This window comes from Prunus avium, chromosome 7, assembly GCF_965620075.1.
Source record: "Prunus avium chromosome 7, drPruAviu1.hap1.1, whole genome shotgun sequence".
In the NCBI taxonomy this organism is placed as follows: Eukaryota; Viridiplantae; Streptophyta; class Magnoliopsida; order Rosales; family Rosaceae; genus Prunus; species Prunus avium.
In genome coordinates this window covers 8,436,785-8,508,873 of record NC_142290.1, presented here as the reverse complement: position 1 = coordinate 8,508,873, position 72,089 = coordinate 8,436,785, and the positions used below count along the sequence as shown (strand labels likewise).

Sequence of the window (72,089 nt, the reverse complement as noted above, 5' to 3'; positions counted from 1 at the left end):
GGTTTTATTAAAACCGTCGTGGATTGTAGGTTAAGATGATGGTCTTTTTTGAAAACCGTCGTGGATTGTAGGTTAAGATGATGGTTTTTTATGAAAACCGTCATGGATTGTAGGTTAAGACGACGGTTTTTAATAAAAACCGTCGTTAATGATCTATAAAGCCAACGGTTGGTTTATAAAAACCGTCGTTAATTATCAGTAAAGACCATGATTTATTATGAAAACAGTCGTCTAATAAGTTCCAAAACTGCTACATTTTAGTTCTTTTTGATTTCATATGATGCTATACAACGATTTTAACTGGAAAACCAACCATAATGCTTTATTAATGAATATATACACTCAAAAATAGTTTCTTTCATAAAACTTGAAGATTCAATAGTTATTACATAGTTAACCAATCTTTATTCTACAACAAACATAATTCCTACCAATTAAGTAGTACAATCTTTCCCTAACAAGACCTACGTACTCCTAATCCAAGCCTTCCTCATCCAAACATACAAATGATGCACAACTGAAGTCTCCTCCATCATCCCTGTAAAAAAATGAAAATGATAGAGAGAAAAAAAGCTAAGATTATAAACAACTGAAGTCTCCTCCATCATCCCTTTTTTAAAACAAACCGTCATCTTTAGATATAATAGACGACCCTTTTTTTAAAACAACCGCCATCTTTACTTCATAATAGACGACCTTGTTTTAAAACAAATCGTCATCTTTAGATATCATAGATGACCCTTTTTTAAAAACAACTGTCGTCTTTACATATAATAGAGGATAGTTCTTTAAAAAAAAGGGTAATCTTTACATATAATAGACGACAGTTCTTTCAAAAAAACCGCGTCTTTACCAAAAACAAGCCACTTGATTTTTAAAAGACGACGGTTGTCACTAACAAGTGTCGTCTTTTAAAAATCAAGTGGCCTATTTTTTGTTCAGCGTGTTTTAAAAGACGACGCTTGTTAGTGACAACTGTTGTCTTTTAAAAATCAATCTAACGCTAGTAGTGTTTAAGATAATATATCATGACGGTTTTAAAAATACCGTCGTCTTTTAAAACATAACGACGATTTGAAGATGCACCGTCATCTATTTTGTGCAATGGTTTAACTATTTTGTAGTAGTGGTGAAATAAAATTAGTAAAACTATGCAGTACACCAACCACACCATTTACAGAATGAATTGCGTATGAACTTGAAGTCTCCATTTTCTTTGACCAATCGATATTGGAATGAGGCCCAAACTTGGGCACCATCCTAATATGGTTGGAGGAGTCATTTGGTGAGTTTTGAGTGAAACCCAATCGATAAAACTATGCAATACACGAACCACTCCATTTAAGGCACAAACTTCGTACGAACTTGAATTGTCCAATTTCTATGGCCTGTGGATTTCGGATCGAGGCCAAAACTTGGGCAACATCATAATATGGTAGGAGCCCAAAACTTGAAGTGTCCAATTTCTTTGACGAATTGATACGGGATTGAGCCCAAAACTTGGGCCACAACCTAATATGGTAGGAGTCATTTTGTGAGTTCTTAGTGAAATCCAATCTGTAAAACAACGCAATACACCAACCACACCATTTACAGAACGACTTGCATACGAACTTGAAGTGTCCAATTTCTTTGACCAATCGATATCGGATTTAGCCCAAAACTTGGGGAACATAATGATATGGTGGAAGGAGTCATTTGGTGAGTTTTGAGTGAAATCCAATCGGTAAAACTATGCAGTACACCAACCATTCCTCTTAAAGAACGAACTGCGTACGAAGTTGAAGTGTCCAATTTCTTTGACCAATCGATATCGGATTGAGGCCCGAACTTGGGCACCATTGTAATATAGTTGGAGGCTTCATTTGGTGAGTTTTGAGTGAAATCCAATTGGGAAAACTATGCAATATACCAACCACTCCATTTACAGAACGAACTGTGTACGAACTTGAAGTGTCCAATTTCTTTGACCAAACGATATCAAAGTGAGCCCAAAACATGGGGAACGGAATGATATGGTGGGAGGAGTCATTTTTTGAGTTTTGAGTGAAATCCTACGGTAAAACTGTGCAATAGACCAACCACACCATTTACAGAACGAACTGCGTACGAACATGAAGTATATAATTTCTTTGACCAATCGACATCAGATTTAGCCCAAAACTTGGGGAACATAATGAGATGATGGAAGGAGTCATTTGGAGAGTTTTGATTTAAATCCAATTGGTAAAACTATAAAATTCACCACTCACACCATTTACAGAACGAACAGCGTTCGAACTTGAAGTGTCCAGTTTCTTTGACCAATCGATATTTGATTGAGCCCGAAACATGGGCAACAACCAAATACGGTGGGAGGAGTCATTTGGTGAGTTTTGAGTGAAATCCAATCGGTAAACTATGTAATACACCAACCACACCATTTACAGAACAAACTGCGTACAAACTTGAAGTGTCCAGTTTCTATGACCAATCGGTATCGGATTGAGCCCAAAACTTGGGCAACAACCTAATATGGTGAGAGTCATTTGGTGAGTTCTGAGAGAAATCCAATCGGTAAAACAACGAAATACACCAACCACACCATTTACAGAACGATATGGTGGAATTTGGTACATTTTGATTGAAATCCAATTGCTAAAACTATGCAATACACCAACCAATCCATTTACAGAACGAATTGCGTATGAACTTGAAGTGTCCAATTTCTTTGACACATCGATATCGGATTGATTGAAAAACATGGGGAACAAAATGATATGGGAGTTTTGAGTGCAATCCAACTGGAAAAGCAATGCAATACACCAAGCACTCCATTTACAAAACGAACTTCGTGCAAACTTGAAGTGTTCAATTTCTTTTACCAATCGATTTCGGATTGAGCCTAAAACTTGTGGAACATAATGATATGGTGGAATAAGTCATTTGGTCAGTTTTGAGTGAAATCCTATCGGTAAAACTATGCAATTCTCCAACCACTCCATTCATAGAACGAACTGCGCATGAACTTGCAGTGTCCAATTTCTTTGACCCATCGATATTGGATTTTGCGCAAAACTTGGGGAATAGAACGACATGGTCGGAGGAGTCATTTGGAGTGTTTTGAGTGAAATCCTATCGGTAAAACAATGCAGTACAACAACCACTACATTTACAGAATGAACTGCGTACGAAGTTCAGGTGTCCAATTTCATTGACCAATCGTAGTCAGATTGAGCCCAAAACTTGGGCCACATCCTAATAAGGTGGGAGGAGACATTAGGTGTGTTTTGACTGAAATCCAGTTGGTAAAACTATGCAATACATCAACCACACCATTTACAGAACAAACTGCGTACGAACTTGAAGTGTCCAATTTATTTGACCAATCGACATCGGATTTATCCCAAAACTTGGGCAACAACCTAATATGGAAGGAGTCATTTGGTGAGTTCTGAGTGAAATCCAATCGGTAAAACAACGCAATACACCAACTCCACCATTTACAGAACGAACTGCGTCATAAACTTGAAGTGTCCAATTTTTTTGCCCAATCGATATCGGATTGAGCCCAAAACTTGGGGAACATAAGTATGTGAGGGAATGAGTCATTTGGTCAGTTTTGAGTGCAATCCAATCGTTAAAACTATGCAATTCACCAACCACTCCATTTGCCGAACGAACTGCGTACGAACTTGAAGTGTCCAATTTCTTTGACCAATTGACAACGGATTGAGGCCAAAAGTTGGGGAACATAATGATATTTTGGAAGGAGTCATTTGGTGAATTTTGAGTGAAATTCAATTGGTAAAACTATGCAACACACAAACCACACCACTTACAGAACGAATTGTGTATGAACTTGAAGTGTCCAATTTCTTTGACGAATCGATATCGGATTAGGGCCCAAACTTGGGCCCCATCCTAATATGGTTCGAGGAGTCATTTGGTGAGTTTTGAGTGAAATCCATTTGGTAAAACTATGCAATACACCAACCACACCACTTACAAAACGAATTGCATACAAACTTCAAGTGTCCAATTTCTTTAACCAATCGATATAGGATTGAGCCCAAAACATGGGGAACACAATGATATGGTTGTAGGAGTCCTTTGGTGAGTTTTAAGTGAAATTCAATTGGAAAAACAATGCAATACACCAACCACTCCATTTACAAAACGAACTTCGTACTAACTTGAAGTGTTCAATTTCTTTGACCAATCGACATCGGATTGAGCCCAAAACTTGGGGAACAGAATGATATGGAGGGACGAGTAATTTGGTGAGTTTTGAGTGAAATCCAATAGGTAAAACTATGCAATTCAACAGCCACACCAGTTACCGAACGAACAACATTCGAACTTGAAGTGTCCAATTTCTTTAACCAATAGATATCTGAATGAGCCCAAAACTTGGGCAACAACCTAATATGGTGGGAGGAGTCATGTGGTGAGTTTTGAGTGAAATCCGTTCGGTAAAATTATGCAATTTCCCAACCACTCCATTTACAGAACGAACTGCGTACGAACTTGAAGTGTCCAATTTCTTTGACCAATAGATATCGGATTGAGCCCAACACTTGGGGAACATAATGATATGGGGAAATGAGTCATTTGGTCAGTTTTAGGTGAAATCCAATCGGTAAAAATATGCAATACACCAACCACTCCATTTACAAAACGAACTGCGTACGAACTTGAAGTGTCCAATTTCTTTGACCAATCGATATCGGATTGAGGCCAAAACTTGGGGAATGGAATGATATGGTGGGTGGAGTCATTTGGAGAGTTTTGAGTGAAATCCTATCCGCAAAACAATGCAGTACACCAACCACACCATTTACAGAACGAACTGTGTTCGAACTTGAAGTGTCCAATTTCATTCACCAATCGAAATTGGATTGAGCCCAAAACTTGGGCCACAACCTAATATGGTGGGTGGAGTCATTTGGTGAGTTTTCAGTGAAATAAAATTGGTAAAACTATGCAATACACCAACCACACCGCTTCCAGAACGAACTGCATAAGAACTTGAACTGTCCAATTTCTTTGACCAATTGATATCGGATTGAGGCCCAAACTTGGGCACCATCCTAATATGGTAAGAGGAGTCGTTTGGTGAGTTTTGAGTCTAATCCAATACTGTGCAAAACACCAACCTCTCCATTTACAGAACGAACTACGTACAAACTTGATGTGTCCAATTTCTTTGACCAATCGACATCGGATTGATCCCAAAACTTGGGCAAAAACCTAATATGGTAGGAGTCATTTGGTGAGTTCTGAGTGAATCGAATCAGTAAAACAATGCAATACACCAACCACACCATTTACAGAACGAACTGTGTACGAACTTGAAGTGTCCAATTTTTTTGCCCAATCGATATCGGATTGAGCCCAAAACTTGGGAAACATAATGATGTGAGGGAATGAGTCATTTTGAGTGAAATCCAATCGGTAAAACTATGCAATACACCAACCACACCACTCATAGATCGAACTGCGTATGAACTTGAAGTGTCCAATTTCTTTGACCAATCGATATCGGATTGGGGCCCAAACTTGGGCACCACCCTAATATGGTTGGAGGAGTCATTTGGTGAATTTTGAGTGAAATCCAATTGGTAAAACTATGCAATATACCAACCACAGCACTTACGGAGCAAACTGCGTACGAACTTGAAGTATTCAATTTCTTTGACCAATCGATATCGGATTGAGCCCAAAACTTGGGGGGTGGAATGATATGGTGGGAGGAGTCATTTGGTGAGTTTTGAGTGAAATCCAATCAGTAAAACTATGCAATTTCCCAACCACTCCATTTACAGAACGACCTGCCTACGAACTTGAAGTGTCCAATTTCTTTGACTAATCGATATCGAATTGAGGCCCAGACATGGGCAACATCCTAATCTCATGGGAGGAGTCATTTGCTGAGTTTTGAGTGAAATCCCATTGGTAAAACTATGCAATTCACCAACGACACCATTGATAGAACGAACAGCGTTCGAACTTGAAGTGTCCAATTTCTTTGACCAATCAATATCGGATTGAGCCCAAAACATGGGGAACACAATGATATGGTTGGAGGAGTCTTTGGAGAGTTTTGAGTGAAATCCAATTGGAAAAAGAATTCAATACAAAAACCACCCTATTTACAAAACCTACTATGTACGAACCTGAAGTGTCCAATTTGTTTGACCAATCAATATCGGATTTAGCCCACAACATGGGGAACATAATGATATGGTGGAATGAGTCATTTGGTCAGTTTTGAGTGAAATCCTATTGGTAAAACTATGCAATTCACCAACAACTCCATTTACAGAACCAACTGCGTACGAACTTGAAGTGACCAATTTCTTTAACGAATCGATATCGGATTGAGCCCAAAATTTGGGGAACGGAATGATATTGTGGGAGGAGTCATTTTGATAGTTTTGAGTGAAATCCGATCAGCAAAACAATGCAGTACACCAACCACTCCATTTATAGAACGAACTGCATTCGAACTTGAAGTGTCCCGTTTCATTAACCAATCGAAATCGGATTGAGCCCAAAACTTGGGCCACATCCTAATATGGTGGGAAGAGTCATTTGGTGAGTTTTGAGTGAAATCTGATCAGCAAAACAATGCAGTACACCAACCACTCCATTTACAGAACGAACTGCGTTCAAACTTGAAGTGTCCCGTTTCATTGACCAATCGAAATCGGATTGAGCCCAAAACTTGGGCCACATCCTAATATGGTGGGAAGAGTCATTTGGTGAGTTTCCAGTGAAATAAAATCGGTAAAACTACACAATACACCAACCACTCCATTTATAGATTGACCTGTGTACGAACTTCAAATGTCCAATTTCTTTGACCAATCGATATCGGATTGAGCCCAAAACATGGGGAACAGGATGATATGGTTGGAGAACTCATTTGGAGAATTTTAAGTGCAATCCTATTGGTAAAACTATGCTATACAGCAACCACACCTTTTATAGAACAAACTTGAAGTGTCCAATTTCTTTGACCAACCGATATCGATTGAGCCTAAAACTTGGGGAATATAATGATATGGTGGAATTTGGTGCGTTTTCAGTGAAAATCCAATTGGTAAAACTATGCAATTCACCAACCACTCCATTTACAGAACGAACTGCGTACGAACTTGAAGTGTCCAAATTCTTTGACCAATCAATATCGGAATGAGTCCCAAACTCGGTCACCATCCTAATATAGTTAGAGGAGTCATTTGGTGAGTTGTCAGTGAAATCCAGTCGGTAAAATTATGCAATACACCACCAACTCCATTTACAGAACGAACTGCGTACGAACTTGAAGTGTCCAATTTTTTTGACCAATCGATATCGGATTGAGACCAGAACTTGGGCAACAACTTAGTATGGTAAGAGTCATTTCGTGAGTTCTTAGTGAAATCCAATCTATAAAACAACGCAACACACCAACCACACCATTTACAGAACGAACGGCGTACGAACTTGAAATTTCCAATTTCTTTGACCAATCGATATCGGTTTTTGCCCAAAACTTGGACAACAGCCTAATATGATAGGATTCATTTCGTGAGTTCTAAGTAAAATCCAATATTTTAAACAACACAATACACCAACCACACCATTCACAGAACGAACTGTGTACGAACTTGATGTGTCCAATTTCTTTGACCAACCAATATCGGATTGTGCCCAAAACTTGGGAAACATAATGACATGGTGGAAGGAGTCATTTGGTCAGTTTTGAGTGAAATCCAATCGGTAAAACAATGTAATACACCAACCACACCATTTCCAGAACAAACTGCATACAAACTTGAAGTGTCCAATTTCTTTGACCAATTGATATCGGATTGAGCCCAAAACTTGGGCAACAACCTAATATGGTGAGAGTCGTTTGGTGAGTTCTGAGAGAAATCCAATCGGTAAAACAACGAAATACACCAACCACACCATTTACAGAACGAATTGCGTTCGAACTTGAAGTGTCCAATTTCATTGACCAATCGAAATCGGATTGATCCCGGAACTTGGTCCACAACCTAATATGATGGGAGGAGTCATTCTGTGCGATTTGAGTGAAATAAAATCGGTAAAACTATGCAATACACCAACCACACAATTTACAGAACGAACTGGATATGAACTTTAAGTGTCCAATTTCTTTGACCAATCGATATCGGATTGATGCCCAAACTTGGGCAACATCCTAATATGGTGGCAGGAGTCATTTGGTGTATTTTGAGTGAAATCCAAACGTTAAAACTATGCAGTACCCCAACCACTCCATTTACAGAAAGATTTGCGTACGAACTTGAAGTGTCCAATTTCTTTGACCAATCGATCTCGGATTGAGCCCAAAACTTTGGGAACATAATGATATGGTGGAATGAGTCATTTGGGCAGTTTTGAGTGAAATCCAATCGGTAAAACTATGCAATTCACCAACCACTCCATTTACAGAACGAATGGCGTACGAACTTGAAGTGTCCAATTTCTTTGACCAATTGACATCTTATTGAGGCCAAAAGTTGGGGAACATAATGATATTTTGGAAGGAGTCATTTGGTGAGTTTTGAGTGAAGTCCAATCGGTAAATCTTTGGAATACACCAACCACTCCACTTACAGAACCAACTGCATACGGACTTGAAGTGTCAAATTTTTTTGACGAATCGATATCGGATTGAGGCCTAACTTGGGCACCATCCTAATACGATTGGAGGAGTCATTTGGTGAGTTTTGAGTGAAATCCAATCGGTAAAACTATGCAATACACCAACCACCACTAGTAAAAAAAACCCTTTGCGCGACCAAATTTTGTGCGACGAAACACAATTCGTCGCTCAAAGTGACTTTGCGCGACGAAAATGAAACTTTGTCGCTCAAAGTCTTACGCGACTAAATTTTGCGCAACGAAACACAAATCGTCGCACAAAGTCACTTTGCGCGACAAACCTTTGCGCGACGAAGTGTGGTTCGTCTCGTAAAGTCTTTACAAAAATAAAGAAAATAAAAAAATTATTTGTAAAAATCTTTGCATGACTTTGCGCGACGAAACAATAAAATTCGGTGCACAAAGTCTTGCGCGACGAAGTCTTTACAAAAATAAATAAAATAATTTTTTTTTATAAAAATCTTTGCATGACTTTGCGCGACGAATTTATAAACTTCGTCTCGCAAAGTCTTTACAAAAATTTAAAAAAAATAATAATTTATTTTGTTAGAAAAATATAATATTTTAAATGTATTATATTTTAAATTGACGATCAAATTGGTTCATTGTATTCATATAGGGTCACGGAGTGTAGCTGTAAAAAATCATCAAAATCGAAATTGAAATAACCGTTAAATCGTGATTTTTCGTTTATAACCGTCGAAAAATTTTGTCCTATTACTTGATCTCTGAATGTTTATTTCTTCCGATTTTTGGCGTATATGATCTCGAAGTATAAACAAACAAGTTTGACGGTTGGATCTTTGAAACTAGTTTCGTAGTTAGCGTATGCCATCAAAACAATATATTCACTAACAATTAAGAGTTTATTTATACTTTCATTAAATACAACCTAAGATTGTGTGGTATCCACTAGTGTAAATATTTTAAATTGAAGATCAAATTGAGTCATTGTATTCATATAGGTTCAAGGAGTGTAGCTGTAAAAAATCATCAAAATCGGAGTTAAAATAACCGTTAAATCATGATTTTTGTTTATAACCATCGAAAAGTTTTGTCCCATTACGTGATCTCTTAATGTTAATTTTTTCCGATTTTTAGGGTATACGATCTCGAAGTATAAACAAACAAGTTTGACGGTTGGATCGTTGAAACTAGTTTCATAGAATACATATGCCATCAAAACAATATATTCACTAACAATTAAGAGTTTATTTATACTTTCATTAAATATAACATAAGATTTTGTGGTATCCACTAGTGTAAATATTTTAAATTGACGATCGAATGCAGTCATTGTATTCATATAGGGTCAAGGAGTGTAGCTGTAAAAAATCATCAAAATCAGAGTTGAAATAACCGTTAAATCTTGATTTTTCGTTTATAACCATCAAAATGTTTTGTCCTGTTACTTGATCTCTGAAAAAAAAAATTTCCCGATTTTTGGCGTATATGATCTCGATGTGTAAACAAATAAGTTTGATGGTTGGATCGTTGAAACTAGTTTCATAGAATGTGTATGCCATCAAAACAATATATTCACTAACAATTAAGAGTTTATTTATACTTTCATTAAATATAACATAAGATTTTGTGGTATCCACTAGTGTAAATATTTTAAATTGACGATCGAATGCAGTCATTGTATTCATATAGGGTCAAGGAGTGTAGCTGTAAAAAATCATCAAAATCAGAGTTGAAATAACCGTTAAATCTTGATTTTTCTTTTATAACCGTCGAAATGTTTTGTCCCATTGCTTGATCTCTTAATGTTTCTTTTTTCCGAATTTTGGCGTATACGATCTCGAAGTAAAAACAAATAAGTTTGACGGTTGGATCGTTGAGTACCTTTAAATTTGTTTATTTTGTACATATAACACTTAAGAAATTGAATAGTATATATATTTATTAGTAGGTTTAAATTTTTTTTAAGACTTTGCGCGACCAATATAATAATTCGTCGCGCAAAGTATACTCTAAAAATTTGGGCGGGTACCCAAAATGAGAATTTTTTTTAAAATTTTTTTTACGACTTTGCGCAATTAATATATAGTAGTTCGTCGCGCAAAATATACTCTAAAAATTTGGCGAGTACCAAAAATGGGAATTTTTTTTTAAAAAAAAATTACGACTTTGCGGGACCAACATATAGTCGTTCGTCGCGCAAAGTATACCCGAAAAATTTGGGCAGGTACCAAAAATGCGAAAAAATTTTTAATTTTTTTTTCCAACTTTGCGCGACCAATATATACTAGTTCGTCCCGCAAAGTATACTCTCAAAATTTGGGCGGGTACCAAAAATTCGAAATTTTTTTTAAATTTTTTTCCAACTTTGCGCGACCAATATATAGTAGTTCGTCGCGCAAAGTATACTCTAAAAATTTGGCGGGTACCAAAAATGGGAATTTAAAAAAAAAAAATTTACGACTTTGCGGGACCAATATATAGTCGTTCATCGCTCAAAGTATACCCGAAAAATTTGGGCGGGTACCAAAAATGGGAAGCGGGAATATTGTGGTCGCGCAAAACTTTGAGCGACCAAAATTTCGTCGCGCAAAACCCTAAAAATTTGGGCGTGCACCAGAAATGGGAATTTTTTTTTAAAAAAAATTTCGAGACTTTGCGCGACCAATATATTGTTTCGTCGCGCAAAGTGATACGATTTTTAAAACCAAAATAACACCTCCACGATTTTCTCAATGTCTTCTACTCTTACCTCTCCTCTCTCTTTCCTTCTCCCCAAATCCTACCCTTTCTCTCACACTCACTCCTCTCACTTAGTCTCTCATCTCTCTCTTCACTATCTCTCACTCTCACTCACTCTCTTATCTCTCTTTTCATCATCTCTCACTCTCACTCTCACTCACTCTTTCATCTCTCTCTCTCACTATCTTCTCTATTCTCTCACACTCACTTCTCCCTCTCATTCTCACTCACTCAAAATCTTGCCAAAAGGTATATTCTCTCCAAAGTTTAATTTTTTTTTTCATTAATATGTGTTTTTGGAGTTAGTTTTGAGTTTATGCCAATTTTTTGTTATTTTGTTGTTATTTGACAATATTTGTTTTTTTTGTAGGGAATCGTCGAGACTTTGACGGCTAAAGTTGAGGATTTGGACGCTATCGAAACATATCCTCCGCCACTACCACCACAATAGGCTTGTAGATTTTATTATTGTACTTTGTTAATTTATGTGTACATTTTGAATATTATATATATTGGATAATTTGATCACTATTTTTCATATGTAATTTTATTTTGAATATGTCAATTTAAATTAAAGTAATTAAAAAAAAATCATACAATTAAATTAAATTTAAAAAGTAAAAATTTGAAAAATTAATATAATGAAATTGATAGAAAAGAAATAATAAAACAAAATGTCAAAAACCTTGGGCGACAAAATATTTCGTCGCGCAAACTATTAAACTAGTTAATTTTAATTTAAAAAATTTAAAAATAAAAAAATAAAAAAAAATTGAATATTTCGTCGCGCAAAGATTTGCGCGACATTCGGATTCGTCGCGCAAAGTGTATTTGCGCGACGTTAACTTTTGTCGCGCAAAATAATATTATTCATCGCGCAAAGTAATTAATATTCGTCGTGCAAAGTTGATACTATTCGTCGCGCAAAGTAGTTATAATTCGTCGCGCAAAGTATCTTTTAGCTACGTTAGTATTCGTCGCGCAAAGTATCTTTGCGCAACAAAAAATAATTTTCGTCGCGCAAAACCATTCTTTATGATCTTTGCGCGACAGAACTTGCGCGACCAAAATTTCGTCGCACAAACTTTTGTGCGACGAAATTGTACTTTGCGCAACAAAATTATTTCGTCACGCAAAGTGTTTTTTGTAGTAGTGCACTCCATTTTCAGAATGAACTACACACGAACTTAAGGAGTCCAATTTCTTTGACCAATTGATTTCGGATTGAGCCCAAAACTTGGGGAACGGAATAATATCTTGGGAGTTGTCATTTGGAAGGTTTTGAGTGAAATCCAAATACACCAACCACTCCATTTACAGAAAGAATTGCGTACGAACTTGAAGTGTCCCATTTCTTTAACCAATCGATATCGGATCGAGGACCAGACTTGGGCAACATCCTAATATGGTGGGAGGAGTCATTTGCTGAGTTTTGAGTGAAATCCAATCTGTAAAACTATGTAATTCACCAACTACACCATTTACAGAACGAACTGCGTACGAACTTGAAGTGTCCAATTTCTTTGACCAATCGATCTCTGAATGATCCCAAAACATGGGGAACACAGTGATATGGTTGCAGGAGTCCTTTAATGTGTTTTGAGTGAAATCCAATTGGAAAAACAATGCAATACACCAACCACTCCCATTACAAAATGAACTTCGTTCGAACTTGAAGTGTCCAATTTCTTTGACCAATCGATATCGGATTGAGCCCAAAACTTGGGGAACAAAATGATATGGTGGAATAAGTCATTTGGTTAGCTTTGAGTGAAATCCAATCAGCAAAACAATGCAATTCACCAACCACTCCACTTACAGAACGAACTGCGTACGAACTTGAAGTATCCAATTTCTTTGACCAATTGATATCGGGTTGAGCCCAAAACTTCGGCACCGTACTAATATGGTTAGAGGAGTCATTTGGTGAGTTTTGAGTGAAATCCAATTGGTAAAACAATGCAGTACCCCAACCACTCCATTTGTAGAACGACCTGCGTACGAACTTGAAGTGTCCAATTTCTTTGACCAATCGATATCGGATTGAGGCCCAGACTTGGGCAACATCCTAATATGGTGGGAGGAGTCATTTGCTAAGTTTTGAGTGAAATCCAATCGGTAAAACTATGCAACTCACCAACCACACCATTTACAGAACAATCAACGTTCGAACTTGAAGTGGCCAATTTCTTTGACCCATCGATAGTTGATTGAGCCCAAAACTTGGGCCACATCCTAATATGGTGGGTGGAGTCATTTGGTGACTTTTGAGTGAAATAAAATCGGTAAAATTATGCAATACACCAACCACACCATTTACAGAACGAACTGCGTACGAACTTGAAGGGTACAATTTCTTTGACCAATCGATATCGGATTGAGCCCAAAACTTGGGGAACGGAGTGATGTGGCTGGAGGAGTCATTTGGAGAGTTTTGAGCGAAATCCTATCAGTAAAACTATGCAATACACCAACCACACCATTTACAGAATGAAGTGCGTACGAACTTGAAGTGTCCAATTTCTTTGACCAACCTATATCGATTGAGCCCAAAACTTGGGGAACATAATGAGATGGGGGAAATTGGGACGTTTTCAGTGAAATCCAATTGGCAAAACTATGCAATACACCAACTACGCCATTTACAGAACGAACTTCGTATGAACTTGAAGTGTCCAATTTCTTTGACCAATCGATATCAGATTGAGGCCCAAACTTGGGTAACATCCTTAAATGGTGGGATGAGTCATTTGGTGAGTTTTGAGTGAAATCCAATCGGTAAAACTATGCAATACACCAACATCACCATTTACAGAACAAACTGCGTACGAACTTGAAGTGTCCAATTTCTTTGACCAATCGACATCGGATTGAGCCTAAAACCTGGGGAACATAATGATATGGTGGAAGGAGTCATTTGGTGAGTTTTGAGTGAAATCCAATCTGTAAAACTATGCAATTCACCAACCACTCCTTTTACAAAACGAACTTCGTACAAACTTGAAGTGTCGAATTTCGTTGACCAATCGATATATGATTTTGCCCAAAACTTGGGGAACAAAATCACATGGTGGGAGGAGTCATTTGGAGGGTTTTGAGTGAAATCCAATCTGTAAACTATGCAATTCACCAACCACTCCTTTTACAAAACGAACTTCGTACAAACTTCAAGTGTCCAATTTCGTTGACCAATCGATATATGATTTTGCCCAAAACTTGGGGGACAAAATCACATGGTGGGAGGAGTCATTTGGAGAGTTTTGAGTGAAATCCTATCGGTAAAACACTGCATTACCCCAACCACTCCATTTGTAGAACGACCACCAAACGAACTCAAAGTGTCCAATTTCTTTGACCAATTGATATCGGATGGAGGCCCAGACTTGGGCAACATCCAAATATATTGGGAAGAATCATTCGCTGAGTTTTGAGTGAAATTGAATCGGTAAAATTATGCAATTCACCAACCACCCAATTTACAGAACGAACTGCATACGAACTTCATGTGTCCAATTTCTTTGACCAATCGAATTCGGATTGAGCCCCAAACATGGGCCACATCCGAATATGGTGGGAGGAGTCATTTGGTTATTTTTGATTGAAATCCAATCGGTAAAACTATGCAATACACCAACCATTCCATTTACGTAACGAACTTCTTACGAAATTGAAGTGTCCAATTTGTTTGACCAATCGATATCGAATTGAGCCCAAAACTTGGGTAACAACTTAATATGGTTGGAGGAGTCATTTGGTGAGATTTGAGTGAAATCCAATCGGTAAAACTATGCAATACACCAACCACTCCATTTACAGAAGGAACTGCGTACGAACTCGAATTGTCCAATTTCTTTGACGAATCGATATCGGATTGAGCCCAAAACTTAGCGAACATAATGATATGGTTGGACGAGTCCTTCGGTGAGTTTTGACTGAAATCCAATCGGTAAAACAGTGCAATACACCAACCACTCCATTTACATAACAAACTTCGTATGAACTAGAAGTGTCCAATTTCGTTTACCAATCGATATTGGATTGAGCCCAAAACATGGGCAACAACCTAATTTGGTGGGAGTCATTTGGTGAGTTTTGAGTGAAATCCAATCGGTAGAACTCTGCAATACACCAACCACACAATTTACAGACCGAAATGCGTATGAAGTTGAAGTGTCCAATTTCTTTGACCAATCGATATTGGATTGAGCCCAAAACTTGGGGAACATCCTAATATGGTGGGAGGAGTCATTTGCTGAGTTTTGAGTGAAATCCAATCGGTAAAACAAAGCAATACACCAACCAAACCATTTACAGAACGAGCTGCGTATGATCTTGAAGTTTCCAATTACTTTGACCAATCGATATCGGATTGAGTTTAAAAGTTGGGGAACATCCTAATATGGTGGGAGGTGTCATTTGGTGAGTTTTGAGTGAAATCCAATCAATAAAACTCTGCAATACACCAACCACTACATTTACCGTACGAACTTGATGTGTCTAATTTCTTTGAACTATTGATTTCGGATCGAGCCCAAAACTTGGGCAACACCATTATATGGTGGCAGGAGTCATTTGGTGAGTTTTGAGTGAAATCTGAACTCTAAAACAACGCAATACACCTACCACTCCATTTACAGTAAGAACTTCGTATGAACTTAAAGTTTCCAATTTCTTTGACCAATCGATATCGGATTGAGCCTAAAACTTGGGCACCATAATGATATGGTGGGAGGAGTCATTTGTTTGGTTTTGAGTGAAATCCAACCAATAAAACTATGCAATACACAAACCTCTCCATCTACAGAACGAACCTCGTACGAACATGAAGGGGCTAATTTCGGATTGAGCCCAAAACTTGGGCAACATCATAATATGGTGGGAGGAGTCATTTGGTGAGTTTTGCGTCAAATCCAATCGCTAAAACTGTGCATTACATCAACCACTAAATTTACAGTTCGAACATCATACGAACTTGAAGTGTCCAATTTCTTTTACCAATCGATATCGGATTGGGTCCAAAACTTGGGCAACATCATTTGGTGTGTTCTGAGTGAAATCCAATCTCTAAAACTATGCAATACATCAACCACATCATTTATAGAATGAACTTCGTACGAACTTGAAGTGCCCAATTTCTTTTACCAATCGATATCGGATTGGGCCCAAAACTTGGGCAACATCATAATATGGGGCGAGGAGTCAATTGGTGAGTTTTGAGTGAAATCCAATCGATAAAACTGTGCAATACACCAACCACTCCATTTACAGTTCGAACTTGAAGTGTCTAATTTCTTTGACCAATCGATATCGGATTGAGTGCAAAACTTGGGAAACATCATAATATGGTGGGAGGAGTCATTTGGTGAGTTTTGAGTGAAATCCAATCGGTAAAACTGTGCAATACACCAGGCACTCCATTTACAGATCAAACTTCGTACGAACTTGAATTGTCCAATTTCATTGACCTATTGATTTCGGATCAAGCCCAAAACTTGGGAAACATAATGATATGGTGGGACGAGTCATTTGGTGAGTTTTGAGTCAAATCCAATCGTTAAAACTATGTAGTACACCCTCCACTCCATTTATAGTACAAACTTAGTACGAATTTAAAGTGTCCAATTTCTTTTACCAATCGATATCGGATTCTGCCCAAAACTTGGGCAACATAATGATATGGTGGGAGGAGTCATTTGTTGAGTTTTGAGTGAAATCCAACTGGTAAAACTGTGCAATACACCAACCATTCCATTTATAGAACGAACTTTGTACGAACTTGAAGTGTCCAATTTCTTTGACCTATTGATTTCGAATTGAGCCCAAAACTTGGGCAACATCATAATATGGTGGGAGGAGTCATTTGGTTTGTTTTGAATGAAATCCAGTCACTGAAACTATGTAATGCTCCAAACCCTCCAGTTACGGTACAAACTTCGTACAAACATTAAGTGGTGAAATTGTTTGACTGATTGATTTCGTATCGAACCCTGAACTTGGGAAACATCATAATATGGTGGGAGGTGTGATTCAGAGAGTTTTGAGTGAAATCCAATCACTAAAGCAATGCAATGCTCCAACCACTCCATTTACGGTACAAACTTTGTACGAACTTGAATTTTCCTATTTCTTTTACCAATTGATTTCGGATCGAGCCTAGAACTTGGGTAACAACATATTGTTTTGGGAGCAGTCATTTGGTGAGGCCAGAGTGAAATCCAATCACTTAAACTATACAATGCTCCAACCACTCCATTTATTGTACCAACTTGAAGTGTACAATTTCTTTGACCAATTCTTTTCGGATCGATCTGAAGACTTAGGCAACGTCATAATATGGTGGAAGGATTCATTTGGTATGTTTTGAGTGAAATCTAACTACCAAAACCGTGCAATGCTCCGACCACTCCATTTACGGTACGAACTTCATACGAACTTGAAGTGTCCAATTTCTTTGACCAATTAAATAAGGATGGAGCCCAAAACTTGGGCAACATCATAATATGGTGGGAGGAGTCATTTGGTGGGTTTTGAGTGAAACCCAATCACTAAAACCATGCGATGCTCCAACCACTCCATTTGCGGTACGAACTTCGTACGAACTTGAAATGTCCAATTTCGTTGACCAATTGAATTTGGATCGAGCCCAAAATTTGGGCAACATCATAATATGGTGGGAGTAGTCATTTGATGAGTTTTGAGTCAACTCCAACCACTAAAACCATGCAATGTTCCGACCACTCCATGTACGGTATAAGCTTCGTACGAACTTGAAGTGTCCAATTTCTTTGACCAATTTTATTCGCATCGTGCCCAAAACTTGGACAACATCATCATATGATGGGTGGAGTCATTTGGTGAGCTTTGATTGAAATCCAACCACTAAAACCATGCAATGCTCCAACCACTCCATTTACGATACGAACTTCATACAAACTTGAAGTGTCCAATTTCTATGTCCAATTTTTTTCGGATTGTGCGCAAAACTTGGGCAACATCATCATATGGTGGGAGGAGTCATTTGGTGAGTTTTGAGTGAAATCCAACCATTGAAACCATGCAATGCTCCAACCACTCCATTTACGGTACGAACTTGAAGTGTCCAATTTCTTTGACCAATTGAATTCAGATGGAGCCCAAAACATGGGCAACATCATAATATGGTGGGATAAGTCATTTGGTGCAATCTACTAATCTGCCCCACAGGCAGGGCAACAAAGAGGTCAACCATCCCTGCCCAAATCACGAAGGTTACGAACGTGGTCGACAAGCCATGCGCGCGGATGATTTCGAGAAGCTCGTGACCAACCGACTTCGAGACTAAAGATTTGCGGGAATTTTTTAGATGCCTTACGCAGGGAGGTGTACCAAGAAAAATCTACGCCTTTCACCACCGAAATCGAGTAGGCTGCTCCCCCGAAATAATTCTCGATGCCCTCTTTCACACACTTCAAAGGGGATTCTGATCCCGAGAGCCATCTTAAACACTTCCAAAGTGTTATGATCCTCTACAAGGCCGATGATGCGCTGATGTGCAAGGTGTTTGCAATGACCTTGCGAGGAGCATCCCAAGACTGGTTCCACACCCTACCATTCAGGTTGATTAGCAGCTTTAAGGAGCTAGCTTACGTCTTCACCAAAGAATACACTTCTTACCGGACGATTAAGAAGAACCTTGACCACATGTACAACTTGCACAAGAGGTCTGAAGAATCCCTTCGCGATTACATCAAGAGATTCAAAGCGGAAAAGGCCAACATTGTAGGATGTGATGACCTAATCGCGTCCTCTGCTTTCAAGAAAGGTCTTCCAGCTAAGAACGACTTATATCGCGAGTTGACTATCACTCCCAGCCAGACTCTGGCAAAGATCTACGGGACTGCAGAACGCTATGTGCTTTGGGATGACGATCGAATCACCGTGAAAAATTCTACCAGGTAGGAAGAGGAACACGCCAAAGAAGCGACAGGTTTAGCAACAGGAACAAAGACAAACATAGGTCGCACTCACAAGGAGACGCTATGGAAAAAGAGAACTAGACCAAGTTTGCGATCCCCATACATTAAATCTTAGCCCAAGTAAAGGACAAACCTTGGGTAAGAAGACCGCCACCCTTGAAAGGAGATCCGGACAAGAGGGATGCAAGAAAATACTGTGCCCTTCATGGGACGCACGGGCACAGTACGAATAACTGTTTTGCTTGGAAAACGCACCTCGAAGAACTCATGAGAGAAGGCCACTGCAAGGAATTTATTGCAAAGTAGGCCATCCAGCAGATTGAGGATCGCAATACCGCTAAGGAGCCACCCCAGAAGGTCATAAGGATTAACACAATCCTGACCGACTTCGAGGAGTCTGGCTGACCAGCAAAGAAGCGAAGAGGAAGATCAAACAAGCCATTGCAATCTCCCAAATCTCGACCGGCCTCCCACCAGCAGAAGACGATCCTGTGATCAACTTCCAAATGAAAGATCTAATCGGCCTCGATCTGCCACACAACGATGCCTTTGTCATTAGTATTCAAATCGTTCAGGCCATGGTCGACCGAATCCATGAAGACAAGGGCAGCGCATCCAATATCCAGCAACTGGTAGTCATCCAACAGATGGGCTTGGAGACGAGGATCAACAAATTAGCCAGGTCACTACGGTTACCGTGGGCACGATAGACCTCGACATCTACTCTCCACCAGTAATCAGCTCACAGACATTCATGGTCATTGATGAATTCTCCCCCTACAACGGCATTCTAGGCAGGCCATGGATTGGCAAGATTAACGCCATCACCATCAGAAAATCCTCTACTGTCTGCCGCGCAAATCTCACGGCCTGGAGTTCCGGGCCGAGGGGATGTGCGTTGACACGCGGTTTCCTGCTTTTGGGTGCGGTGCGGTTTTGCGCGGGCGTGCCAGCACGGTCTACCGTGCGTCGAGTTGGTTGATGGGGATAGAATGGTTGAGTGGTGCGCCTGTTTGAACTCGTCTTCTAATCAAACGATTGTAACCGAGAGAGGAACTAGTCTCGACTGTTAGGTTCACGGCCTGAACTACAAGGCCGTTGGGTGGTGCTGTTTGGTGGGTTTTGGGCGGTACTCCGGCGCGTTGCTCAGGGAGCGACGGTCGTATGATATCTGGGGTGAGTGAGCGAATAACAGGGATGGTGCTCCGGCGCCTTGAAAATCAAGGGTCGTATGATATATTGATGAATGAATTCTCCTTACAAACTATCACTACTCCTAGGAAAGCAAGTAAAATATTGAAAGTGCATTACAGGAAAATATAAGTTGCTCCGTGGGAGGCTTTTGTTTGGTGTTTGAACCCGTTGAATGTAGCTCGAGCCTTGTATTTATAGGAAGAGTTTCTAGATGAGTAATCGAGGCTGAATTTACGCATAGTGGAGTCTGATTAGCGCAAGTGGGTGTCCAATCGACATTTGGGATCGTGAAGCATGGTGGTGTGACCCCATAAATCCTGGTGAATCTCGGCCGCCACCCTAATTGTGGTTTCTGCGCAGCTGGCCGTGGAGACGCATTTATTGCTCTGATAGCTGGTGACCTAATCTCTCAAGCTGCAAGAATTCTTGTGAGAATGTCTACGTCTAATCACTCTGTCTTCTGTCGCCAAAACCTGACTTCAGTCACTTCCCACTTTCCCTCATGCATTAAATGCTTATTTGTGGCCAGTGGGTTTGCTGCATTAAACAGGCGCTACTTCATTAAATGAAGCATGGGTCCCTGCTACCACGTGATGATCTGACTTTAATATTTCTGGCCGCGATTTTGCTCGGCCTCGGCCTCGGCCTGCACTTGAGGCCGAGATGATCATGCCTTAGCATTTTTCTTTTGTCTTCAGGAAGGCAAAGCACCTTGTTGAAACGCTGCGTTTCAGTTTTACGAGCAAGTGCCAGGGCCGAGAAAGGGGGCTCCTTTGGCCGGCTCATGGCAGTGATTTATTAGGCACAAACATTGCCCCCACATCCCTGGATTCTTCGGCCTCGGCATGGGTAGGGGCCGAATGGATTCCAAGGGATGGACCCTTTGCATTCCTTCTGAAGTGATTGACAACTGGGGCATTAAATGCGTAGGCCAGTCGGCGCATTTAATGCCTCAAGCATATCGTGTAGGTCATTATTGCCCAGGCTCACTCGAGGCGTCGTCTCTACTCGTCAAGTGAAATGACGGTCTCTGGACTTTCGCCACGTCATCGCGCTCTTAATTCGCACGAGCCATCATTCTTCCTTGCTAATCGAAACGTCGGCCGCCAAGTTTCTGTCATATCTTCGCGTGCTCTGAGTGCGCTGTCAGGCCGTTTCATCTTTCGAGAATCACACTTCTGTGTTTTGAACTCCAGTGTCAGTATAAAACCCAAACTCCTTCACATTTTCTTTCACACTCCCAAAATCTCTGAGTTCATGTTCTTCGAAGGTTCACACTGACTTTCCCCAGTTTTTCTCAGCCCTCTTTTTATTACTCAGTGACCTTCCTTCTTGCTTTAATCACTCTGGAGCCCTCCCTCGATTCCCGGGCTTCGTCGTCCCCTATTTCAACCCGCCCTAATGATCCTCATTGCAGCCTCCTCGAAACCAGGGAGCCATATCTGTTGAGTATCATGACCTGGCAGTTTGCCCTGGTCCAGATGACTTGGCAGTTTGATGAGGGCGAGAGGACCTGGGATGATGACCCCGACGTGGCTGAAATTGTGCGGCTGAGCACCCGGGTCACATCCATGGCCGGAGTGACGGCCCTTACCATGGTTGGAGTGATGGCTCCTACCATAATCGGAATGACGACCGCTTACCATGGCCAGAGTGATGGCCGCTACCACAGCTTGAACGACTGCTGCTGCCACTGCCGGAATGGCGACTGCTTACCATGGCTGGAGTGGCAGTTGCTTTCCGTGTCCGGAGTGTCAGCCCTTGCGCTTTCCATGGCCTGGAGTGAAGCCCTGGTTTTAGGCTGGCCGTGGCTGATGACGATATGGGTGGCGGAGGTCCTGCCTCGGGGGAAAGTGTCTGATTGTCTAGCAAGAAGACCATGGAGCCGAAGCGCGTAGATTTAAACTAAATGTCTGATTTAAACTAAGTGTCTGATTGTACTCGGCCATGACCTGGCCGTTCCCTTGTAAACGTGTCCCCTTTTTAAACTAAATGAATAAAATGAAGTATGATTTCCTTTAGTTCGTCTTTGTCGTGTTGCATACTCCACTTTCATCATTTGTAAATATTCATAACTCTTTCACGGCCGTCTCCCATAATGACGGGGCGTATTTCTTCAAATACTGGCCGTTGATCGGTAAGTTGTGCCACTCTCCATCCCTATCCTTTAACTGAAATGCACCTCGGCCAAGAATTCGTTCGATAATGAACGGCCCTTCCCAATTGGGTGAAAATTTGCCGAACCGAGGGTCTTTTGTCCCGATAGGAAGCACGGCTCGCCATACTAGGTCGCCTTCGGCGAAAGCTTTTTGCTTAACCGTTTTGTTGTAAGCCCTCGCCGCAATCTGCTTCTGTGCCTGCATGAGGTTATAAGCGTCGAGTCTAGATTGCTCCAAATCTTCCAACTCCTGAGCCATGGCTTGTGCATAATCCCCCTTTCCTTGTTCAGGCTGCTCGGCCACACGGAGAGACCGAACCTTTAACTCCATTGGAACGATGGCGTCGTGACCATAGGTTAGGGCATAAGGAGATGTGCCGGTGGCCGATCGCTTTGAGATTCGGTACGCCAAAGAGCTTCGAGGAGCAAGTCGTGCCACGCCCTAGGTTTTTCCTTGATCATCTTCTCAAGGATACCCTTGATTACCTTATTACTTGCCTCGACCTGTCCGTTAGACTGAGGGTAGTAAGGTGTTGAGTGGACCAATTTGATTCCCATCCTTTCGGTGTATTCCTGAGTCTCGGCTGATGCGAAAACCTGGCCGTTATCGGCCGTAATGGTTTCTGGGATACCGAATCTGTGGACGATGTGATTTTCAAAGAATTTGACCACCTGTGCGCTGGAAATTGATCGATAGGACTCGGCCTCAACCCATTTAGTGAAATAGTCGGTCGCCACCAAAATCCATGCATGTTGGTTGGACGCAGCTGGGTGAATTTTGCCGATGATATCCAGGGCCCACCCTCTGAACGGCCACGGTTTGGTAACCTGGTGGAGGGCCTCGGCCGGTACTTTTTGTATGGGGATTTGAATCTGACACTTGATACATCCCTTCGCATATTCTATGTAATCCTTCAAAATGGTCAGCCAGTAATAGCCGTGTCTCCGAACCAACCACCTCATCTTGACGCCAGACTGGTGAGCACCGCAAATCCCTTCGTGAGATTCAGTCATGATGACCCTGATGTCTTCGGCGCTGGGACATAGGAGCAGCAAGCCGTCTGATCCCTTTCGATACAGCTCGTTCTGATAAATCAAGTAACACCGAGCCCGGAAACGTGTAGTCCTCTCATGGCTGCCAGAAGGATTACGCAAATATTTCACTATGGGGTAGCGCCAGTCGGCTTCGGCCGTGCTGATCTCGTCGGTGATATCGACCGAAGACACTTGCGCTGCCATTCCACGTTCGGCCAAAGGTGGCAAGGTACGCCTTTCGATCCTTATCACGCGATCGTGGTCGGTGTTCGGGATGTTTACGCCTGATGCTACCTGGGCCATCTCATTGGCCTCGCCGTTCTCGGCGCGTGGTATATGAACAAAGGAAATTCTAGAAAATCCATCGGCCATGTTGAGGGCCGTCACGTAATACATGGCTAAATTCTCGCTCGTGCATTGGTATTCCCCAGTCAGTTGGTTAATCACCAGCTAAGAGTCGCCGTAGACCAAAACACGGGTTGCCTTCATTTCTTTCAAAATCTCGAGACCGATGATGAGCGCTTTGGACTCAGCCTGATTATTAGTGCATTTGAAGTCGAGTTGGAATGCGAACTGCCATTTTTGCCCTTGAGGAGATTCGATCACGACTCTGGCTCCTGACCTGGCCTCGGTGCTGGAGCCGTCGAAGTACATGGTCCAATAATTCTTTTCCATGCGGGCCATACCGTTCTCGACCTCCAACTCCTCTTCTTGTCCCTGGGTCGGGTGATGTGCTAGGAAATCGGCCAATGCCTGACCCTTGACCGATTTTTGAGCTACGTATTGAAAGGTGAATTCGGATAACGCCATCGTCCACTTCCCAATTCGGCCGCGTATGATTGGCCGAGTAAGCATATATTTGATTAGATCGGTCTTGGAGATGATTTGAACGACCGAAGGAAGCATATAATGACGCAACTTGGTGGCCGCGAAATAAAGCGCTAGGCATAATTTCTCGATCGGCGAATAGTTTAATTCGGGCGTGTTGAGGGTGCGGCTTAGATAGTGCACCGCTTGTTCGCGCCCAGACTCGTTGTTCTGAGCCAGCAGACAGCCGATAGAGCCCTCTGAAGTCGAAATGTAAAGCCTCAATGGTTTCCCTCTTTTTGGCGGCATAAGGACCGGCGGTTGGGACAAATATTTCTTGATGTCGTCGAGGGCCGCCTGATGCTTTGCACCCCATACGAACCGTTTCGTGTCTTTCAGTTTGAGCGAGGGAGACAACGGCCAGATTTTCCCTGCCAGATTGGATATGAATCGTCTCAAAAAGTTGACCTTGCCGAGAAAGGAATGGAGCTCCTTCTTGGTTCTTGGCGGAGGGGCCGCCATAATGGCCGTAGCTTTATTTTCATCTACCTCAATTCGTCGTTGGTGAACCAAGAAACCGAGGAAATTCCCGGCAATGACGCCGAAAGCACATTTCTTTGGGTTCATCTTTAGGCCATGTCCTCGCATTCGGTCAAAAGCTTGCCGGAGATGTTCTACGTGGTCGGCTTTGGATGGGGACTTTACAACCACGTCGTCGATGTAGACTTCAACGGTCCGGCCTTTGAGGTCGTGGAAAATTAGGTTCATAGCTTGCTGATATGTCGCGCCAGCATTCTTTAAGCTGAATGGCATGACTACCCACTCATAGGTTCCGATTGCTCCTGGACACCTAAACGCCGTTTTGTGGACATCCTCCTCGGCTACGAAAATCTGGTTGTAACCCGCATGGCCGTCCATGAAAGACAAGAGTTCGTGCTTGACGGCCCCGTCCACCAGGAGGTCTGACACTGGCATGAGGTATTCGTCCTTGGGGGTTGCGAGGTTCAGATTTCGATAATCGGTGCAAACCCTCAAAGCCCCAGTCCTTTTTAAAACTGGTACGATGTTGGCTAGCCACTCAACGTACCGGGCTGTTCGGATGAAGCCGGCCTTAAGGAGCCGTTCTATTTCCTCCTTGACCCTGAGCTGTACCTCGGTCGAGAAACGCCTTGGCGGCTGCTGGAAAGGCTTGAACCCATCCTTGATTCTCAATTCCTGTTCGACCAAACTTCTCGGCAACCCAGGCATCTCGTGATAATCCCAAGCAAAACAATCCTTATATTCATGGAGCAGGCTGATAACCTCGGCCGCTAACTCAGGATCCAAAAGATCGCTTACAAAAAGAGGCCGTGGTTCGGCCTCCGACCCTACATTTATTTCTAACAAAGGGTCCTGGACTTCAGGGTAGTCATCCTCCATCTCGGCAGGCACCGTTTCTAGGTCGTCCAAAGTCAAAGCGTCCGTCTCGTCTGATTCGTGGAGGAATTCGATCAGGTTGATTAGTGAATTTAGCCGTAAGGATTCCTCCGCCCAATGTTCTAGCAGTCTTTCTACCAAATCCTTCACGGCCGCTGCCCCCTCCTCTTTAGTGGCCTTGTCTGTCATCTAAAGGCTGGTGAGGTCGATCAATACTTCGCGCGCCGAATCCTGTCGGATATTCTCGGCGCCTAACTCCAGTACTTTCTGGGCCGTTGTTCTAGTTGGTCGGCCGTTTGCATCGTGGCCGGTGAGAACAACCCATCCAACGTCGTCGTCGTAGATCCGAGCTTGTACGGCGTTGGCCTCGAAAGGCTTTTCATCGGCCAGATCAACAGCGATCAAGTAATGGCAAGGTAATGCTCAGCTTAAAGGCTGAAGAAAAGCAAGCAAATACAGTTCCTTAACAAGGCATGCCCTAAAGACAACTTTTCACTGCCAAGAATTGATCAGCTCGTCGATTCAACTTTCGGCAATCAGCTGCTCAGCTTCATGGACGCTTACTCCAGCTATCAAAAAGCCTTGAAGAAAGAGAAAATGGACAAGTGGGACGAAGAGTGAGCAGTGGCCTTTCAGAGCTTGAAGACCTACCTCACTTCGCCTCCCCTACTCTCAAAATCGATACATGGCGAAGACTTGTTCATCTACATGGAGGAGTTCGACTCAGCTGTCAGCTCAGCACTCATCCGGGAAGAGCTGGGGGCACAACATCCAGTATTCTACACTTCAAAAGCTCTCCTTGACGCAGAGACTCACTATCCGAAAATGGAAAGGCTCATTTTTTTTCGCTTGTAGTTTCCGTAAGAAAACTAAGGCCCTACTATCAAGCTCACCCGATAGCTCTGACGCCTCTCAACGACTCATGAAATGGGCCATCGAACTCAGTCAATACGACCTCCTCTACTGACCAAAGACTACTATAAAAGCCCAGGCTTTAGCATATTTTGTTGTAGAGTTTACTCTAACAGCCGAGGAAGAGAAGTTGGTCATGAAAAACAAGAAAGATTCGAGAGCAGAAGATACCTCCCTTACCGATCCAAACCAGCCCAACGACATATGGCAGCTGTGCGTAGATGGAGCATCAAATCATAAGGGAGCGGGGTCGGTGTCATCATAATCACCCTAGACAGAACTTTGTTAGAACAAGCCATCATACTAGACTTTCCTGCTCCAAACAACGAGGCAGAATATGAAGCATTGCTCGTCGGACTGCGCCTAGCAAAAGAACTATTGATCAAAAGATTGGCCATCTACTCAGACTCCCAGCTGATCACAAATCAAGCCTTAGGTGATGATCCTGTACCTCGACAAGGTCCAAGGACTTTTGAAAGAATGTCCTACTTTCACCATCCAATAAGTTCCGCGAGTAAAGAACACTCATGCAGATGCATTGGCGAGCCTAGGATCAGCGCGGGACACCCAGTTCAGACGCTCCATCCCGATCGAACACCTTGACCAACCAAGCATCGAAGAAATAGAGCCAATCGACACAATGCGGATTGACGAAGACCCCAACTGGCAAGACCCCATCATCAACTACTTAATAAATGGAAATCTGCCAACCAACAGTCCGAAGCTAGGAAGGTCCAGCAGAAGGCCGTGAGATACTACATGCAAGACCCTCATCTCACTTGCATAAAGTACCCTCAAACACTTGAGGTCCTCTACAAAATTCACGACGGCGAGTGTGGCAACCACTTTGGGGGCCGATCACTCACCCAAAAGGCTCTAAACATAGGTTATTTTTGGCCTACCATACGCCACGACTCCACCGAATATGTCAAGAGATGTGATCGCTGCCAGCAGTACAAACCTATTCCTAACCTGCATGCCGAAGTCTACCATCTGCAGAACTATCCATGGTCGTTCATGCAATAGGCCATTGATCTAATGGGCCCCCTGCCACCGGCACCCGCCAAGAAAGACATGATGATCGTCGCCACCAACTACTTTACTAAATGGATCAAGGCCAAAGCTCTATCCTCTACCAAAGAAGATGACGTGGAAACGATTTATCTAGAGAAACGTCATCTGCTAGTTTGGCTACCCATAATCACTGGTTATCGACAATGGCTCACAATTCATTGGCAAGAAGATCACCGCCTTCTTTGCAAAATTCAAGATCAAGCAACACTTGTCCACCCTGAGGTATCCACAAGACAATGGTTAGGCCGAGGCATCCAACAAAATTATGTTGTCTACCTAAAGAAGAGATTAGAAGGCGCCGAAGGGAAATGTGTAGATGAGCTCCCTAGAATACTATGGGCTTATCGCACCACCAAGCGAAGATCGATTGGCGAAACCTCATTTTCCCTCAGCTATGGGACGGGAGCAATCATCCCTCCTCACATCATCGTCCCCATCATGAGCATTAAGGTTAGCAGTGTTGATCAGAACTCTGAACAAATGAGGCTCAACCTCGACCTACTTGAAGTCTTACTATGACAAAAGAGCCAAGGTCAGATAATTCCAACAGGGTGATCTTGTCCTCAGAAAGACTTTCATCACTGCACAGAGGCAAGGATCAAAGAAGATGAAACCCAATTGGGAAGGCCCCTACGTGATCAGCCAGTCTAGGGGCAGAGGAAGCTATACACTTGACACCATGGAAGGAAAAGAGATTCCACGACGCTTGAAGACCTACCTCACGTCGCCACCTCCAACGATATTATCCATGATGCTTCCTCCTACCTGCTCAGTTCCAAGCAGATGACTGAGCCCTGCACATTTCTGAAGAAGAGAAGCAACTACTGGAAATTCCAGAATGTGCCACAAAAAAAAGGTTGCCCATAAGGAGCGTCCTAAGGGAGATGTAGGGCGACAACCAAAAACGTCCTTCGGGAGACGCAGGGTACGCCAGGAACTTCCTAAGAGAGAAATCCAGGTTCCTAATCCATTTCCTAAGGGAGGGAGGATGGTCACACAGCGTCCTTCAGGGTGTGCAGCCCACATGGAGCGTCCTTTGGGAGACGCAGGATGCACTAGGAATTTCCTAAGGGAGGTATCTAGGTCCCTATCCGTTTCCTAAGGGGGGGGCAGGATAGTCACACAGTTGCCCATAAGCAACGTACTTTGGGAGACGCAGGGCGATGACCAAAACTATCCTTCGGGAGATGCAACCCATAAGAAGTGTCCTTCGGGTGACGCAGGGTGTGCCAGGAATTCCTAAGAGAGGTTCAGGTTCCTATCCGTTTCCTAAGGGAAGCAGGATGGTCACATGAAAGCGTCCTTCAGGAGATGCAGAAGATGCTTGGAGTCCCTTAAGGGGTACCCTGGCTCCTGTCAGTTTCTTAAGGGAGGCATGATAGCCAAAGTTTCTTGAAGAAAGAGTAGAAGATGCCCAGAGTCCCTCAAGGGGGACCCTGGCCCCTGTCAATTTAACCCTGGCAGGTGACGGGGGAGGAGCTCTATATTTATAACAATCAAAGTTCCTTGACGTACAAGGAATCTCAAGCCCATTCCAACTGGGTGTTTAGAAAATTAGCAAGTCAAAAACCTCCTCCGAGCAGGAGCCCAAATCCAAGAAGGAAGCCCAGTCCAACAGTCAATCCACATCTCCTATATGCCAACCATGCGCCATGCAGAAGCTAGGGGGCATTTGTGGAAGCAAAATATCTACGGATCCTAGGTCAAATAATTAAGCCAATCAATTTGGGAATAATTTGGCCTAATTGGGAGTTATTTGATTTAATTGGCAATTATTCTATTCTTACCCTAATTAGGGATTTGATTTCATTAAGCCAATCAATTTGGGAATAAGTTGGCCTAATTGGGAGTTATTCTTACCCCAATTAGGGATTTGATTTAAATCAAATCCCTAATTATATCAATCTCTCCAAATTGGGGAAGAATAATTCTTTTCCATCTGACGAATTATTCTTCCGAAACCCTAGCCTTCGAGGCTCCTATAAATACATGGCTACACCAAGGCTTGAGGTAACTCTAAACCTACGTCTAAACTTCTATATGAAACTCTACAGAAATTCCATCTCACAAACCCTAGCTGCCATAACTCTTTCTCTCTCCCACACAAGGCTCCGGCCACCACATACGACTCCGGCCACCTGGTTCACACCATACATACATCTCCGTACCCTTTTGTTAGCTATTGTTTTCCTACAAACACTCAAACTAACTTAGGCATCGGAGGGCCTTTGGCCAACACCCCCCGGGTGTGGTCCTCTTATTCCGATTTGTTTTGCAGGGAGAAAGAGAAGTAAAGAGGAAGACAAAATCTTAGACGAAAATTGGAGTGGGATGAAAATCGCTCCCACAGATGATATACTAATGACAAAACCATTCAATGCCAATTAGCTAGCACAATAAGTGTAATTTCTCCTAACTCTTGGCTATGGCTGTAAGTATATCCCAGCTTCTACTGATGCTGGAAGAATTTATACTGCTTGTAATTGCAGGAAATGAATTTGAACAAGAGTGTGAATGAGACAGCTCAACCAGGAACCACTTCCTTTGGTATGATGACGATGCCATAGATCATCCAAGATTATCATGTGAATCAAAAGATGGTTTGAGGCATACAATTTCATAGGATGCTTCACATTTTTCTTATGATGGGAGAAAGATAAATCGTTTGTCCTTGGATTGAAGAGATACCTTCAATCCAACCCCAAGGCTAAAATAGTTGCCAAGACTTTCACTGGACAATTAATTAACCGTGTTGTAATATGTTACACAAATTAAGTGTGGTTCACTACGATTGACAGTGGTGAACAAAATTGAATCTAGAAAGAGTCTTTTCCTCGTCCACCAAATCTGACTTCAATACTTATTTGGTATACAGGCGAGAGTGCCGAAGATTCCAACCACAGCGAAGGAAGGTGAAGAGCAATAAAACCCTGCAGATAAGCTTGACAGCATGGGATCTGGTCTTAGCTCGGAGATCAATAGCAAGAAACCGAGAAACATTGAAGATCTATTTCAGAAGATTAGACGATGGAACTCAAATCACGATGAAGCAAGAACATAAATATATTGCATCATTCTGTGAGAACAAAAATCTAGACCACAAATACATTTATGAAATATTGTTAGCTTCAGGTCAGAGACCTTGGCTTGGCTCCGGCATGACAACATTTCAGCTCCATCCCTCGGGCCATACCATCAAGCCCGAGTTATTCTATGTTTTGGAGGGAACTAGTACACTTGCAAAAGAACAATGCTTCCCTGATCCATAGATGCGAGATATCCCTGAGGAGTCGTATAAATGATGTCAATCTTATGATTTTGTCTTCTAAGAGGCTAAATCTAGATTCTAGATTCTTGAGAGTTCATAATGTGCACTCAGCATTCAGCTAGTGCAGAATAATTGTAAGCTCATGGCATGATAAGGATTATAAAAAGAGTAGCAAAAGGAGAAAAGAAATAAGATAAATCATTGGTCCCTTGTGTAAAGATGTGCTTGTCCCCCTCTCTAGGGATGAATCCCTGAATTGTTTCAACGATGAAGTTGGCGATACTCGACCACAGAGCCATATGAGTATGACGGAGAAGGTACATCTTCTTCCTCAAAATTTGACTCCAAAATTACTTATCTCAAACCCTAATTGATTTGCAATGTAATTATTGATTACTATTTGAGTTTCCCCAATTCAGACCTAAGCTCACATAAACAAAGTGCAACCAAAGAGAGAGCCATTCAGATCAGGTGAGAACGCTTATGTGAGAACATTATATAAGAATCAATCACAGCCGTTGAAATGCATATAAACGGTTTAAGAGGAAAAGCAAGCTTACGGTGCATATGGGTAGGCTACAATTTCCCCTTAGCAGAGGTGTCAAGTCGCGCCTGGTTCGAAAAAATGGCACCTTTCTTATTCCTGACAGTGGTGCCTTTCTTGTCAATGGAGTTATGAATGAACCCTAGTCATAACACCCAAATACCTACCAGACATCAAGTTCTGTGTTCCTCATCTCTTCTTATAGAAACTCCCTGGTCTACTGTTTCTCTATGACTTGCTCTTCTGTTGTCGCAGAACCTCCGTCATCTAGTATTTCTCATCTGAACGTCTGAATCGGTACGTTTCTGTCGAATTCCTCTCTCTCTTTGACATTAAAGTTTGCATGTTATATTGCATTCACTTAATTTAAATTGCTTTAGGATTTTAGGGAGGATTTTAGGGCATTGATTTTCTGGGTAAGAGTAGTCTGTCTCTGTACGGATGTGTTTGCAAAAATATAAATTGGTCTGAGTAATTTGTGTTGTGTTTTGTACTTCGTATTTTTGTGTGCATTCTTGTTGTTTGTTGTGTTCTCGTAAAATTCGAGGAATCTTCATCTGTTCCTCAATGTAATCCTGCTTTGGCCATGTAGTGGTGTGAGTGTAGGGCATAATTTTAGGGATCTAATGGGGCTTGGAAAATAAATAATAATAAGTACCAGTAGAAGTAGAAAGCATAAGAGAAAATTGAATCTTAACTCTGAATATGAGATGATTTGGGATGCTTAAGGATCAATGCATCTTGTAGTAAGTATCAATTATGTATCTGAATTTGTTGAAATTAGTGTTTGTGAGTGAAATGATGTATCTTAATGTGTGGAAAATAGTGTATCAGTTTTGTAACTTGATATGTTGAAAATTCTGTTAGTAGGTATCAATTATGTAATGTGTTGAAAATAGTGTTTGTAGGTTTGAAAATGTGTAGATAATATTGTGAGTAGGTATCACTTCTGTATATTAATGTGGTGATAATATTGTGAGCACATATCAGTTCTGTTTCTTAAGCAAAAAGTGTCTTTTGCAGGTATAAAATGGATTCTGGGTTTGAGCTTTGTTTCCCGGATTCAGAGGTCTATTCTGCGCGGGTGAATAATCTGTGTGTGGCGCAAACAGTCATGTGTAATTTTGGGGTGCATTTCAGTGAGTCGGTTATGAAAAGATTTAGAGAAAGCTGTTTTGGGCACCTGTTGGGACTCCATAAAATTGCATTTAGTGGTCAAATTATGCATGGTCTGGCACTCCGGCGAGTTAGAGGACTTGGTGTGAAGGACATGATGGACCCTAGTTATGCAATAGGGTCCAACGTTGCTCAATTCAGTGTAAAGGATTTTTGTTTGATAAGTGGTCTGAAATGTGGAAGAGAGCCTGACATAACGTCTGCCGGGGAAGATCATAAGCGATTTATGAAAGTGAATCAAATTACTTGCCAAGACGTAGAAAATGCATTCCTAAAGTCCGAAAGAGGAAGCGAGGACTTGTTCAAATTGGGACTGTTAACTGTATATGACCTGTTAACTGTATATGTTTGACAGCCTATTATACTGCGGCTCTTACGACCAAGTGAATTGGAGATGAGGCAACCATATTGGAGTTGGGGATCAGATGTTCCTGAATGTAATGCACCTAGAGTAGCCCCGCGGGTATGTAAGGACCTTGATGAATTAAACTCTGTTGTGCAGCAGTTGAGCAATGAGGTTGCAGTATTGCACCGTGAGAAGGGTGAGCTGGAGGAGAGAGTTTTAAGCTTGGAAAAGTGTACCAGTCATGCAGACGCTAGGAAGAGTGAGGATGCTGGAGAGGAGAGACATAAGACTGAGGATGCTGGAGAGGAGAGACATGAGACTGAGGATGCTGGAGAGGAGAGTGAAAAAACCGAGGAAGGTGGAGTAGTCGAATCGAGAGAGGAGTGTGTACAAAATGCGAAAGAAGAGGTGCAATATACAACCCTGAATATAAATTGGGATGATCCAGATGTGGTGTGTGTCACCCTTTTTAAATTCCTTATGAATCCTCCTCGAAAGATTGACATGTCCACTGTAGAGGGTGAATGTGGCCTGTAGAGGGTGAATGTGGCGAAGATGTTATTGTTGGGGTGGGGCAAAAGAGGGGTCGGGGAAGGAGTGAGACTCTTGGTCCTGTGACAAAGAGGCCAAGAGCAATGGTAAGGGAAATTCCATGGCAAGGTCGGGAGATTCCCAATATTTCGAAGGACACAATTGCTGACCCCCTAAGGCCTGTTCCTCGTGATTCCCTTCTGGAGGTGGCAAAATTCTGCTGGAAATGGGAACAAGAAGTAAAGTAAGTTCCCTTTGCCCGTCCTTAGTGAAATGTAAATGGTTTATTATGATTTCCTATTGAGTCACTGGTGAAACGGAATTGATAATAACAATGATTGACAAATATAATTCACATGTGCGTGGAGACGAAGCTATGTAAGGTTCGCATAACTTCTTTGTTCGGTTGCTGACCAAGGACAGTTGGTTGGATGACTCGGTAAGCATTGATTGATTTGGGATTTTGTCGATAAGCCCTTGCTATGTAGTAATTTATTGATTTAATAATGGAAACAACCCATTTATGTAGAACATTGACATGGCCTTGCATTTGCTACGGGAGCGGCACAACAGGTTTGGCAAGTGGGTGGGTTCTGACTGGACGATACTGGACACCACTTTTCAGGTCTGTATTATTTCATAAGCATTGTTTGTTTTGAAATTTCGTATCCGTTATGATGCATAACTCGTGTGCCACTATGCATTAATGTGTTGCCTTAGATTACACGCAAATGAAGTTGTATATGGGAAAGGACGAGAGGCAGCACACTAATGGTCTACTGGGAATGGTGAAGGGCGAAGGGCATAAGTTGGCTAAATCATGGTCGTCTGTGAATCAAGTTTTTTTGCCCTTCAACCTACAAAGGCAGAAGCACTGGATCTTACTTGTTATCGATTTAAAAGAGTGTGAGATAAGGGTATATGATTCAAAAGTAGATCTGTGCATAACTCAAGCCATCCAACGGGCTATGCAGCTGGTGGCGAAAATACTGCCTCGGTTGTTACACGAAGCTGGATATATTGGCGACGGTCTACTTCGCAAAAGTGAGTGGCCAGTTATTCGCGTTTTGGATGCACCCCAACATTGTGTTATGAAAGTGCGCTTTTGTTGTACAATGAATGACAGCTTCTTCGCTACGTTTTAGGGGCGACTGTGGGATGTACATTCTCAAATACTACGAGTTTCTGACCTCCAATGCAGACCTAGCCAATATTTCCCATCACGCCATGCCCTTGTATCGGTTGATGCTCGCTGTGCAGTTGTTGTAGGGATATTGGAATCTATGATTAATTAGGAGAGGCAATATGACATAACTGGGTGGGTGTAGTATATGAACTTGCAAACTTCATTTCGCTAGGTGGGCGGTTTGTAATTCTGTAGGTAACAGTTGTTGAACTGAAGAAATTCATATAGCTTGGTATTGGCTCAATTTGCGAGATAGAGAACTAACCTTTCTATAATATAAGGGAAGCTCGAAGAGCTTTCTTCACATGCTTGAGCGCATCTTTCCCGTTTGTACAAAGGTTTTGAAAAGGTAGTTTTGAGTCTTACTTGTGAAGGAACAAACTCTTCTTTATGATCCAACTCCCCCTTTTGACTTCAAATTAAAGAATAAGTTATTTTTATTGGGTTCATATGCAACCTGTACGAAACCGTGAACACATGTTGTTGATACTACGCTGAACCATAAACCGTAAATAGTGCATGATTGTTTTCAAATGTGGAATAAATAGGAATGTATCTTGTTTACAGCAAACAAGATTGTGAAGTTCAGATGCAGGCATATCAAACGTTCAAAAATTCATTTACTAATTATGCTCAATGATTAATTCATAATAGTAGATTTCCAAATACTTCTGCATATTTCATAGCTGTCCGGATTAGAAAATTACAAAATATATACTTGAAAAGCCAAAAGAGAACAAAGTTTTAAAATATATACTTGAAATTGCTTGAAGATTTCCAGACGCAAAAAGTTTCTTACTTATTCATCACTTTAATTGCCAAATTCAGAAATGATAGAACTAACAACAGTAGGAGGATATTTGTAATGCCCTTCACTATACGGATGACACTACACCTTCACATATGCATTACATTCCTTCACATCCAGCTGGTTTTGAATGTGAGATTCAATTGGCCTATTGCCTCCAGTCACCCATTCATAGCCACTACACCTTGTAGCTCCCTAAAAAAACATAACAAAGTTACATTTTCCAGTTTCAGATTACAATGTCATACCCAATTCTTCTACTCTGCAGCAGTTTTCGTTGGCTTAGGCAATGGCCAATCTAAGTTAGTGTTATTGGCTTAGGGAAGATAATACTTACATATGTTGTGAAGTACTTCCAATACGGTCTGCCCATATTCCTTTCAGATTTGGAAATTAGCATGACCATCTCAGCATTGCAGTGCCGACACCTCTTTTCTTGAGTGTTTGTTGAAGAATTCGACATGGCTTTGCCCAGAAGGGAAAATGAAGATAACAGAAGATGACAACCCATCCAAAAATTTGCTCAAAAACCCCCAAATTCTTTTCCTTCATTTCTGAAAAGGAATTGTATTTTATTTTTTGGGGAGAACTAATATGGAGTTTCAAGTTTGAATTGCCCTGTTTTGGTCGTAACAATCCGTGACTGTGAGCGGGAAATTCAAAATTTGCAGGAATTTTTTTTATTTTTTAACCCCAACCCATGAGCGGGAAAGAAAAGCATTGGTTTGGGGAATTTTAAATATTTTTTTAACCCTAAGCACTCCACAGAAAACCCTAAACCGTAGGCAGCAAACCCCTACACTTCTTCATATTTCGTTGGTCTGTGGCGGCATGGGAATGAGCCGCGTGGCGATCAGGCTTGCAGCTCCCCACTCCAGCGCCTCCACTTGGCATTTCTTGTATATTTTATTCCTTCTTTTTTCCAAAAATCATAACCAAATGCATGAACATTACAAAAAAAAAAAAGAAAAAAAGGGAAAATTCCTAACTCTGTGTGGGGATGAATACTTCATATGGAAAGTACAAAACCTGGTTTAGGAGGAGTGAAAAATAAAATTAGGGTACGAACCCTACATTCGAATGATGCAAATGAAAACACTAATACACTTTGTAAACCCTACACTCTCATATGTTCGATCACATTAATCCCGTATCCAAATTTGTTTGCCCTGCCCTTTTTCTAGATATGTCATCGAAGGAAATCTCGTCCCGATCGCTGAGGAATTTTTCGGCAATTTTTCACCCTTAAATTTGATTTTTAATTGAATATTTAAGTGGAAACGATTAAAAAATACAAAAACTGGCGTGTGGCGGCATGGGAATGCACCGCGTGCCGATCAGGCTTGCAACTCCCAACTCCAACGCCTCCACTTGGCATTTCTTGTATATTTTATTCCTTCTTTATTTTACTACGTCAAATTTTTCTTTAAAACCGTCGTTTGTATCTTTATAACACGTCGGTTTTTTGGTTTATTTTGCAATTTGAAAAGAAAAAAGATCAAGTTCAGTATACACAAGAACATATTGACGAAGTTAGGCATGAATGGGCAGAATTCATGAACAAGTTATTACCGAAAGATAATTGATGTACTTAAATATTTATGAACAATGTTTAGGTTTATTTTAGTTTATTTAAAATTTACATAAATATTTTTGTTGTAATCAATCGAACAACCATCAAAAAAATTAAAATTTTTGTTAAAATTTGTTTAGTTCCCAAAAACCGAAGTCTTATTCTAATTTACACGTCTCATATGTGAACACAATGGTCGTCTTGCTGTAACTGGAAATATAACATTGACGGCAATTCTTAAAAACGACATGTAACAGTCATAAACACGACGGTTTATAATTAATTCATCTTGTATAGATGAATTTTGTACCGATATACTACGTCTGTTAGTACAACCATATCGACGTCTTAATAATATACAAAGGCGGTTATTATTAAAAATTTGACGTCGTATATATAAACAACGTCGGTTATTGAAAATTAACCCACGTCGGTTCTCCAAACAATTGACGTCGTTTTCTATTCGTTTCGACGTTTAAAAAATATATGACGTCAGTTTGTGATGTTTAACGTCGTTGTAAAAGGATACAACGTCGGCTAGGTCATTTGACATTTAATTTTAAATGACTTTTATATTTTATTTAATTCCATATTAAATTCAAAACGAATTCCAAAAATTGAACTGACAACTACCAAGCACTCATTGAAATATTGTCTCTCCCCTAAAGCTTTAAAAAATATAATTTTACAAATATTTTTTTATTGTATTTAATTACTAATATTAATAATATATTCAAAACAAAATCCGAAAAATATACCGACAAATTCTATGCACTCATTGAGACAATATCTTGCCCGTTAAGGCCTGAAAAATGTAATTTTAGTTTTCAAAGTTCAAATGATAACAAAATTCAAACAAAGTTAGAGACAAAGCATGGTACTCCTTATACTTTACATAACATAACCCTAAAGTTTATGTGATCCATTGGTGCCCATAAATTCAAAATGATGAAATCCATATTTTAGTCTACAATTATAGAAGGCATTGTTGTAAGGAGTCCGTAGCAATTTTCGGTTCATTTTTCTCATACTTGTGTATTTTTTTAAAATTATTGTAAAATTTAGGGTTTAGGGTTTAGGGTTTTGGATTGAAATGACGCCGGTTTTCTCCCGCTGTTTTTGGTCAACTACGTAAACCCAAACTAATGGAATCGGGTTACGACGTCGGTTATTAAGTGGCGATGTATGTTATGTTTACAACGTCGGTCTTGTGTGAAAACCGCCGTTGTAAGTACATATTAGACCTCTATATATAAGATTTACCGTCGTCGTTGAAAAACGCAGTACTTTAAAATTTTTGACCACAACCTAGAATTTTCAGAATTTCCCTTTAACCCTCAAATAGTTCATTCTCTCTCTTCAACATAAATTTGTCTGAAAGTTTTCGCTCTCTCTCAAATCGTTGGGTAGATTCTCCAAGCTCTCTCTCAAGCAGTTGTTATATTCTCTCAGCTCTCTCTCAATATCCATGTAAGTACAACCCCCGTCCCTTTAACCCTAATTCTCTCAGCTCTCTCTCAAGCTTTTGTTATATTCTCTCAGCTCTCTCTCAAAGCATTGGGTACGTAGATTCTCCAAGCTCTCTCTCAAGCATTTGTTATATTCTCTCAGCTCTCTCTCAATATCCATGTAAGTACAACCCTAGTCCCTTTAACCCTAATCTCTTCTTAAATCCATAAATGTTTTCATTGGTAGCTATGGGTTCTTAATTGGTAGCTGTATTAGGGTTCTTTTATGTTTTGATGTTTGCATTCTTGTAATAATTACTCTTTGTTTGCATTCTTTTATGTTTGTTTAGCCATGGGTTCTTGGAAAAGGAATGGGGATGGGATATTTAAGCTGTTTTTTTTTTTAAACCACGACAACGGTTGATGGATCAAACCGTCGTCTAAATGTTTATTATACGTCGGTTGTTCATTTACTCCCGTCGTCTGAGTTTTAAGCCGCAACTGGTAGCCTAAAGATGATTGTTTCTCCATTAAACGTCGTCTTTAGTCTACCAGAATGCTGTACAAATTTCTGGGTTTGGGTACTTAATGACGACGGTAACTATAGATGCCGTCGTCTGATTTTATATTAAACGACGATTATGTTGTAAAAACCGTCGTCTTGTTCATGTTTTATATTTTATATTAAATTTGTTCTCTGCTATTTGAATGAGGTAGTGTTTCATTGCTGGTCTTTCCACTTTAATATATATATATATATATATATATATATATTTATATGATTTTATAGAGTGTGAGATGGATCAGTCATGGATGCATGCGGATAGAAGATCGAAGGCATATGAGTTAGGGGTGGAAGGATTTTTGAATTTTGCTGTAGAAAATCTTGGAAATACAACTCATATTCGTTGTCCATGTGTTAAATGTGGGAATATTCGATTGTTTGGGGTTGGAATTATAAGGGAACACTTATACTTTAATGGACAGTTGTTGGCCAGTTATGTTAGTTACATATAATTTCCCACCATGGCTATGCATGAAGCAGAAGTTCATGATGTTGACCTTATTGATTTCCGGTCCTAAATAGCCTGGAAATGATATAGACGTCTACTTAGAGCCTTTGATTGATGATTTAAAATCTCTGTGGGATGGGATTAGAGGAGTGTATGATGCCCACGTAGGAGAATACTTTACACTCAGAGGTGTATTACTGTGGACAATTAATGATTTTCCTGCCTAGTCACAGGTTGTGTCGTTAAAGGATATAAAGCTTGTCCAATATGCGGCGATGATACACCTAGTCACAGGTTGAAAAATGGCCACAAAATTTGTTACATTGGGCATAGAAAATGGTTACCAATCAATCATCCATATAGGAGGCAACGTGCAGCTTTTAATGGGAAACCTGAATATGGCATGCCTCCCGAGCCATTAACCGGAGAAGAAGTGCTGCATATGGTTGAAGATATTAATTACATATGGGGCTTGAAAAATGGGGGAAGTGTTGGTGAGAATGATGGTGAGAGAGTTTGTTGGAAGAAGAAATCAAAATTCTTTGATCTCGAGTATTGGAAATACCTCCCTGTGAGGCATGCCCTAGATGTTATGCACATTGAGAAGAATGTTTGCGATAGTATCATTGGTACATTGCTAGAGATCCCTGGAAAAAATAAAGATGGGATTGCTGCTCGGTTAGACTTATTGAACATGGGGGTCAAAACTGATTTGCAACCCGAGTATGGAGAGAGACGTACTCGCTTGCCTTCAGGGCCTTGGAATTTTTCAAGAGCAGAGAAGAGAGCAGTTTGCAATTCTTTCTATGTTATGAAGGTCCCTAAAAGTTATTCTTCAAATATAAAAAATCTTGTATCTTTAAAAGATTCAAGACTTCTTGGCCTTCAATCTCATGATTGTCATACCTTGATGCAACAATTGCTCCCTGTGGCAATTCGTTCTGTTTTGGAGAAGCCTGCAAGGTATGCAATAACTCGATTGTGCTTCTTCTTCAATGCTATATGTGCAAAGACGGTAGATGTTTCCAAGCTAGATAAGTTGGAAGAAGATGTAGTAGTTACTTTGTGTTTGCTTGAGAAGTACTTTCCCCCTTCATTCTTTGATATCATGGTTCATCTAGTAGTACATCTTGTCGGAGAAGTTCGTCTATGTGGGCCAGTATATTTTAGATGGACGTATCCGTTTGAAAGATTAATGAAAGTGCTAAAGGGGTATGTTCAAAATCGTACTCGTCCCGAAGGTTGCATTGCTGAGCGGTATATAGCTGAAGAAGATGTAGAGTTTTGTACCGAGCATTTATCTGATGTTACTACAGTTGGAGTGCCTTCAAGCCAGAAGATGGGAGTTTCAAAGCCATTATCAGGTTGCACAGTGAGCTTAGTTGATATGGACTTGTTGAGCCAGGCACATCTATATGTCTTGGAGAATACGGAGGAAGTCCTACCTTATATCGAGTACGTATGAGTTTAATTTTTCATATGTAGCCATTTTAAATATTATTACTCCTTATGTTTATCTTATATACAAGGGACCGTAATGCGTGATTTTTTCGTGTCAATTGTAGGGTACATATGATCCACATCAAGACCACTTATCCAAAATTTAGAAAGAGAACAAAGTGGCTACAAGATAAGCACAATAGCACTTTCATTCAATGGCTACGCTTTAAGGTATATATGTTATTGAATGACATATTGAACTTTTAATTTTCTTTCTTTCTATATGTTAGATTGAATTAAGATATATGTTTAATTTGCAGGTTCAAAGTGAACTTAATGGGGAAGACAATAATGGCGTATCAGAAAATTTGAGGTGGTTAGCAGTTGGTCCAAGCATGGCAGTGCTATCATATAGGAGCTATCTTATTAATGGTGTCAAATTTAACACCAAGGCACAAGATGATGTGCGAACTGTCCAAAATAGTGGAGTTTATTTACTTGCACATACTATGCAAGTTGCTAGTGCCAAGGATAAAAACCCTATTGTCTCCAATATGGGTTTTTATTGGGTTATTCAAGAAATTTGGGACCTTGACTAATACTTGCGATATTAGGGTTTAGGGTCATAGAGGTCGTAGGTCGTATCTATTATGTGCTTCTTGATATAAAATTAGTATTGGTCAAATTTGGGTTTGCAAGGATTCTTGTAGTTCATAGTGTCTTGTCAACCATAATTTGTTATGTATTTGACTCATGGATGATAGTTGTGCCATGTCTTTTTGCTGTTAATTATACTTAAAACATTAACTTTTCCAAGTCGAAGGAAAGCATGGTCGCTATGTTAGATCACAGAGTGATGCCACATTAATTGGAGTTTTCTCCTATAAACGATAAAATGTATGTGCCATTTCTTATGTGAGTTTTGAACCAAAGCAATTAGTTTTTTCTCAAGACATCAATGTACTCATATATGTGCCTCATCGATTCAAATTGGAATGTTAAGACCATAATTAATCCCAATATGAAAATAGAAAATTATGTGGCAACACTCTATTATCTAACATAGCAACCATGCTTTCCCTCCACTTACATCCATCCAAAAGAATATGCAAACACATAACTAATATCAACTGAAACAGATTCAAGAGAAAAGATTTCAAAATAGGAAACCCATACTCCCAAGTTAAAATCTCAAACACACCATATAATCTAAGTGAAACAACAGAAAAACAAAAAACAGAGAAAAATTGCACAAGGAAAATGCATATCTAAAAACACAATATGGACTTCAAAGAAACCATATATCAAACACATGGTAACCGAAAGAAAAAAGAGAAATGATTTGCAGAGAATGCTAACGTCGAAACCTTCATCTCTTGCTGGTAGACTTCATTGTTCTCCTCTTTCGCCTTGACTGCTCTTTCTTTCACTCTTGCGCTCACTCTCTCTCTCTCTCACTGACTCGCTTTGTGTTGTGCCCTCGGATCGCTTTTCTTCTAACACAGGGTTGGAGGGAATGCTCATACTACAACCATTCTCACCACATCAACTCACCCCACACACGTTTGGTTAATATTATTTCTTATTTTCCTCATTTCTTTTCTTTTAAACTTTAACTTTTCCTTTCTTTTTCTTTTTTTCCTTTTTAACTCTGTACTAGCGCCACGTGTGCCAATCATGTTTTTTTTAACGAGTGTTATATTCTTTTTAATTTAAAAAGGAAGTTTTGAAGGTATAACTTCTCCTAGTTGTTTGGATAACTGCACTACATGTTCTTTTATTTTTGTTTTTCTAATTTTAATGTAAATATAAATAAATTATGAATGTACCATTTTATCCATATTTAATAAATGGTCATCTGTTTTCATATTGTTAGTAACCAAGGGCAATTGTGGCGATTTTGAAAATTTCACTTTTAAGGCCTTCTGCCTTAATTTATACTAGCTTCGCTGCACATGCTCACGCGTGCGAGAGACTTTTTTTTAATCACAAGCGCTACGTGCGCAGTGTAGGATCCAGGATTGAAAAGCCAATTGGGAGGAACTTACATACTAAACTCGACGATATGAGTAAATTTCATTAATAAGAAGAAAAAGGAACAGCTAATCAGGGGGACGTAATGAGCCTTACCCTCAAATGCATCTATTCATAAATAAAAACTTAACAACAAAAATAAAAAGACATGGCCCAACCAGCAGCCATGAGTCAAATACATAACAAATTATGGTTGACATGACACTATAAGCTACAAAGAGTCCTTGCAAACCCAAATTTGACCAATACTAATTTTATATCAAGAAGCACATAATAGATACGACCTACGACCTCTATGACCTAATATCGCAAGTATTGGTCAAGTTTTGGTCTGCAATGATTCTTGTGGTTCATAGTATCCTATCAACCATAATTTGTTACGTATTTGACTCATGGATGCTGGTTGCGCCATGTCTTTTTACGAGTGGAGGGAAAGCATGGTCGCTATGTTAGATCACAGAGTGTTTCCATATTAATTGGTTTTTTCTCCTATAAAAGATAAAATGTATGTTGTAATAACCCGATCCTTAAATAATTTTTAAGTATTAATTTATATGGGAAAAAGACAATTTTGCCCCTGGATTAAATTATTGGAGAAAAAGTTGACATTTTGACCGGGAGGGAATTTGAAAATTCTGCTTGCTCAGTTGTGTAGAGCGCGATGAAACGAGTTCGTAGACACGTAGTGGGCTCAAATCCGGGTCGTATTGAGGAAAATACGATCAAAAATATGTCAGGGGCAAAATTGTAATTTTCAAAAATCAGATTTTTAAATATGACTCTCTCTCTCTCTCTCTCTCTCTCTCTCTCTCTCTCTCCGCGCACAGGGCCCTCCCCCTCCTTGTTTTCTCTCCAACCGAACGGCTCCAAGAGCCGTCGTCACCACCACCGGCCACCACTTGGGCCGAGACCCGTCCCAAAAGGACCACCATGAGCTACTCCTTCCTTCCCACCCCATCTCCGGCCACCAATTCAGTCGAATGAGGTATGCTTTCTCACCTATTTTTCAACCTCTAGCTGATGGTTGGGTAGGATTTGAAAATTCTATAGCGTTGATAGGTTGAAATTTGAATTGGATTTTGGCTGGTTTTGGGATTGCAATTCCGGCCACTTCCGCTTGTTTTTTGAGGTAGGTCCAAGAACAAAAGTGGTTCCAAATAGGGTTTTACACCTAGGGTTGGAGTTTGGGCTGGCGGTTTGGAGAATTTCCGGCTTCCAGAAATTACTCTGCACACCCACACGCAATCGGTGTGTGGGCCAAGTTTTGGGGACCACTTTCGGTCCTAAAATGATCCTCGTGTTCTCACGAGCGCGTAGGTACGTTCGGATTTCAATTTGGATAACGTTTGAACCCCGAACGGATCTCGCCTATTGTGCGATTTCCGGGTTAGATACGTTTGAACCATTGGATCATAGTCAATTTTATATATGTTGATCTAGGTAATTCCAAGATCGTGTAGAATTTGACAGATCGTGAATTGGAGTCCCGAATACTCCAAAGATGCCAACCCTAGGGTCAGGGTTATAAGAATCGTCCGATCATTTGATCATTGAACAATCCGACCGTCCGATCGAGATCAAACTCTCGGGACATATGTCTTAGGTATGTTGGAACCTCTAGGAACTTCCGGATCGGGAATTTGAGGTCATGGACCCCACGGGGTCCCGGGTTGACTTTTTAGGACTTTATCGCTTTTGAGACCCGAGGCTTTTTTAGACCATTCTAAACCTTGGAAAAGCTTTTGTGGGCACAGGAATGACTCAAAATTCGATGCACGTACTTCTAGGAATCGGGGGTTAGGATTTTCAAATTAAATAATTATGATGAGTTCTACAGGAGTTGTTTAAGATTTTTAGGAAGGTTATGTACGTACGAGTGTTCGTTGGTTTTAATGTGGCATTGATTTCCTGAATTTATATGATTATGGGATGAGTTTACATAATGGAAATTGAGGAAATTCCCAGGAGTAGTGATTAGCTATTTACTTATTAATTTATTATTTAGTCACCTATTTGTTTATTCATGTGGTTATTTGTTCCTAAGGAACTATAGTTAAAGTATTGAAAGGGTATGTTAATCAGAGTTCAATGTGATTAACAAACTAGCTAAATATTTAAGTGCCTATCTATAATTAATTCATAGACTTAGTAGCTGAAAAACAGATTTGAGGAACAATGGGCAAAGTTTATGATAAATTTCAGAATATGAGTTTCAAACCCACCATAGGAGTACCCCCAGTTATCTTGAAACAATTTTTCATTCATGATATGCCCTACGAGTTCTGGAAACGCCCGAATCGTGCGATGCGAGGATTGCGGCTCGGATTGACTTGGTGTCTCCGAGGCCTGCGAGGATTGCGGCTCGAATTGACTTGGTGTCTCCGAGGCCTACAAGGAATGCGGCTTGGTTAACTTGGTGTTTCCGAGACCTACGGGGATGGAATTGACAGAATATGATGGGCGTACGTCCGGGTGGAGAATTTTCTAAGTTAAAGGATTTTACACAAATTATAATAAATTTCTTATATTATTAGTTCGTTTTATAAGTTAAAGGGAAAAGCCTATATTTCAGTAAATCCGTTGCCTCTGGCATTAAGATTTCACTTGGCTAATGTGATTTTAGTACTTTTCTTGTTTTCCCATTTTTCCATGATAAGTTAGTTACAAATCCTTATAAATATATATGTATTTATCAGTGAGTTTTATGTAAGTTTGGAAGGAATGGTTATAAATGGTTTCAGCAGTATTTGTTTTATTTTTCTTATCTTTATTGTTATTATATATATACAGAAATTCTCTTATGCGGACATCCGGACGTTATTATCGTGCGGACGCAGTGTATTTTGTACTACCCCTCTTTGTTTTCCTACCTGTTTACAATAGGATCCGCACGATAATAACGTGCGGACATCCGGATAAGAGAATAACTGTATATATATATATATATATATATATATATATATATATGTGCATATATATTAATATAAGCCAGCAATACATAAATTGATCTATGAAACTAGAGGTAGTTCAGTGAGTAGACTTTTGTTTATTAAATGAGTTTGTGCAATTTAAGTTTTATTACCTGATTATTACGATTGCCGTCGGATATGTTAGTATGTTGACTGTTGCCCCACGAATCTTAGGGATATCCGGACCATGCGAAGCGAGGAACGCAGATCAAGTGGACTAAATGTCTCCTAATCCAGCGAGGACTGCGGCTCAGGTCGACCTTGGGTCATCGAGGCCTGCGAGGACGTGTCACATATGGTGATACAAGGAATTGACGGAATAGTGTGGGATTTGAAGGAAACCTAGAAATTTACGGGAATAATAATAAGTACTCCTGGGTGGAAAGGAAGTATTACTTTTCGATATTTTCATTGGATTTGTTGAATTGTTTGGAACATGGGACATTTATGTAAATGTAAGTTTGCAAGTTATAATGAAGACCTACATGTGGCTTGATCCCTTGTTAAGTGTACGTAGGCAACCTGGAGTTCTAGGTGCAGCTGCAAGGTCAAGTGTTTGAAAGGTAGTCCAGCTAAGTTATTCTGAAATCTAATATTGTTTTGAGGATGTTTTAAGAATTCGAATTAGATTTGGTTGGCAGAATATTTTATTTGAACTGTTGAGGCCTGATGCCAGAGTGATATGATGTTTGATTTTCTTGGATATAATTTATTACATGCTGGTAGTTGAGTTAGATATATATATATATATATATATATACTTGTTTTACAGGTGGAAATTTTTGGGAAATGTTCAATTTACAGGGGAGACTCTGCCGAATTTTCGGCAGAAGTCAAATTTGTGCCCGGCACCCGCCAGGTGTTAGATACGCACAGGGTTCGACTCAGATTCCGAAGTGGAATTTGGGTCGGGTCCTGTCAACTTGGTATCAGAGCATTAGGTTATATTCTTATAGACTTAGCACCACGTGTGCATCCTTGTTTTAGTAAATTGCTTGACGTTTCTTTATGTTGTTTTGCCTTGTCGGCGTGGCTGAGTAAAAAGGTATTATGAAGGGTTGAAAAATTTGTTGAGGTTTTCATATGAGAAACGTAATATACATGTGGGAAATAAACGGTTTGAGAGGAACTATAACTGGGGATATTTATGTCGAGGTTTGGAGAAAGTAAAACTGGAGTTGTGGGCATCTCGGATTCGAGAGCTTAGGCAGTGTTGGAGATTGTATCCAGTTTGGGGTGTTGTAGTAGGCATAGTTTAAAAGTATATCGTTGTAATGGGGAGTGTTGTCTTAGATCGTTTGACGATTTATCACACGCACTTGATTAAATAATGAAACTATTGGAACAGACATCTATATAAATACAATTGCAAGAAAATACTTATGAAACTTTGTCAGTCACATGTAGCTCGCGTGACTAAAAAACATCCTTTCGCACACTCGGAAGCGCGTGCAGAGAGGCTAGTCTAATGAACTTTAGAAGCTAGGGGGATTCTTATTCAACTAATTACCCACACGTTAATATTATTTAAAGCAAATCCAACATTAATAGGAAAATCTCAAATAGTTTAAGTAAAATAATATTTTCATTCTACACAACATCGTAGTTTTAGATTATGTACATAAATATTTGCATAATATACACATAGGAGGAAGATATGCAACGATCATGACCACTTGCGCCACCCGTTCCTCTCTAATTGACCTTTCACTTTTTCATTGTCAATCTATACGTAAATAACATGAGATGAGACCAAACTTAAACATATACTTTTAAATTTGTACTAATCAAATTTTAGCATAATTTGGGAACACGTATACTCACCTTCAATTTTAGTTTATCCTTTGCTACATGCGTACTCCAATTATCGGAAGAAAACTGTACCAAAAATAGTGTCATTTTCAAAAGTCAAGAGACAAAAGGAAAATCCTTTCATTTCTATATAAGAAGCCAAGTTTAACAATTAAAAACTTAATAAGAAATTGCTAGAGGATTAAAGGAACAGTTTCATGATTTGCTACCTTAACACTATGATAAACATAATTTTGGGTGGAAAGAGGCTTTAACAATGTAAAATAGGATGACTATATGCAATTGTGTGCTACCTTAATACTATGATAAACACAATTTTGGATCTAAAGAGGCTTTAACAATGTATAATAGGAGGACTATATGCAATTGTGTGACAATACAGAATGGTAATTTTTTTTAATTTAAGTCTCGTCACAAATACTATGTCAAAGAAAGTAGAGGCATTTTCTACGTTTCACTTAAGTGCAATAAAGTACATTAAGAATCCTTTAGTTTTGTTTATAATTCTTAAGGTGGTGCTTTTATAGTTGGGAAAACATCTTTATTGGCTGCTTTCTTATTTTTTTAAAAAACCCATTTTTAGACCATTGTAAAGCAAATGTTCTACTACAGTGCATATATCAACATTTGGTTTTGCATCTATTTTTTTGTCGCATGTATTTTTATTTTCAATATGCTAGCATATCCATTTGCTACACAGTGGACCCATTCCTGTATTTTTAAGTAAAATTAACCATATGAATTCGCCATTAAAAATACCTACAAATACCAAGATCCTACATAAAACAGCAAATATACTCATATCTCATTAACATATTTGAAACCTTCTCTTCATACAATTCTGGTTTACAGAGTGGGGTGATTTTGTTGAGCATGAAGACTTAATGACCATATTCAGCTCCTGAATAATTAGATTTCCTCTGTTCTTTCAATTATGTAGCAATCTTTGTTCCCACCTCCTTTATTTTGTTGTTGAAGTAGTGGAAGCACTTCATTGCATAGAATCCTATAGCAACTCCCTGCTAATTGTTACATTAATCTTCCTTTGTTGCCATTGAATCAATTTCAGAAAATTAAAGCCTATTATTGATATGTCACATGATATATAAACACAGTTAAAATTCTCAAATAGTTCAAAATGCTAAATGAAGAAACAATAGGTTACTACCAAGATAATCATACATAAAATGTTTACTTGACAATGAAGAATAAGAATCACAGAGACAGAGAAGTGCCCAAAGAAATGTAGTAATTTAATGAAAACCACAAAGAGAATATGAATTTAAGGGTGAACATGCATTTGAAGCAATATTCTGCAAAATAAAAGAATACAATTCACTATGAAAAATGAATGCAATATTGTACTTCTTCATTCATTCCAAATGAAGGCAAATGGAAAAAGCAAAATCAAATTAAGAAAATCCCTATGTTCCTTTTGTTTAGAATAGAAAGAGTTCATACAATGTATGCATTATATTGCAACTGATAATTTTAGGAGATATTTATTGTTTAGATAATACTTGTGTTAACATTAGTTATTATTGTCAAGATGAGAATGAAGACATTTTCCTAATAGTTATGTGATAAAACAAACGTTTAAGCAAATAGATAGCAAAGAAGATGACAGTGAAGAAACTAAGGGGAGAAAATAAACTGATATCCTGTATAATAAATAGCAACGCAAACAGGAGGACATAAAAATGATATCTTATTAAATTCACTCTCATGCATAACAATATTAACTGAGGAAGACAAAAGAATAAACATGAGTAAATGAATTTAAGCAAGATTGCCCCAGATATTTAAATCTGTGCAAAAATCAACTCTTTACTAGTTTTTCAGCAAACCATTAAGAAAACCAAAGACAAAAAATTAAGCAAAATAATAAAATGGAAACAAAAATTTTAAAGCTAAAAAGAGTGGCTTCGAAGCATTTGAAAACCACAAAGTAAAAGCTGGAAAAAAAAATTTTCATAAATAAGTCAAACAAACACACAACCACAATGATACACACAAACAACACTTGCCAATCTACCAAACCAATTGGGAAGCAGCAAGTCAAGAAACTAACCTCATTTAGGTAGGTGTATGGTATATCCATTGCCCTTCTTCAACCATGGATGGCCTCTCCCCTTGTAGCAATTATAGCCTATTGGTAGTCTAGCTTAATAAAGAAATGACCTGCATAAATGAAGCCAACATCAGAGTACATAAGAACTTTCTTTCTATATACAGAAAAGGCAAACAACAATATCCAAATTAGAGCAACTGGTCCAATTTTATGATAACAAATACAAAAATCACACACAAAATTAAAGGAAAAAAAAAATAGAACTACAATTGTCAACTGAGTTCCTTGACTTGTTCAAAGAGTGGCATGACAGATTCGGTAACAACAAAGATGGTATGGTTGGTGGTAGAAGTGTTAAGCTCATAATTTCATACATATACATGCCCTAATTACTTACTTCTTTTGCTTAGTTTCTTAGATTTCTAAGTTATTTGCCTCCCTTTGTGTGTTTTGTAGGCAAATAGAGCAAGAGAGCATAATTCATGCAATTCAAGCATGTTAAGGCCTAATTTGGATGAATGGATGAAGAGCTTAAAAGACAAACTCATTTTGGCTACAGCCCCCTGCCAGTCCAGTTCCGTAGGTCATATTGCAAGCTTTGTTTCAGCAACCTACACAGCTCGGATGAGGCAGCATTCTTCATGAAAGTTGTTCCAATGGGTGTGTACTATAACATATCCACAATTCAGCCCCATTGGATAAATATGGAGTCTGTTACCTAGCAAACACAGAGCCATGCTCAGGATGGATTTTATCAGCGCGCAAAATGAGTTAGCAATTTGTTTTGGCCTTAACTTCCTCCTCCGACCTTGGATTGGCCCAAATGACATATGGCTGGAAAGAAGACATTATGAACTTCAATTTCGAGTGCTTAAAGTCCTAATTTGATTAAGAGAAGCCCAAGTTGTAAGCCCTTGAAGTTGCTGGTTATGCTGACCTCAGCATGTGCTGGTTGGATGCTTGGTCATGGTGAGCTAGGTATGAGCTATCATTTCTGGTTGGAAGCTTGGTCATGGTGACATGAAGATGAGCTAGGGCTGCTGGTGGGATCTATTGGTGAAGTGCATCAACCAATTCAGATTTTATAATGCAAGTGTTGTATGCATTAGTGAAGTGCATCAACCAATTCATCTTTTATAATGCAAGTGTTGTATGCATTAGCCATATTGAATTCAGATTTGTCACTCCCCTCTCCCTATAAATACCACATCCATTCCACATTCAAGACACAACAAATCCTGAGATTCACAACCCCCACAATTCACTCCAACCATCCTCAAACACTCTCAAAATCCCAAACACTCCAACAATCACCAAAACAACTCCAGCAAACCTCTCTTCCATTTCCCTACGAATTTCATCTTCCTTAGCCATCACCACTCACTCAAACTCATCCCAAATCACCTCCATATCCTTCATACATCTTTCTAGAAGTGGGGAAGCTCTTGGAGAAGCATTAGAAGTGGAGAAGCACTTGGAGAAGCCTTGGACACCACAAGAACTTCAGAAAAAGGGTTTTTCTACTCTTATTGTATTCATTATGTTTTCTCATTTCTGTTCAAGTCTCTTTTCCATTATGAGTAGCTAAATCCATAACTAGGGCTTCGATGTAACCTAACATGAATATTCTGGGTTTATAAGTTTGGAGTTTCAAGTTTGATTCATGATTCATGTTCTTATTCATTATGCTTATAAGTTAACATGCTTGTTTGAATGATTGATCACCATTAGAACTTGTTTGTTAACTATCTTGGTTTGAATTAAGAGTATACACCATGCTTTAATTCGAATTGAACTATGAATAGGAAGAGTATGTATGGACATTCGACAACAGGGATTAGATACATACTTGGTTGTTTAAAATGTTCTTCTATGCTTAATGGGTTCCTAATGCTTAATTTTAGGTTAGACAACAAATTATCAAATTAGGGAATTAGGAACACAAGGTTAGGACCAAACACCATGGCCTAATCATACTTTAGCTAGAATCAATCTTTGAATCTGAATTAGACTTGTTACTTGAATCTTTATAACCCAGAATTGAATTGTTATGGTGATTCGAATGCCCTAGTCTCAAAATCTGTTTTCCAACTCTTAAAACCACTCTTTGTTACATTTGTTTACTTGTTTTTGTTTGCAATTTCATTTTGCTTCTTTTGTTCAACAATCACAACCACTCTTGTTTTAAATTCTGTTTTAGACATAACCTCCTACTTTCTTGAATTTGGTAATCTAAGTACATAACTAGTTTTAACTTCTCAGTCTTCGTGGGTACGACCTCGTACTTGTCTTGCTATACTACTAATTGCCCCGTACAATTGCGAGTTAACATAATATTAACAACAAGAAGCACCCAAAGTTTCATCAGTTTAAGTACTATAAAGGATATAATATTTAGATATTTAGTCATATACCCATTCTTAGCACTAAAACTATAAATAAACCCTACACCATTTAATTTCTATAAACAAACCAAAAAAAAAAAACCAAAAAATGAGAGCTGGCCCTATTGAATTCAATTTTAATTATTAAATTACTTTGATGTCCTATTGAGTGTTTTGAGCTTTTTTATGAGGTTTTGGGGTTAGGCTTGTTTTAAAAAATCAATGGCAGTTTTGTAATTTAAAAGAAGTCATTTTTGTTATGTTGTAAATGGGCTTTGGGTGTGTTTCTAAAGTCCATTCCATATAGGGTTTTTTTATTTTATAATTTGGGCTCCTATATTGGGTATAATAGTGAATCTCCCTATAATATTTGGGTGTCTAACCTGAAACAAAATCATATTCCAACTAATGTATCCTGATTGGAAACTTTAAAATACAAAATAGTTTCCAACTAACTTGAAAAACATGAAATAAAGTTTCCTCTACTTCTTTTGCTTCAGGTATGGAAGGGAACCCTGTTTCCCTCTTTTCGGCCGGGTAGGCCGACTGAAGGAGTTTTTGGTCCTTCTTCTTTTTTGAGTGCGGGGCGTGCCACCACCAAGCCCCGAATTTGGGCTTGAATGGAATGTGAGTAGATGGATGTGTTGCGTCCGAGATTTGACTTTAATCAAACGATTGTTCGGCCGAGCAAGGAACCTCCTCACGGCCTAGGTTCTTTCACTACCTCGGGATCAAGGCTTTATGTGAGCGACCAAATGATGTGGAGTGGGTTGGAGATGAAGATTGAAGGTGAAACGTAATGAAACGAAGAATAAGTGCGTAAAGTAAAGGTGCTTAAACATAAATATAATTTAAAGACAAATGCGTAAAGTAAAGTGCGAAAGATAAATAACGTAAAGAAGAGAATTAAAGTGCGATAAAATAAATCAAAGTAATAAATAAAGCAAGAACGAAATGAAAGCGATAAGAACAATAAAGTAAAATGAACTTGAAATTAAACTTAATTGAAGTGCGATAACAATGAAATGTAAAGGAATCGAAATAAACTTGAATTTAAATGACAAGAAATATAAACTTACACTAGAAAAATGAAGAACTCACTATACTAGGTGCTTGAAAAATAAAATCCTAAGTCTAGGAAAAGAAAAGTGCGAGACGAAAGATAGGTTTGTCTGTTTGATGTTGTGTGTCTTCTGTCTTCGTCTGGGGAGGTTTATATAGGGCTTCCGTCAACCCATGGGTTGGCCATTGAATGGCCAAATGTCAACTCTTTTAAAAATCTTTCCTTTTGAGGCCCCTTGAATTCGTGGGATTACATTGGTTGAAATATTCTGATTGCTTGATTCTCTCTTGTTTTGGAATATTATGAATTATCATCAATCTCCTTGATTTGTTTCCTTGTGAGGCCTCCATCACATGCACACTGACCTCCGGAAATCTTGGGCGTGAATCCGTGGCTTGGGCCTTGACCTTTGAGATTTCATCTTGACATTTGGTGGAACCTTGTGCCCCTTGAGTTTTTAGAATTCTAGAGTTGGCTTACCATCCATCGACCATTCGCCAAGATGGGTGGTATGGGAACTCCAAATATTTGGATGTTGGGCTAGGCCCTACATTGGACTATATTTGAGTTCTCAAATATTCGAATATTGGGCACTCGACGGACATACCTCCCGCGGAACTTCAACTCCCTTGGCCCGACTTTGCTTGCCCAAGTGTTGAGAGGAGGGCGCCGGGGTGAGCAAGGAGAAAATTCGCCCTAGCCTAGCTTTTTGTAAGAGGAGTGGCCGACCAAGGTATTTAAGGAGTGCCCGACCATAATTTTGAGAAGGCACCATGGCCTTTGAAGAAAAGACCTCGGCTACCTTTTTGAGAAAGTACTTCGGCCGCTATGAATTCTCGGCCGCTAGGAAATCTTGCCTGCTAGGAATTCTCGCCCGCTAGGAATCTTGCCCGCTAGGAAATCTCGCCCGCTAAGAATTTCATCCGCTAGGAATTCTCGCCCGCTATTCTTCCATAACCCGGCCATAACAGCGTGTAGCCTAGCTGCCCAAACTCTACAAGCCTCGGCCATAACTTTGCAAGATCTCCAGAGCTTCAGGCTCGGCTGCAATTGCAAGAGCCTAATTTCTTCTCGTGCCCAGCCAATTCTCGTGCCCGGGTTAGGTGGATTTCTACCACCCCTAAACATTGCCCCCCAATTTGCTGTGCTCAGAATTGGTGTAGAGGTAAGCAAATCGAAACCCGAGACCTCTCAATTTCTAAAGTTAGAGACTTTTGCTCACCTTGCACATTATTAAATTTTGAATCGGGCTAGATGCCTGGGCCATTGCTTGGCCCCATTTTGCAGTGAACTTTGCGCACCTATATATATGATATCTTTTGCAAGAAATCTTTTAAAGATTCCCATTCTTCCAATAAAAATAATTATTTTACTACAACGATAATTCCTTGTGGCGGAATATCTCACCGCCATTGATTGGAGAGAAATGGACCTAACCATTTTGATTCAAATTAGTTTTGGCGATTATATGACCACGGAGGGCAAAATATAATGCCTCAACTTGGTTGCAGTAAAGTATAAGGCCAAACGAAGTTTCTCAACCGGCGAGTATTTTCTCTCGGTGGCCGTTAGAATTCGACTGAGGTAATATACCGCTTGCTCTTCTCATCTTTACCTTGGGCTAGCAAACTTCCGATGGAGTTCTCTGAGGCCGAAATATATAATTTCAATGGTCGGCCCCGCTTTGGTGGAATGAGCACCGGAGGCTTGGCCAAATATTCTTTAATGGCGTCGAATGCCCTTTGGTGAGTCTCTTCCCACTGAAATTTCTCTTCATCTTTGAGTTTTAATAAAGATGAGAAGGGCCCAACTTTTCCCGCTGAGTTGGCTATGAACCTTCGAAGAAAGTTAGTTTAGCCCAACAAACTTTGCACACCTTGTTTTTTGAATAGGGCGCGCGAATGATAGCCTTAGCCTCATTTTTATCAATTTGAATTCCCCTTTGGTGCACCAATAATCCTATGAAATTCCCGGCGGAAACCACGAAATCATGACTTACAAATTTGGCTTTCACAAGTCTTACAATTTCTTCATTAACTTGTAATTCTACTTCCGCCCACATCCGATGAGGCGACTGCTTGAAGGGCTTAAAATCTTGCACCGTTGGTAAGCGATGCTCGACCAAGTCACGACTCAATTTAGGCATCTCGGTGTGTTCCCAAGCGAAGCAATCCTTGAACTCCATTAGACATAACGTAGATTGGTCGATGGTTGTCTTTCGTCCCCAAGCTCGAGTGCATCATCCTCCGAACCTTCATGAAGGAATTCCACCAAGTTGGACGGTGGACCCATGCTTGGCTGCTCTTTCGGCCCAAAAACAATATAGCCGTCTCAAAGGGTTTTCCACCACGGCCTTCTTCTCTTCCTCTATACTTGTATCACTCATTGAGGGAGAAAAAAATTAGCTATATTGGGACTCTCCCTATCTGCTTGGGCATCATATGCCCCCAAGTCTATCAACTTTTGGGCCGAGTCTCCCGTAGGTCGGCCGTTCCTATCTGACCCTATAACTAAAGAGGCCCAATATCATCCTCATAAAACTCTGCCTCCGTCACATTGGCGGAGGCCATGAAGGGCTGTGCATCGGCCTGAACAATCTCTACACTTCCATCCTCATGCCGAAATTGTAAAAAATGATGAAGTGAAGAACACATACTTCCATGGATCCAATCTCGGCCCAACAAAGCATTGAAATGGATCGTTGTCTCCACCACAAAGAAGGTGGTCATTTTAACCTTTTGCCCCACTCTAACTTGGAGTGGGGTAATCCCCTTTGAAGTCGTGGTGTCTCTAACGAACCCACTGACCGTTGTCTTGGTCAGAATTAATTCATTTGAGCCTTTCTTTAATTTCCTCATGATTGAGGCATGAAGGATGTTGACTGTAGCCCCTGTATCTACAAGGACCTTGCCAACTGGAACTCCATCAAAATGAGTACCCATGTACAAAGGCTTAAGGTGGACGACATTTTCTTGGTGGGCATCTCATAGTACACCTTTTCGGGCAATTTTTCCTCCGTTTTGGGCACCACGATGCAAGGTTGGCCTTCCATTCCTTTGGAATTTCTTGGGCCACCTCAATTTCTTTGGCCCATTCCATTTGGACCATGGACTCAACCTCATTGAACACATCTCCATCCATATAATTAGGATGATCCGGCCGAGCTTCGAAAAATAGTGGGAGTGTAACAACCATGGCATTTACCTCATCAAAGTCTCCAAACTTCACTTTGGCCTTGCCCACTTTTAGTTCATTCTTAAACTTGGCCATCACTTCCTTGCGCTCCTTTTCAAGATGCTCTACACCCTTCATCTCCATATTCTTCATCTTCGGCTATCAAACCTTTGGCCGATGCAAAATTGGGCTGGTGGTTTTCTAGCATCTCTTCATCTTCTCCTTCAACCATATATTCGGCCTCTTGTCTTCCCTCGGCCGTACGTTCGGTCTCTTTTCCTATTTTGTTGGCCTCGGCCTCGGTCTCGACCATGACTTGGTCCTCCTCCGCCTTTGGCCCACTTTCTTTCATATGGAGCTCGCCCCTAGTTTCTTCAACCATGTACTGGTCATTTTCTCCTTTCTTCTTAACCTTGGTGGGCTGAGCTCCCTTGGTCACTATCGGAGTCTTGGCGACCAAAGGTTTGATTTTTGGTCAAGCAACCCTTGCTTTCTCACCCTTCAAAGGTTTCTTGCCAACCATTTTGGTTGGCCTACTAACTTCAGCCTTAGAATTTTTTGTCTTGAAAGCCCTAGTCAAATGGGCCTCCAATTTCGAGATTGGCTATTCCGGGGCCATTACCACGACTCGGTCATTCACCCATTCTCAACGTATTTTCATCTCCTCAGTCGAGGCTACCTCCAAGGAAGCGACGGTATCGGCCTTGGCCAACTCCAATTCCTCCAATCGAAGCTCGACCAACTAGTCGAGTTGAGCTTGCCCTTTGTTCGCCCATTCTAACTCCGCCTTGCAAGTGGTGGCATATTGCCTTTGAGCCCTTCTAGTTTGAGTCTTGCTCAGGGGTACCGGTGGGAGTTTTGGCCTCTACTTCTATACCATTGGCCCGCTTTTGTGTTTGGCACCTTTGAAAGTTGGAACACCACTACCGTTTGTGGGGCGGGGTCTTGATACATAGGCCACATCTTAGCTTTTGCCTTCGCCCACTGAAATCCACATGCTTCTGTTTTGGCTTGAGTCTAGCGAATCAACGTCTTCACACCTTAGAGGGGCATGTTGATTTCTCCTCTTAGGCTGATATCGTGGCCTCTCGTACCTATCTTAATTTTCATGCAATGGCCGTTTGTTTGGCCTTATTTTCATTTTGCCTCTTGGGCTATGTGGGCCGTAATTCTCGGCCGGATTTGTTATCATAATCCTTTCAAAACTCCTAGGTCTGCCCACTTGGACTTGATCCTTGGGTTGCTCATTAATCAGCCCCTTGGTAGGTTCCTTGGTTAGCTTCTTGGGCTTTGGCGGAACCACTTCGAGAGTTACCTCGCATTGGCATCGACTGCATAGCACAATAGGCTTTGGAGGTTCTTCCTTGGTCGAAACTTTTGTCTCGAGAACCTTGGCCACCTCAGGGTACATTTTGGCCTTGCATCTTGCCTTAGGGTCCATCGGAATCTCCCTTGCCCTTCTTTCTAACTCAGCCTTTGCTGAGCCACACAAGTCCAACCTTTGCCTAGGTTGGTCTGGCCTTGGGAAATTGACATTCACCATATTGACTTGGGCATTTGGAAAAGGGTTCTGGTCGATGCCCATGATAACTTTCTTTGGAAACTTCATGATCTTCAAATCGATGAAGTCTTTTGGGAGGTTCCACTAAACTTGGAAATTTGGGCCGTCGTCGGCCTTTGATCCTTGAAGGCTTTAGACAAAGCCTTGCACATATGGCCCTTTTGCCATAATCTCGGCCAAGTCTACCTCGGCCGACTCTTCTTCTTCTTTTAGTAAAACCTCTTGATCTCTTTCTTCTAATTTTATATCTTCAACGTCCACTGCGTGGACCGCCATAGTTCTAGGCCCAAAGGGTTTGGCCGAATTCTTATAAAAGGTTAGTCGAGGTGCCGGCGGCCCCTTTTGTTGTTAATCCTTTAGAAGGGCTTCGTATCGGTCCACCCGAAGTAAGAGATCATAAATGTCACGGAAGTAAATTCCTTCAAATTTCTTTCGAAGGTCAAGCAACAATCCTCATTGGGCCAATTTCACAAATTCGTACTTTGGCATATTAACCATTCACCTAGCCCTTACTTCTTTAAATCGCCCCAAGTATTCTTGGACCGACTCATTTGGCTTCTGACTTATTTTCGCCAAGTCAACCATTGAGACTTCTGGCTTTGGTCGATAGAATTGCTCATGGAAGATTTGCTCCATGAGTTGCCAATTTGGAACGGAATTTTGTGGGAACTTAACATACCACGAGAAAGTTGCCCCCGTGAGAGTACTCAGAAATAGCCTTAGTTTCAAGGCCTCGCGATGCCCAATCTCCGCACATTGGGCCGTGAATTGGCCAATATGTTCCACGGTCGACTGGAGCCCATCCCCCGAAAATAATGCAAAGTCCGGAACCTTGAAGCCCCTTGGAAATTCCTCTTAATCAAAGTGCTCTAGATATGGCCTTCGGTAGACTGGCCTACCAATCCTCCTAGCATGAGGCTCCATATCTTGAATCATTTGTTCGATCGCACCTCGGTCGATTGCTTGATTTCCTAGCAACTGATTGTTTGCATTCTCGCCGAGAATATTCTAACCACCGACTCCGACAAATTGGTTGATATGAGGCCCAGCAAAATTGGCCCCGGCCCCTTGGTGAGCTTGTGGGCGAAATTGATTATATGGCGGGAACACTTGGAATTGATTGGCCGCCGCATACGGATTGTTGCCCATCGGCGGAATATTAGCCACCGGGGCTGGGTTGCCCCCAGCTGGTGGATTAAGTTGGGGCGGATTTACTCCAAAAATATTTGGTTGGGCCTCCGGCTGAGGCCCCATCGCTGGCATTCTATTAGGCATCAGTAGATTCCACTTTGGCTATTTTGTTGGCCTAGCAATCTATCCAACCACTCTTTGATCGAGTGGCCATGGGTTGAGGAATGGTTTGAGTCGCCTCTTGCATTCGTTGATGCTTGAAGTTATTCGACATCTCCATTGTACGGATGAGTTGTTTGATTTCCAACGAAGTGGCATGATTTGGCCAGAACAATGGTCCTCCAGCGACTTTCGTAACATCTTCAACCAACACATGGTCGAGACCAACGACTAGATCTCGGCCGAAATTATTTTGGTCGATGGCCGTGGTTCGGCCAAGACCATTTTGGCTCGGTTGAGCGATCGGAATATTTTGTCGCTGAGTATACATGGGGAGTGAACCAACCATCTGATTATGATCGAAGGCATGTGAATCCCTCCAATGGATTACTCAAGTGGTGGACATGCCCCCAAGTCATTTTTGCCCACAAATCACAAACTTCCCCTTCCGGAGCCGAAATAAAGGAATCATTCATCTTCCGCCGATGGAACTCAATCTTGAGCCTTCCACCAAGCAAAGTATAATATGTATAATATTTTAATTTTTAAAACTAAGTGGCCAATTTGTTCAAGAATGAACCATGACCTTTATTAGAATCTCAACGGCCTACCTAGTAGGTGGCCGTGTTGAACAAAATTTTTATGGAGACCATGGCGGTGGCCAACCATGTTTTACTCCAAGCTTGGAGCCCTTCTTATTCTCGACTCGGATCTTACCATTTTGTTGGCGATGGGTTGAAATACTATGACGACTAGTACCACCCGGATGACTTCTGGCCATCACTTTGGTCGACCCTTCATGCCCCCCAAATCCACTTGGTCGGCCAATCTTGGCCTTTGGCTGGGGCTCGATAAACTTGACCACTTGCAATTGTGGTCTCACAATGTCGAGCTTTTCTCCTACAATCATGTCTATCATTATTGCATCTTGGGTCATGCTCCACCCTTCTTTTTCACTAGATTGTAGGCCTTTACATCCTAGGATGGTTGCCTTGGGTTGGACCATATTGCAATTTTCATCGGTGACCATCTTTTGGGTCTCATCCCCTTGGGTGGACTCCTTTTCCTCAACCAATGTCAGGCTCTCAATAGGACGGTCAACTTGAACATTTGATCCTAAGGTCGTCTCGCCCATCTCTTTCTCACTCTCATATTCCCTACTATCCTCACTTTCCTCTAGAGGAGTAGGTGGAATGGGTGGCCAACTTGCAACCACATGAGAATTTGGCCATTATAGCCATTAGGATGATTCATTTGGTGGGAGTCATAATTAGGCTGATCATAAATATTGGCCGGATTGTTTTGGCCATCTAGGTAAGTGTATTGCCCTCCGGCCACTTGATTGTACTGGCCATTATAGCCATGTTGGCCATTTGCATATTTTTGATATATCATATTATTTTGGCCATGATTGTTGTTTCCGCCATGTTGGCCATTCAATTGGCTACCAGAGCTATATTGATATGTAGAATCGTGTTGGCCGTTATAGCCACCTAATTGGTTTGGCCACCAAAGCCATTTTGATCATTTGAACCATTTTGGTTCATAAGATCATATCCGCCAATATAAGTGTGCCCACCATATTGGTCACCAAATCCGCCAACATAGTTGTGCCCACCATATTGACCACCAAATTCGCCAACATAGTTGTGCCCACCATATTGGCAACCAAATTGACTACTTGGGCCATATTGGTTGTTAGGCCCACCTTGATAGGTAAAATTATATTGGCCATAGTGTTGGCCGATGGATTGGCTATTCGAGCCATGAGAATCATAGCCTGAAACAAAATCATATTCCAACTAATGTATCCTGATTGGAAACTTTAAAATACAAAATAGTTTCCAACTAACTTGAAAAACATGAAATAAAGTTTCCTCTACTTCTTTTGCTTCAGGTATGGAAGGGAACCCTGTTTCCCTCTTTTCGGCCGGGTAGGCCGACTGAAGGAGTTTTTGGTCCTTCTTCTTTTTTGAGTGCGGGGCGTGCCACCACCAAGCCCCGAATTTGGGCTTGAATGGAATGTGAGTAGATGGATGTGTTGCGTCCGAGATTTGACTTTAATCAAACGATTGTTCGGTCGAGCAAGGAACCTCCTCACGGCCTAGGTTCTTTCACTACCTCGGGATCAAGGCTTTATATGAGCGACCAAATGATGTGGAGTGGGTTGGAGATGAAGATTGAAGGTGAAACGTAATGAAACGAAGAATAAGTGCGTAAAGTAATGGTGCTTAAACTTAAATATAATTTAAAGACAAATGCGTAAAGTAAAGTGCGAAAGATAAATAACGTAAAGACGAGAATTAAAGTGCGATAAAATAAATCAAAGCAATAAATAAAGCAAGAACGAAATGAAAGCGATAAGAACAATAAAGTAAAATGAACTTGAAATTAAACTTAATTGAAGTGCGATAACAATGAAATGTAAAGGAATCAAAATAAACTTGAATTTAAATGACAAGAAATATAAACTTACACTAGAAAAATGAAGAACTCACTATACTAGGTGCTTGAAAAATAAAATCCTAAGTCTAGGAAAAGAAAAGTGCAAGACGAAAGATAGGTTTGTCTGTTTGATGTTGCGTGTCTTCTGTCTTCGTCTGGGGAGGTTTATATAGGGCTTCCGTCAGCCCATGGGCTGGCCATTGAATGGCCAAATGTCAACTCTTTTAAAAATCTTTCCTTTTGAGGACCCTTGAATCCGTGGGATTACATTGGTTGAAATATTCTGATTGCTAGATTCTCTCTTGTTTTGGAATATTATGAATTATCATCAATCTCCTTGATTTGTTTCCTTGTGAGGCCTCCATCACATGCACACTGACCTCCGGAAATCTTGGGTGTGAATCCGTGGCTTGGGCCTTGACCTTTGAGATTTCATCTTGACATTTGGTGGAACCTTGTGCCCCTTGAGTTTTTAGAATTCTAGAGTTGGCTTACCATCCGTCGACCATTCGCCAAGATGGGTGGTATGGGAACTCCAAATATTTGGATGTTGGGCTAGGCCCTACATTGGACTATATTTGAGTTCTCAAATTTTCGAATATTGGGCACTCGACGGACATACCTCCCGCCGAACTTCAACTCCCTTGGCCCGACTTTGCTTGCCCAAGTGTTGAGAGGAGGGCGCCGAGGTGAGCAAGGAGAAAATTCGCCCTAGCCTAGCTTTTTGTAAGAGGAGTGGCCGACCAAGGTATTTAAGGAGTGCCCGGCCACTTTTTCAAAGGGAAGTGCCCGACCATATTTTTGAGAAGGCACCATGGCCTTTGAAGAAAAGACCTCGGCCACCTTTTTGAGAAAGTACTTCGGCCGCTATGAGTTCTCGGCCGCTAGGAAATCTTGCCCGCTAGGAATTCTCGCCCGCTAGGAATCTCGCCCCACTAGGAATCTTGCCCGCTAGGAAATCTCACCCGCTAAGAATTTCGTCCGCTAGGAATTCTTGCCCGCTAAGAATTTCGGCCGCTAAGAATTTCGCCCGCTAGGAATCTCGGCCGCTAGGAAATCTTGCCCGGCCCACTAAGAATTTCGTCCGCTAGGAATTCTCACCCGCTATTCTTCCATAACCCGGCCATACCAGCGTGTAGCCTAGCTGCCCAAACTCTCCAAGCCTCGGCCGTAACTTTGCAAGACCTCCAGAGCTTCAGGCTCGGCTGTAATTCCAAGAGCCTAATTTCTTCTCGTGCCCAGCCAATTCTCGTGCCCGAGTTAGGTGGATTTCTACCACCCCTAAACAAACTCTTATACATCAGAGAGGTGAGAGACGATTCCATCTGTTATGATAAAATTCCAAAGACTTTAATTTCATAAGTCAAGCAAAACATTCAAATTAGAGACAGAGATAATTAGAAATGCAAACAAAAGCATCCATATAAATATCAATAGTGACATAAGCATTTTTCAGAAATCAAATTACATAGTTTATACAAATTTAGGTAGGAAGAATGAGAAAAGCTCATAGTGTAATTGCCACCACAGCAAATTATGTCCCTTTTGGGGTTTTGCAAGTAGTCTTTGTAAAGCTTATATACGGTGGTAGTGGTGGTGGTGGTGGTGGATATGTTGCCGTAGCCATTGCCAGCACCTTTTGGCCAAACCTAAATCTACAAAGTTAAAGAAAACAATCACACGAAGCGCAGCTGTCGAAATCAAACAGAAAACAAACTGAAATAACCTAATAGAAACATTAAGAAATCACCCAACTATGTACATAGAAACACATAATTTAAACCTAGAAACATAGTCTCCTTTGCATCACAACACCTACACCTAACGCGAACACATAGCAACATAATTGTTTAAACCAAACCATAAACATGCAATTTCCTTTTAACAGGGCCAAAATACCCACACCTCCTTCTGCATCTCTACCACTCTATCATCCAAAACACCCAAACCACAATAAAATGCATTCTACCAAACCAAAAATAAAACCCATTTAAACAAAACATTCTCAAAGATTACAGGCTACACAAATCATCCCAAAAATTAAATTCATAACTCCATCAGCATTAGCTGTTGATGGAATGTGAACTTCGAAACATATTGTTATAAACTTTTACATTGGCATAAGACCCTTTCATAAGAAATAATAAATGGTAATAAATATATAAATCTATTCCAAAATTAAAATCAGAAATTAATAACAATATAAATGTAAAATTAGAGAGACTACACAAAGCGACCTTACCTAAACTAAAAAAAAACCTAATTATGGCAGCTAAACTGAAATTGGGAATTGATGTACAGAAGCAATTGAATTACTGAAAGAGAAAAAAAACAATTATGTCACTCGAAACCAAAAACAAACAAAAAAAAACAAAGGTATGAGGGTTACAGGAGGTACCTTTGGACTTGTCCACGAAGAAGAGCAACTTTGATTCACTGCTCGAAGAAGTCATGATCAATGCTTATGTTGACTCACTTAGGGCTGGCAATGGGTCATTTCGTGTCGGGTTCGTGTCGTGTCAAACTTTTAAACGTGTCAAGAAACCCCAACCCAAACACGACCCGTTTATTAATCGTGTCGGGAAATGCAAACCCAAACCCAACCTGTTTATTAATCGTGACACGACACGACCCGTGTAACCCGTTTACTAAACAGGTTGGGTTAGGTCATAAATAGGTAACCTACCTGTTTAATAACCTGTTTACTAACTTGCTTGGGTTAGGTCATAAACAGGTAACCTACCTATTTAATCACATAATAACCTGTTTAATAACCTGCTTGCTTCAAATTTAAATTCTAACAACCAGCTCAAATATTCTGCCAAATCAAACATTCCAAAATGACAATAAAATTAAAAACTTCAAAGTCACTCTAAAATCCAAATCAAACATAAACAAAAAAAACTTTGATTAAATTACAACATAAAATACAACATCACATTCCCAACTCAAATATTTAGCCACCATTGTTAATGATGGTATTAGAGCACTCAGCGGATTGGGAGGGATTTATGTCCATCCGACTAATATCCTCAGTCAGTTCTTCCAAGGGTTTAGGGTTAGGGTTAGGGTTAGGGTTTAGGGATTAGAGTTTAGTGTTTAGAGTTTAGAGTTTATGGTTTGGGTTTTAGGGTTTAGGGATTAGAGTTTAGGGTTTAGGGTTTAGAGTTTAGGGTTTAGGGATTAAAACGTTAAACCCTAAACCCTAGATTCATAATTAACTCAAATAATAAGGAACAATTTTTAACAAATATAATTTAGGGATAAAAATGTAAAAATTAAGTGCTCATCAGTTTGTAAAGACATTATAAATATCAAATGTTGTAACATATAATCACAAAGTTATCCACACCAAGATGGATAAGGTGCAAGGAGAGGGGTGGAATTTCCTGGGGTTCGAAACCCATTGGGTGTGCTGAAGGTTCAATTTCTTTAATTTTTTTCACGGGTTGGCACGACTCGTTTAATAAATGGGTTAAACAGGTATTTAATCGGGTAGGCGAGTTGACCCAAAACCCACCCGTTTATAAACGGGTTAGTGGCGAGTTGACCCGAAAATTACCCGTTTATTAATCGTGCATGTTCGGGTCGTGTTTTTCTTGTGCAGGTTTCGAGTCGTGTAATGGGTCGAGTTGGAAATTGCCACCCCTACTCACCATGATGTTTCCCCATCCCTCTATTTGTTTTGAGTCTCTATTGCGCTGCTTTTTCCTGCAGCAAATTGTATCTGCTTTAACAATTAAAAAAAGAAAAGAAAAATGAATATCAGAGCCAAAGACAACTAAAATATCAACAACCACATCAAAGAAATCCTGAAATATTTATTTATGGAATTGAGTTCCTCTCCATTTCCAAGCACGCATTCACTGCAAATTTCAAACCAAAGAAAAAGCTCAAAACTACGCAACAGTATAATTTTGAAAATAGAAGTAAAAATCAAAACCAAAACCAAATCGGGAGTGAATGGATATAAAAATCCTGAGCATACTGAAGAATTTAATTTTCAACCAACATGATGTCAAGTAGCTTTAGAAAAATCGAAGACAATGCGAAGCTTCACTGGACTTCCTTGCACAAAATTCCTAAATAAACAAACGAAATTGCCCAAATCATCATTGAAATGTAGAAAAATAGAGAAGAAGATGAGAGCACATACCTGTAATTGGTGATTGAAACACTCAAAATGATAGGACCTGCCCCGGATTCCCCTCGAAATCCAAGACGAACCCTGTCCAACATCTTGACGATACCAGGCCCACTTACTAAAATAGTCCCTTTCTTCGAGACTAGGGGAAAAGGGGGCCTTCCGAAATTTCGGTAGAGTTTCCCTTGAACAATGGACTTTACCAAATTTTCCATATGTCAAAAAACAATAGAAAAACAACCAACTGCCAACACACACAAATTACAAAATAGGCCTCCGGCCTCATAAAAAAAATAATCATTTAATACAATGTACTAGAACAGATCAAACAAAAGTCAAACATATCAATTTGCAGCTGCACCTAGGTTAACCCAAGTAGCCTACGTACCCTTAAAGAGGGATCAAGCCACATGTAGTTCTTCCAGTAACACAAGGTCATAAAATTATATAATAAAAACTCAACCCACAAACAAATTTCCAATAAACCAATAAACATTATTCATTTACTTAATAAATATAACTAACTTAGATAAACACATAAGACATTTATAATAATATCCGATATCAATAAAAAAACCAATACCAAAATCCAACCATCCCTTTTTCCACAACCAAACCCTATCCATGGTATATATTGCAAAACAACATTGTCCAAACATCAAAACAAATATCACACCTGTTTTCCCACATATATAAGTATATAAATATACACACCCCACACCATCATCATGTACCAGGGGAAAACTATCCAACCGGGAGATTGTTTTAACTAGATCACATGGTAGAATCCTCAATACTCGTGTGGCAAGGGAATGAGCAGTCCAACTGGGGGACTATTGCTCCCCAGACATGCACGGTAGAATCCTCAATACACATGCAATTGAATATCCATCATACGCGCACAGACTGCCGGTCAAGGCCTTCGATACACCCGGTCAAGGGTGCTCGGTATCCCGACACACCTCTAAAGAGTTACCGTGTGTCTAATATCTCAAGTATCAATTATATGGGAGGTACATAACATAGTGCACATCATGTACCGGGGGAAAATAATCCAACACGGGGATTGTTTTAGTAGACCACGTGGCAGAATCCTCAATACTCATGTGGCTAGAGAATGAGCCATCCAACTGGGGGATATTGCTCCCCAAACACGCACGGTAGAATCCTTAATACACTTGTGGCTGAAACAAGTCTTACGCACACGGAATGCTGGTGAAGGCCTACGACACACCCCGCTAAGGGTGCCCGGGTCATCAACAACTCACATGTCGGAAAATACCTCAACGTGCGCTTGGTTAGCATCCATATCAAACCAAGGAAGGTACATATGATGGTGCAATTCACAAACCCATATCCCAATATTATATATATATATATATATACACACACATATATATCCCCACTTCCCACTCAACAAGCAAACCTTTATACATAATAATGATAATGACAATAATAGTAATAATAACAATAATAATACTGATAATAATAATGACTATATATTCTCTGAAATCCTCATATCACACTAATCCCATAATCCAATTAGACCGTACTTTCCATAATCAAACAAATAAAAAATAGACTACGTTCTCAATCAAATTCATTTATGCACAACATACTTTTCAAAAAACTAGTATTCATCGATTTCAAACCATCAAGCATATATTTAAATATAGACATATAATGAGGCATTTAATTAATTTCTTATTCATGCCAAATCCCAGTTATCCAAGCCATTCCCAATTCCACACAATTAAACATAATATAACATGCTTGGAAAGTAAAAGCGATTGCATAATAATTCATAAACATTAAAAAAAAAAACTCTCAAAGCATAAAACCATTTTAGAAATAAACCTCCAAGTACAATTACAACTACCAATTGACCTCAACCGAGCCGACAAAGCCCATTATCTAAGTCAATTGGGCTCGTAGGGCCCACGACCTCAATTTGTTGTAAGACAAATCCTATTGGTCCAAAACCATAAGTTAAACCCATCCTAGAAGTCTCGTCACGATCCAACGGTCGGTTTGACCCCGATCGCGGAATTTGACCAATTGGGCCCGCTGAAGAAAACATGCATCTAATGCTTAGGAATTGAACTTTAGCCACAACCTATACAACAAAAACATTCTAAATGGCAGATTCATTTTGTTTATACTAGTTGAGCTAAACCTTTTTCATTTTAAACCAAGTATCTTAGCCTAGTCTCTTTGAACACAAATAGAAAAAATAAAAAGGGAATAGATCTTTACCCATGATGACCTTTTCTTGATTTCTCAAGAATGAACACCTTTGTTGGAAAGGCCTTTTATTTCTCTTGATTTTGACTCCTTCACCTTAAGGCTCCAAGATTGGAGTCCTCTACCTCACCACACCAAATGCTCTTAAAGATGAAGAGAATGCAATCAAGAAATATGGATGCTGGTCTACTTCTTGATTGGACCAATTTTTGGTTTATGGAAAATGAAATACAAAGATGATCACTCAGCAACCAAAGTAGGAAACCAAAAGCCCTATCTAGGTTTTCTCCAAAATTTAGCTTATATAGGACAACACAAAAGGCAAGGGGAGAGCTTCCCCTTAGTTGCCGAAATTTGGGTGGGTATTTGGGGCTCCATTTGGTCCATGGGTCATGTCATCTTATGCCACTTATCCCTTGGGCCTAATAGCCTTTTGTGCTATTTTGTCCCTTTCCTTTTAAATCATATTTAAAAGCCCAATCCAATATTTTGTCCCTTTCCTTTTAAGTCAATATTAATTCCATAATTAATCTTTTAATTATAATTTAACTATTAAATTATAATTATAGTCTTACTTAATTGACCCGGTCGAACTTGGTAGTGGTCATAATTATAAATCTATGTATATTATATTATATATGTATATATGTATATATATACCTATACATCCCTTCTAGTTTTTCGGTGAGGATACTTCCTCGCTCGCCGTGCCAATGGGAACACATTTCGAGAGAGTGGTTTGGGGAAATGGTTTTGTATGGGATGAATGTTTGGATATCTTTATGAGATATGGATTTCACCGTGGTTTTGACGTGGTTATATATATCTATGATGGTTTTGAGTGCATGTTTTCTATATCGTTTTCCAAACGGTGGGGTTACTATATGTTGTTTTTAACTAACGGAACTTTGTTTTTGTCAACTCACACGTTTTCTATTTTGCGCCCCCCAGGCAGTATATCATCTTGAAATCGAACAGCCAAATCAAGTCGTCAACTCCAAGCCTAGCTTATGTAGGATGAACTTTTAATCGTTTGTCTACTGTTGAACTTTATTTCCATTTGTAAACTGAAACCCTTTAGACTACTCTGATATTGCCCGTGTTAGGGTTGATTGTAAGGCCGGAGGCAGATGATGTAAATTGCATGATATTATCTTGTGCATGCTTGCTGGTTGGTGTTCATAATTGTGTTTTAACAGGTTGAGAAAATTTGGGAAATGTCCGTTTTTCAAGGGAGACTCGGCCGAAATTTCGGCAGAAAGTCTCATCCATTTTTAGTAAGTAGGCCCAACATCAGACTGATGTCGGAATTACCACAGGATTCGTCCCGAATTTTGGGGAATTCGGGGCGTGTCCTGTCAGCTTGGTATCAGAGCATTAGGTTCATTTTCCTTCGACTTTCACGCTTCCTTTGCATTCTTGAAACTAATGACTTTCACGCTTCTAGAGCATTAGGTTCATAAAAGCCTCAAGTACTTGTTTGCTCAAAAGGAACTGAATTTGAGACAGAGGAGGTGGTTAGAGTTGATGAAGGACTATGATTGCACTATTGAGTATCATCTCGGGAGAGCTAATGTGGTAGTAGATTCTCTTAGCAGGAAGTCTTCTGGATCTTTAGCCCATCTTCGAGTGGAGTATCTTCTGTTGTTGGTTGAGTTGAGGAAGTCTAGAGTTGGGTTAAGTTTGGATGATCAAGGAGCTTTACTTGCTACTCTCCACGTAAGACTGATGTTGGTTGAACGAATTATCAAAGCCCACTTGCAGGATCCGGTGATTTGCATGTTAAGGTTGGAGGTTGAGAATGATACAAGGGCAGATTATTCTGTGAGGAATGATGGGGCTTTGATGGTGGGTAGCCGATTGTATGTTCCTGGGGACGAAGCACTAAAGAGGGAAATTCTTGACGAAGCTCACTGTTCAGCCTTTGCCATGCATCCAGGTAGCACTAAAATGTATCGTACCCAGAAAGAGCATTATTGGTGGCCTTTTATGAAGAAAGAGATAGCAAAGTATGTTAGTAAGTGTTTAATTTGTCAGCAAGTCAAGGCAGAACAATAGAAACCATCTGGGTTGCTACAACCACTTCCAATACTTGAGTGGAAGTGGGAACACATCACTATGGACTTTATGTTCAAGCTTCCTCGAATGCGGGAAAGTCATGATGGGGTTTGGGTAATAGTGGATTGACTCACCAAGTCCGCTCATTTCCTGCCTGTGAAAGAGACTTATACCTTGAATAAACTGGCTAAAAAATTTATTGCAGAAATTGTAAGACTGCATGGGGTGCCAGTGTCGATTGTGTTGGACAGAGACCCTCGGGTTACCTCCCGTTTTTGGAAGAAGTTATACGAAGCCTTTGGAACCAAGTTACAGTTTAGTACTGCTTTTCATCCGCAAACAGATGGACAGTCGGAGAGAACAATTCAAACTTTGGAAGACATGTTGAGAGCCTGTGTGCTACAATTTCGAGAAGATTGGGATGATAAACTACCTCTTATGGAGTTTGCATATAATAATAGCTACCACTCAAGTATTGGGATGTCGCCCTATGATGCCTTGTATGGAAGACATTTTAGGACTCTAATTTATTGGGATGAAGTAGATGAAAAATGATTGTAGGTATATGAGGATGTTGAGTCAATGAAGGTTAAACTGATCAGAGAAAGACTCAAAGCAGCCCAAGACCGACAAAAGAGTTACGCAGACAATAGAAGGAAGGATCTTCAATTTGAGGTGGGTGATTGGGAATTTTTGAAGTTATCGCCTTGGAAAGGTGTAGTGAGATTTGGCAAATGGGGAAAACTAAGCCCTTGCTACATTGGACCACATGAGATTTTGGAGCGTGTGGGCCCATTAGCTTATAGACTTGCTTTACCTTCGGAACTCTCTCGATTGTGCGACGTGTTTCACTTCTCCATGCTTTGGAAGTATATTTCGGACCCTTCTCAAGTTTTGGATTCGCAACCGATGGAACTAAAAGAGGATTTGAGTTATGTGGAACAACCAATTCAGATTTTAGATTGGAAGATGCAAGTACTACGTTCTAGAGCAATTCCACTCATGAAAGTTTTGTGGAGAAGTCATGCGGTGGAGGAGGCCACTTGGAAACCCAAGGAGCATATGCGGGCCCAATACCCTCTCGTTTTTTAGTGACAGGTATGAAATTTCAAGGATGAATTTTTATAAAGGGGGTAGGTTGTAATATCCCGCCCCCGAATAATTTATTTAATTTTCTATCTTTTTAAAACAAAGGACAATTGTACCCTTAGGGTTTCTTAGTGGTTTAGGGTTGACTTTTGCTCCGGGATGGTTTGGAAAAATTTATTGGCTCCGTTACGTAGTGCATGAGCTCACAAGTTCGTAGACACGTAGTGGACCCAAATCGAAGTTGAAATGAGAAAGTTATGATCAACAGAAGTGTAAGGGTATGATCGTAATTTTTGCAAGTAAGGTGTTAAAAAGTCATATTTCTTCTTCTCTTTCTCTCTCCTCTCTCCTGATTCTTCTTCGCTCGCGTCTCTACTTCGCGACAGTCACTGTGCAAACAGTGACTGTTCGTCATCTCCAGTGAAATTTGTCACAGTCCGGTCGTTCCAACCTATGCCCCCACCAACAAAAGCTTCATCTACGTCTCCTCTACCTAA

General features: G+C 40.3%; 3 protein-coding genes and 1 long non-coding RNA gene across 4 annotated transcripts; 3 read left to right on the top strand and 1 right to left on the bottom strand.

The window, feature by feature from the left end:
• Positions 1-18,798: 18,798 nt before the first annotated feature.
• Positions 18,799-19,308, top strand: LOC148292983 (uncharacterized). Its single transcript, XM_088244537.1, has one exon. The coding sequence runs from the start codon at positions 18,799-18,801 to the stop codon at positions 19,306-19,308; it is 510 nt and encodes a 169-aa protein (XP_088100663.1).
• Positions 19,309-27,885: 8,577 nt separating this feature from the next.
• LOC148292982 (uncharacterized) lies at positions 27,886-28,440 on the top strand. Its single transcript, XM_088244536.1, has one exon. It carries the CDS (start codon positions 27,886-27,888, stop codon positions 28,438-28,440), a length of 555 nt encoding a protein of 184 aa, XP_088100662.1.
• Positions 28,441-48,757: 20,317 nt separating this feature from the next.
• LOC148292981 (uncharacterized) lies at positions 48,758-50,302 on the bottom strand. Its single transcript, XR_015837026.1, has 2 exons — positions 50,141-50,302; positions 48,758-49,088 (listed from the first exon to the last, which is right to left on the bottom strand). It is a non-coding gene; the product is annotated as an uncharacterized LOC148292981 (long non-coding RNA).
• Positions 50,303-69,972: 19,670 nt separating this feature from the next.
• On the top strand, positions 69,973-71,058 carry LOC148292980 (uncharacterized). The gene is made up of 2 exons (XM_088244534.1): positions 69,973-70,384; positions 70,709-71,058. The coding sequence occupies exons 1-2, from the start codon at positions 69,973-69,975 to the stop codon at positions 71,056-71,058; spliced, it is 762 nt and encodes a 253-aa protein (XP_088100660.1).
• Positions 71,059-72,089: the final 1,031 nt, after the last annotated feature.

Excerpts from the sequence above, each read along its gene's own strand:
- LOC148292982 (XM_088244536.1), top strand. The coding sequence starts at position 27,886 with ATGGGCCCCCTGCCACCGGCACCCGCCAAGAAAGACATGATGATCGTC.
- LOC148292983 (XM_088244537.1), top strand. The coding sequence starts at position 18,799 with ATGCCCTCTTTCACACACTTCAAAGGGGATTCTGATCCCGAGAGCCAT.
- LOC148292980 (XM_088244534.1), top strand. The coding sequence starts at position 69,973 with ATGAAGGACTATGATTGCACTATTGAGTATCATCTCGGGAGAGCTAAT. Across the intron at positions 70,385-70,708 it reads AGCCTTTGCCATGCATCCAG|AAATTGTAAGACTGCATGGG; the intron begins GTAGCACTAAAA and ends AATTTATTGCAG.